Source organism: Thermobia domestica, chromosome 11, assembly GCF_964235325.1.
Source record: "Thermobia domestica chromosome 11, izTheDome1.hap1.1, whole genome shotgun sequence".
Classification (NCBI taxonomy): domain Eukaryota; kingdom Metazoa; phylum Arthropoda; class Insecta; order Zygentoma; family Lepismatidae; genus Thermobia; species Thermobia domestica.
Window position 1 is genome coordinate 168,509,179 of NC_137464.1, and position 72,089 is coordinate 168,581,267.

At 35.8% G+C, this 72,089-nt stretch overlaps 2 protein-coding genes across 2 annotated transcripts; one reads left to right on the top strand and one right to left on the bottom strand.

The window, feature by feature from the left end:
• The first annotated feature begins 35,736 nt into the window (after positions 1 to 35,736).
• Positions 35,737 to 36,246, top strand: LOC145665349 (uncharacterized). Its single transcript, XM_081732646.1, has one exon. The coding sequence runs from the start codon at positions 35,737 to 35,739 to the stop codon at positions 36,244 to 36,246; it is 510 nt and encodes a 169-aa protein (XP_081588772.1).
• Positions 36,247 to 40,829: 4,583 nt separating this feature from the next.
• LOC145665350 (protein CFDP2-like) lies at positions 40,830 to 41,276 on the bottom strand. Its single transcript, XM_081732647.1, has one exon. The coding sequence runs from the start codon at positions 41,274 to 41,276 to the stop codon at positions 40,830 to 40,832; it is 447 nt and encodes a 148-aa protein (XP_081588773.1).
• Positions 41,277 to 72,089: the final 30,813 nt, after the last annotated feature.

The window sequence follows — 72,089 nt, forward strand, 5'->3', positions numbered from 1 at the left end:
ATATTCTGATTCTCCGTGAAAAAAATACGTAACTTTTGTATTGAAAATTTTTTCCTTGTGTGATAGATGGCGCTGTAATCGACAAAAATCAAAATGACTCACAAACATTTGAAAAATGAGGCATTTAAAATTGTTCTTTTGAATATCTGGAAAACTGAAAAGCGGATTTTAAAAAAGTTGTAATAAAAGCTGTTCGCCTCAAAGGGGGACATCCAATGATACCACACTCGACCCACTGCCTCCACCTCCTGGGGCGGGAGGGGGCAACTTTGAAATCTTAAATAGGAACCCCCATTTTTATACCATATTCTGATTCTCCGTGCAAAAAATACGTAACTTTTGTATTGAACATTTTTTTCGTTGCGTGATAGATGGCGCTGTAATCGACAAAAATCAAAATTGCTCACAAAACATTTGAAAAATGAGGCATTTAAAACTGTTTTTTTGAATATCTGGAAAAATAAAAATCTGATTTCAAAAAAGTTGTAATAAAAGTTGTTCGTCTCGAAGGGGGACATCCAATGATACCACACTCGACACCCTGCCCCCACCTCCTGGGGCGGGAGGAGGGGCAACTTTAAAATGTTAAATAGGAATCCCCATTTTTTATACCATATTCTGATTCTCCGTGAAAAAATACGTAACTTTTGTATTGAACATTTTTTTCGTTGCGTGATAGATGGCGCTGTAATCGACAAAAATCAAAATTGCTCACAAAACATTTGAAAAATGAGGCATATAAAATTGTTCTTTTGAATATCTGGAAAACTAAAAATCGGATTTTGAAAAAGTTGTAATAAAAGTTGTTCGCCTCGAAGGGGGACATCCAATGATACCAAGCTCGACCTCCTGCCCCCACCCCCCTGTGGCGGGAGGGGAGTCAACTTTGAAATCTTAAACGGGAACTTGCATTTTTTTATTACTAATTCGGATTTTCCGGAAAAAGTACGTAACTTTTGTATTTAAAACTTTTTCGTTGCATAATAGTTGTCGCTGTAATCGATAACATTCAAAATGGGTTACTAACAGTTGAGAAATAATATCTCAAGAAATGCGCATCCGATTAGGAAAATTACAGTAGATAGTTTTGATTTCTTTGCTATTAAATGACACCATAGTATGCCCCCAGCGCCCTCTCAAAAGGTTGGAAGGGCAGGTATTCTAAATCTGTAATGAGAAACTGGTGGATTTCAACCTTAACGTTTAATTCCCCAGAATATAATTCATTACTTTGTTCACGGTGTTGGTGTAATTTCTGTCAGAGATGTAGGTGAAATGGACAGCAGTTTGAAACGTTCATTGGTTTGTGTATTAATGAATTATCGAGATATTTCCAAAACTTCTCTTTTAAAACCAAAAAACGGATAGTGCTTCAGAGACCTATCGTAATGTTGAAATATTTTATGTTTGGAATATTTATGTTGCTTGGAGTGCGTTCTGAAGCTAATTGGCGTAATTAGTCTAATTAGTTGCATATTATTAAGGAAAATATTTTGGACAAGAGGAGCTTTGAAACTAAAACTGCGAGAAGGGACGTTTTGAAACCATACTTTTTAGAGAAGTGAAATTTTGTTCCATTATCATTGAAGGAAGACTTTATTTTTGCGAATGAAAATGCTTTTACGTGATATACATTTGGCAATTAAAATTTATTACAAATAATATATTTATTTTGCCAATTAAAGTTTATATCAGAAATACAAATTTGCCAATCACAATTTTTATTGAAAAGTTTATTTATTTAGCTTATTTCGAATTTTATTATATACAATTTAATTATTTTACCACCTACTAATATTTAAAACAGATTAAAAATGTCAAATTACAATCATGTTGATGTGATACTAATCCTGCAATATCAGTAGTATTCAAATTATTAATATCTCAACGAAAAATATTGATTAAAATACTAAAATACTAGGAATGAAGAAATGGCAAAAGAAATAATTAAATTGCTTCGTGTTGTTGGAAAGTTTACATCATCGACATTGTCCATGAGGTGATGTTGAATATCATTATCTGAACCAACTTCAAAATTCTGCCTGCCTATAAAAGCAGAATAAAAGTACAGATCTGGATTGCTCAACCAATTTTATCCAAAATGAGGCGTGAGAAGTTTCCGGACGTTCTCGACTTCTTCCGTTTTAATTAGTATCGAATCAATTGCAGTGCGACATTTGTGTTGCCCATACTCTTCTTAAATATTTTTTCGAATCATATTAGCATTAGCGTTGTAGAGATGTTGATCCCTTCCTGCAATGAGTGAAGTTGGTACTGTTGCAAGAACATAACTTTTATTTTAAGAGTTGTGTTATTTGAAGTGCCATTCATTTAGATTCTTCATATTTTCTTACGATACTTACTTCCAGTTGTACAAGGCACTTTCGTCAAACATCTCGATTACTGTTTATGATTACGGAACACTTTAGCATATCCTTTAGGCTGTATCATTGTATCACGACCCTTAAGCTCAAGCTCAATCCTATTATAAAACACGATGAGAAGTGAGATAGGAGTGTCCTGGAGAAGTTAGATATAGTGCATTCATTCAGCCAATGGAACAAGATGCAAATCATAGCAGAGTTCTTATTCTGCCTTGCATATCCATCTACAAAGTGTCGAATTTCTGATACGCCTTCACATGACGTGTTTTGCAGACGATGAAACACTACTGATGCAATTTCCGATGATCCTTTGGCTACGTGTGCTTACGTCCAATAATATACGGTACTGTGTAAACAATTTGTTCTTTGTTTGCCTATCGGTTGACGTTCCTTCGTAAATCGTAAAATTAAACAACTAAAATTGTGCTGCTGTAATAGGCGGCTTGATCAGGAACTCGAGGTAGAACATGATTCTTTTGCGAGTCGAATAATAAAGTGATTGCATCATTGTTTCTACTTTTCAATAAGGAATGAAAAACTTCACCCTTCTCTTATGTCTCAAAAATTCAGTTTCACAAGAGATATCCCCTGCTTGAAGTCTCAACTCAAACTGCATACATTTCGAACATTTATTTACAGCAGGACTTCCAAAACTTATATTGTATTCAGTTACAAATAAGAGTATGGAACCCGAAGATCGTTTTCCACATCGTTATTGTACAGTTGGTGAAGTTTTGATACAGACAAATAACTTGGCAGGTAAAGCTTCTTTCCATTTTCTCGTCTGCAATAATGTTTCTGTACAGGAATTAGTCTTTCATAGGCCTGTTTTTATAATATTGTGCGCCTATGTGCCCTTTTACCGCCTCCCCGCACAATTTTGCCGCCCCCTCAAAAACGACCAATATTATTATAGTTGAACTCAGTTATTTGGGTGGGGGTCGCTGAGATGTATAACGACAGCTTTAATGCCTTTCAACTTCAAGGTCATATTCCACTCCCCAGGAAGGGGGCGAGATTTTAAAAGTAATCGAAAACGACAGATATTAGTGTTGAATTCATAGTTTTCGAGGTCGCTGAATTTAACGGTATCATTTTTCATGATGTTTTAGGTTCATCCTCACCGCTTGGAATGGGGGTGGGAGAGGATGACTTTTTAAACATATTTTCTCGCCCTTGCGCGGAACTCTGCAGATTGCTAGTTTTAAATATTACTTTATTATGAATCTTAGAAAAATTGCAAAATTTTGCCGCCTAATAAATTCTGCCGCCCTGTGCTCGAGCATAGAATAGCACTTACCTAAATACGGGCCTGGTCTTTCAATGAATGTTTTAACAGTTTTCTTCTTGGCTTCAAATATGGGACTTATGGTCTCCTCCTCTGTTTTCTGATGCCAGCTATCCACTTTCAAAATTCAGTTTACATATTAGCTTAAACCATTTCTCGGATACTCCTAACACATAACAAAAAAAATTCTTAGACACTATCAGCAGTGTTTTGATGTCACTATCACATTTCGGATCGTAATACCGAATCCAAAGCTATGTTGCTTGTTCCCTGTTGTTCTTTGGCCTTTTTCGTTGTGGTGTTGAAGGCATCGTATGCTTTAGTATGAAATTGTCTTGGATTATTTTATTTTTAACCAAATAGAAGCATTGGTGAAATTTGCAAATATCTTGCATACATATTTCTGTACATCTAAGTCTTTCCTCCTACATGGTTACAGTTAAAGTGTTTCGTGCAAACATTTGGGTGAATAGGTTGACTCTTTTAATTTTTACGTTTTGCGTTTCCACTTGTCAGGATTACGCATTTTCTTCCTGCCGTTTCCAGGTGGACTTGGTGTAATAATAACATCCTCCTCTTTCAAATCTTTTAATCCTTCCATCTCCGTGGACATTTACGCCGGAAAGCTTCTTTTTAATAGGACAGAGTGATTTCATTACACTCTTCAAGCTACTTTTGCTACTCCAACAATGGCGTCGTAGTAAATAAAACCAACCTTATCAACCTTATTGTTAAAACCTTATCAAAGTTTCAGTTATAGCCGGTGATAACACAATATTCTTTCTTGAAGGAGAAATGAATGTAAATCCTGTGAAATTTAATTGTTTATCACTATTATCTTGCTTGCTGTTGCGATGCATAGCATTGGGACAAAAGACAATTTGAACCGAAAATGGCTACTAGTCATTCAATGGTTATAGAAAAGAGGCGTTTTGGAATTAAAAACTCCTTTCCTTCTCAGTGCGCTATGTTGTTGTGGACAATATCACTTATGAACAAAAAATTACTTTTCAAATTACTTTTTAAAAATGTTTTAGACAGTTTTGGCAAGAAACCAATTCATAAAATGAAAGATACGACCTCAAAGATTTCAAAGCTACTGATACCTCAATTTAAAACAGAAAAAATGGACAAGATCCGTTTTGAAAATAAATTCGACAATTATAACTACTTTTAGCGTTACCCAGGAACAACGACGTGGACGTAGTAGTAATTTGTTCCCTTCGGGGTGCTTTTTTTAATGTGAGTCCCCTTGCCTGTCACCATCGGGGTGCTTGTTTCAGATGAGCCCCCTTGCCTCTCACCATCGGGGTACTTGTTTCAGGTGAGTCCCCTTGCCTCTCACCATCGGGGTGCTTGTTTTAGGTGAGTTCCTTGCGCTCACCATCGGGGAGCTTGTTTTAGGTGAGTCCCCTTGCCTCTCACCATCGGGGAGTTTGTTTTAGGTGAGTCCCCTTGCCTCTCACCATCGGGGTGCTTGTTTTAGGTGAGTCCCCTTGCCTCTCACTATCGGGGAGTTTGTTTTAGATAAGTGCCCATACCTCTCACAAATCTCCATATTTTACCGAAGCAAATGTTCAAAATGGTGTCCGTTTTCTGCAATACACATTGCAACTCTATTTCTGAAGGACAATTCTACTGCTCTGTCTCTTCGCTAATGTTTGCACATGCATTGATTATGCGCTGCCGCATATTTTCTGGGGTTGTTGGTACTTCCGTGTAACATTTTGCTTTTAGCGTTTTCCACAGAAAAAAGTCGGAAGAAGTTAAATCAGGGGATCATGCAGGCCAATTTTGAGGACCACCTTGTCCAACCCATCGGTCAGGATATTTTCTATTCAGAACCTCACGAGATATCCGTGAATAATGCGCTGGACATCCGTCTTGTTGAAACCAAATATTCATTCTTGTTTGAAGTGGGACATCTTCCAGTAGTTTTGGCAAAATATTATCTAAAAAATCGGCATATATTTGACAATTCAAATTCCCGTCTATAAAGTATGGGCCAATTATTCGAGTACCTAAAACACCGCACCAAACGTTCACACTCCATGGACGTTGACGCTCGGCTTGCCTTAACAAATGGGGATTATCTACTGACCAATAATGCATATTATGCCGATTCACTTGACCAGTATTCGTGAAAGTTGCCTCATCAGAGAAAAGTATCTGTGAAATAAAATCATAATTAACTGCTAATTGCTGTTGTATCCAATTGCAAAAGTTCAAGCGGTGTTGAAAGTCGTTCCCATGTAGTTCCTGATGCAAAGAAACGTGATATCGATGGAATCTGTGTTCATATCAGTTCTCGGCAAATCGCACGAGGTTCAGGAATGTCGCAAAGAAGTGTTCTGCGCATACTGCATGAAGATTTCCAGTAACTGCAGCTAAAACATTCACTGTGGCATTTTCGTTCGTCACAGGCCGTGATCGGACTCGTTGTCTGGGTTGAATACTTCCAGTTTCAATAAATAATTGAATAATACTGCGAAAAGTCGTTGCAGAAGGAACACCTTAAACGTGCTTCTTCTACATGTCTATTTGACTCAAAGTACGATGTAATAATATCTACTCTCTCTGCAATCGTTAACATCGTAGACCAATTAAGAACAGACGATTGCGTTCGAATGTGTGACTAGTTGTTATAACTAATTATAAATAATAATTGTCACTCAATAGACCTACGATATTCACAGACACGATCACAATAGAGTTACCTTTATTCTTAAGGATAAACAGTAAGAGTAGCTTACTCAAAAGAGGTAACGTATTCTGTTACTAGTAAACAACTATTTTCCTCATTACTGACCACAGACTCCAACTACATAGCAATGCCCAACTTCATTATCATATGATACCGACTATCGCCAAATTACCCATGTTTATTTTTTTCACTTAGCATATTATCAATATTTTCCCCTCTCTTCTTTTACATATCATCCGCGTCCACCTCTTACTTCTCTTCTCTCTCCTTGATTCGTTATCCACCCAGGGTTTTCAGGCTTCTCCCTCGTTCTCTTTCATATATTTCTTCCTTCTCTTCTCTCTCCTTGGTTTCTATTCAACCCTTCCTTCCCAGTTACCAGTTCCACATATTTCTGGTCTAACCATTTTCATTATCCTGGATCTTTTCTTTTTCCTTTGTGGTTTTGTCTTTATGTGTGAAATTATTGATCGTATTAACGTTGAAAAACTTTTACAACCAGCTACGGGCGTCAATCCCACGGGGACATGTACCCCCTAATATTTGTAAAACGGTTTTCGTCCCGCCAATATTTCAAATATCTTAGGAAAATTATGACCCAAAAGGGATTCAACCATATAACAGTTTGTTACGTTCACAAAAACTATTAGATAAAGTGGATATGAAAAAAGTAGCACAAAAGTTTGTTTCCAGTTGTAAAAATGGCAGGCAGTTTTTGGCCTTATGAAGGCAAAGGTGGAGTAACCTATTTTCGTTTAGATAGCGAGCAGCAAGGCAACTTTAGTTTAGCCCAAATAACATAATTTTCAACTATTTTTTAAAACATACATTGTTGAGCTTCATTAACATTAGTTGTTGGATAGTAGGCCCAAAATCTGTAGTCAAAACTTCGTTGTTTCTGAATATTCACTTCACACCATCTTTTATCATTATTTTATTCTTGACATACACTTATAATTTAAATTTAAGTGAAATTGTAAAACAAGGTTGAATTTTACTGTTTGAATAAACAAATTGTAATGTGTGTGTAAATTTAATACCACATTTTCCAAAGAAAAGAACAATAACTATCAAAAGTAAATTTTTAAGTTTTCGTTTGCTTTTTTTTAAAAGTCAAAATGCTTTAAAATGCAATGTACGAAGACTTTTTAAAGAGAGCCCCGCACTGCCCGCTTTCCTGGGATATTCCATACACCCTAGTGTCTCCGGCAGTTTGTCCCCCCAAAGTTTATCTACAGTACTGCTGGCATATTTTCGAAATACACTCAGCCCCAGTGTTGCCACAGTCCTAGCTCTGAAGTGGGCTGAAAACTAGTACCAAATTGAAACAAAAAGGGCCGAATTTTATACCAGGGTAATACACTGCTCTATAACATGAAACTGAAAGAGTTAATGTTCTAGAACAACCCCCCGCCTCTTCCAAGAGTACAAATCAACGTGTCGATATAGATCTATAAAATGCAGAAATGTTCGGGTATCTTTATATTCGTCAATATGGCGTCACTAGTAAACAACTTAGCCCGCTAAGCCAGCAATTATGTCAATGTATTTTTCGTGCTATTATCTTTTGGTGTAGAATCTTTGCAACGACATAAATTTTAGACTTACTTGAGTACACGCTGGTCTTCTGCAGAATATTCAACACTTGATTCAACGTGTTTGTGTGGTTCTATTTTTAAAAAAGATTTAAAGATAATATTTTCACCGCACTGCTTCCTTTTCGTCTCCTCCATGCGCGGTGCGGATGCACCCATCTAGCGTCATTTGTATCCCAGTAGGAATTTGAATTACGAATTTTCCACACAATGTTCCTAGTGTTAAGCGGTGCAACGCCACAGAATGCAAGTTCAACAGCATTTTTTAAGAGTCTAACACATAGTATAAGTAACGTGAGATGCAGGAAAAATCTTACTGACACTTTAGAAAATGTGACAAGCATTTGTTAAGTGGTGCTGAATTGGGTAGAATTGTACCAACTTTTTCACAAAAGGGGCTGAAAATGCCAGCGTGGTACCAACGGGCCGATGAATGACAAAAAGGGCTGAATTTGGTACAATTGTACCAAGTGTGGCAACACTGCTCAGCCCTAGCCAGAAGGCATTAGGTTTGGCAACATCGCACGGAAACGAATACTGAATTGCATTCTAACCCGTTCCTACTACTATTATTATTATTATTATTATTATTATTATTATTATTATTATTATTATTATTATTATTATTATTATTACTTTTGCTATGGATCTGTATAAGTACAAGGGCAAACTTATTTTAATGAAAGAAGTTTAATGAAAATTTTAAAAAATAATTGTTAAATCACTTTTTGAATATTATTTTAATCTTATTTTAACGAAAGAAGTATTATAAAAAATTTAAAAACAGTAAGAAAAAATTTCCTAACGCAGGACTTGAACCCACGCCAAAAACGATTTTTCCTACTAGCATGTTGCGCTAGCCCACTTTTTTTTTTTTTATTGCAATTTAATGTCAGTACAAGTCAATAAACAAACTAAGGAAGGTAATACAAATGGGCAGATACAAGAAAAGGTACATTATGCAGATAGAACACTAAAAAAATTTGCAAACAACCTATTGCGCATAGCAAAGGGAATTTGGTTTAGCTGAGCATATAAGAACATAATATAGGTAGTATGAACAAGTTTCTGAGATTCTACGAACAAGTATAAAACAGTGTTGCCAATCAACCAATTAACAGCTTGATATTTTGTTCTCGGAAAAAAAGTAAAGTCGGGAAAAAGTATAAAATCTATTGAAATAGCCGTGGGAGTAGTGCGGCACATGTGGGCCATATAGCGACAGAACTGAGGCCACACCACTGTTGCTTCACCACATTCGGTAAGACGATGTGCAATAGTGTCCTTTACATTGCAAGAAGCACAAAGGTCAGAGTCACTAAATCCAAGTGAATGTCGTCGGGATACAGTATCATCAATTTGATGCACCACAATAAAGCATACGGATCTGGCACGATAAGTTAAATAAGGCGCGTGTAGAACACGCCAGATACGTTGCCAATTATGGTGGGGATGCTTAGTAACAATGGTAGGAACAAGAGTACAAGGCTGTCGAAGTACCGAATACAGGCTTTTAACAGTGGGCACTTCGTCTAAATCATGATTTAACAATCGATAACAAATCTCATACAAAACCGGTTTCAGATATGTATATTGAGGCGGGAGGTGTCCAAGATAGAAAGGTGCTTCTAATGGAACACGGTGTAATAAGTTCATGAGAAGCTGAGTGGTAGGATGATCAGGATGCTCGTGGAGTAAACGTAAACATCGTTGGAGAAATAGGGCTTGGGTCTGCAATTCGACATCTTTCAAATTTAATCCACCTTGTTGGAAATCGTTGCACAAGATTTGGTAGGAAACACGAAAAATCATAGGTTTCCACAAAAAATTACCCACAATTTTCTTAATTTTTGCAAGATGACAGTTAGAAAAAGGTAGGACTTGGGCAATGTAATATAATTGAGATAATCCATACAAACGCACAAATTCTAAGCGAGATAAAAGGCTAAGGTTCCGAAATCGATGTTGGTCAAGGACATAAGGTAGCCGATTCACTGTAAGGCCAACATTATTAGTAATAATGTCCACCATACTGGAACTGAAAGTCACTCCCAAGATTTTAACAGACTGTTGTAACTGACCAATGGAAGTAGTAGTAATAGTGGTGGACTTACCCAGAGGCATAACGTACGTTTTATGAGGGTTAAGCGTGGCTCCGGATACTGATTCGTAGAGCCGTATGTGCTGTAGTAAAACGGCAAAGTCAGAGTGACCAGTCGTGAAACATGTTACATCGTCCATAAATGAGTAAACTCTCACAGAAGTATTACATATAGTGACACCATGAAGGGCATGTTGGACATTATATAGAAATGGCCCTAAACTAAGAATAAAAAGTTGACTGCTCAAGGGACCACCCTGTTGGATGCCATTACTAATGCGGAAGGCAGAACTGAGATATCCATTAATTTTGAGTTTGATTGTCCAATTACAATATAACAGCTTAATCCAATTACAGAAATCATCGCCAAATCCATAGGCTTGAAGACAAGAAAATAAGTATGTATGGTTCACTCGATCAAAAGCATTGGAATAGTCCAAGGCAACTAAGGCCGCAGCACATTGGTCAATATCTTGATGGTAGGTGATGACGTCACGTACAGCAGCAAGAATATCTTGAGCACGTTTATGTGGTAGACCACCATGTTGAAGAGGCCCAACAAGTTGGGCAAGAACAGTTTGTAATCGGGCACTAATACATCGACTAATTATTTTATAATCGCAGGTGAGTAAAGATATAGGTCTATAGTCCGCCACTGTACGAGGATTAGTCTTCTTCGGAATTAACACAATGACAGCAGTCCGAGAGGATTCTCCCAAAATGCCTACTTGCAGTACATAATTCACCCATTCAGTAAGCATGGGTCCCATTAAATGAAAAAATGTCTTGTATAACTCTATACCTAGTCCATCTATGCCAGGCGTTTTAGAATTCTGGGCTGTGAGGACGGCTTGCTTCACTTCCTCCTGAGAAAATGGTTGAGTGAGCGCTTGTCGTTGTTCCACTGTTAATCTATGCGGCAGATGGGCAAAGTAGTCAATGGGAGGTGCTGTGACGACATCCTGCATATTGAATAGTTGTTGGTAGTGTCGAAGGATGATAGCTTGTATATCAGAAAACTTAGTGACGGATTCTCCATGTTCATCAGTGATATTTTCAATAAGTTGAGACCTCGAGCGCTGACGCTCGCGCAATACTTGATATACAGACACACACTCATCGGAATCCATGGATAGAGTTTTACTCCGAATATGAATGCCCGCTCGTTGACGACGATGGATTTGTAATAGTTTAGCCTTCACCTCTTTAATGGATGCTATTCGTTTGTCCCCTTGAAGAGCCAGAGTATATAAATTGTGGAGAACACCATAATAAAAATTGTACATTTGATTAAAACCCTGCACCTTATCTTTGCAGTAGGAAATAGACATATAACGAATCGTGCGTTTAACATTGTATTCCCAATAGTCAACAATAGATTTAGGAGGAGAACGCCGCTGAACGAGGCGATGCCAGGTATCGGTAAACTCTTGCACATATAGTTGATCCACTAGAATAGATGTATTGAGATACCAGAGACCTCTGCCTCTCGGTATTTTATTAACATTGAACATAATACTTAAATGTGGGACAAAATGATCAGAAGCACATGTGGGAGAAATTTGCATATCAAGTAGCCCGCGAAGCAAAGGTTGAGAAACAAAAAAACAATCTATTCTGGACGAGCTTGTATGCGTAAAAAAAGTAAAACCTGGGGAATCCGGATGTAACGTAAGCCAACAGTCTTTTAACCCAAGGCCTGTTACCAACCTATGTAGAGTAGCACAATAATTGTAGCCCGTAATTTGCTGTGATTGATGTATGACACAGTTAAAATCACCCCCAATGATAAGACCAGCATTATTTCCGGCACATTCCGGAGCAACCACTGTGTCGAAAAATTCGTTGCGGGCAGCCCTTTGATTCTTCCCCGAAGGTGAATACAAGTTCAAAATTTTGACATCTCCTATCATACCACTAATTAAGCGACCAGATGGATGGTAAAAAATATTGTCAAACTGTATACCGTGACGAACAAGAATAGCTGTACCGGTAGCGTTGTAAGTGAAATTATTATAAACATTGTAACTTTGAATATTCACAAAGGATGCAGTACCAACTTCCTGTAAGAAGCAAACATCAATGGAATGACAACGTAAAAAGTCCTGTAAAGCAGTAAATTTAAGAACGCTGATAGATTTGTTAAAATTAATTCTTGCAAAATGGAAGGGAAACACAAGATACTGAGTAAAAAAGACTATAAGAATGCACAAAATCCAATATGTAAACTACATCTTGGTGAACGAGAGACAGGTAAGTCGCCCGTATCAATACGAAAACAAAGCACCAAAAACGTAAACACTATGGTTGAGGGGGAACTGCAGAAGTAACCTTGGGAGGTAACTGACCTTCACTTGGTGCTTCTGAAGTAGGCTTAACACTGTCTGGAGTAAGTACACGTGGATCACGTGACGATTGTTTGGTTGTTGACACTTTGCGTTTTTTGTTCCGACCACCTTTGTCTTTAACGTTAGGCAACAATAGCTTATCAGCACACTTTTCACTTGTAGAGTTTTCGGTTTGTAAAGCACTTGAGTTAGCAGACACATCATCACTATTGAGGGGTAGACTTGATGAAGTAACAGAGAGGGGAGGCACAGAATTATGCTGGGAACTCTCCGGAACTTCTGGAGGAGAGGCACTTATATGAATATCAGAACATGAGGTGATACCACTAGTAATAACAGGGGATAATGCTTGTGAATAAGATGTTCGTAAAGAAGGGAAAAGTTGCACATCTTGTATGTTAGGAACACCTGGTTCAAGTTCGGTCATCTCCACAGCTTCTGATGCGGCAGGGGAGGGACGAGACGCAGTAGAGCTTGAATACTGAGGAGTTTGGGGTAGAGGTCCTACGAACAACTCAGTCATCTGTAAAGTACCAGACGAATGTCGGGCAGGTAGATTACGAGGTTGGCGTTTATTACAATTACTATATACGTGGGAACTGTTGCCACAGTAGAAGCAAGTAGGGGGCTAACCAGGATACATGACTGTAGCACGATGACCTTGAAATGTCACTTTAGACGAAATATGCTTTTTTAGAGTCATATACACAACACGAACTCCATTAGACACTGGAAATTGTAATTTATCAGACCATTGTTCATTTATTACTTTAGAAATAGTTCCATAAGGACTTAATGTTGCTTGAATCACTTCGAGACTAAGTTCAATGGGCAACTCTAAAACCCGCACTCGTGTGACATCTTCACTTGCACTGGAAATATGGACGAAACTTTCTGCTCCAGTGGAGTGAGTAAAAATCAACTTCTCAGGTGTTGTACGCAAAAAATTATCATAAGTACTAGGGGCACTGAACTTAACATAAAGACAATAATGTTCGTTGTGCAATTGAATGGCTTCAACTTGGTCCAAGGTGAGCTTTACTTTCTCGGCAAGCCAAGTATGAACCTCAAGTGGCGTCGGTCGTAAATGGCGTAAACTCTTATCAAACTCAAATTTGACGATATTTTTACGTATTGTATTCATATTGCACTAATAAACCAAAACATCAACAGAAACTAAACGTTTAGCAAATAGCTCGCTAAACAAACAAAACACTATAGTAATATACTCGCAGAGCACTTTCCACACGTCCGCGCAGTAAGACGGCTAGCACTCGAATCCCACTCGGCTACCAGGGCCGACAACACCTAGCGTTTACTTTGTGCTATATGTAGGTCATGACTCGTGATCGCGATATAAACGTCATTCAATTTTCCTACATTGTTGCCAAGCGTAACCCCGTTCACAATGCCTTATGGCTAGAGTTCAGTGTATTTCGAAAATATGCGTACTGCTGACGCCAATGCATCCAGCGATTATATTATGAAAATATCTTTTTAATTCTTTTCGCTGTTCGGAGTATAGGCCTATTATGTCATCAAGTCTTGTTCTAAAATATTACCCTTTTCTTCGCTGTAGTTACAAATTATCGGCACTCCATAACTTCGTCACCTAATGTTACTGATATCTTCAATTGATCCATAATAAGAATTTTTCTGTAACTAATGAACAACTATTTTCATCATTATTGATCACAGACTCTAACTACATAGCAACGTCCAATTTCATCATACGATACGGACTATTGTCTTGTTGCCCATATTCTTTTCTTTCAGTTAACATCCCATTAAAAGCGAAATCCACAATCGAACTCCACTCAATAGAATTACATCGAGAAACTAATCCTTGAAACTACAAGTTATTCTCACCAATACAAACAACGACATAACCCTGAATGACATGTGAACGTACTTTGTGAGTACGTCATGTAACATTGTCTTTCTTGGCGCTGTCTAATAGACGGCGCTCTAATAGACAACAATCAAAATGAGTAAACACCGCTGACAAATGATAAGAAAATGTTCGAAATTGTGACTATTTTTTGCGATATATGTTGCATTATTCAAACTACCGTCTACGAAGCAAGAATTGCTATCACGCGTAGCAGTCCGTGGTTAGATTTCCTGTAGGTGTAACACTTGCAATTAGGGATGGGCACGAGCGAGTTCGAGCAAGTTTTCTTTGAAACTCGACTCGACTCGAAAAACTTCCTCCAACTCTACTCGAAACTCTACTCGAATTCGGGTTGAGTTGTGAGTCGAGTCGAGCCAATTCGAGCTAAATCCTGTGTGTAGTTCCAAATACTCTTTTCAAATATCCTACGTAGATAATATAATTATCAATGATATTACTAGTAATATACTACCACTACTACAACTTATTATTATTATTATTATTATTATTATTTCTTCTTCTTCTTCTTCTTCTTATTATTATTATTATTACTATTATTATACGAAAGATAGGCGGTTTGTATCTGAATACTAAAAATTAGTTGACTGTTTATCTGCGTAGTCGACAAGTCTTTAGGAGGCAAGGACATCGGTCATGAGGTTCTGGGTTTGAGTTCCGGAGGAGCAAGCCAAAAATTGATAAAAGTTATAGGGCGTCGGTCAAACATGTTCAAAACTGCTCGGACCGGGTTTAGGGTTGTCATCGGCTCAAGCGGCTCGGCTCACAGCTTATTCACTATCAAGCCAAACCGAAAAGTGAGTCAACAGCTCACCGAAGCGAGCCAGCTCAACCATAGGCTCAGTTAAGCTGAGTCGAACCGAGTCGATGAGCTGCTTTTAATGGAGCTGGCTCGAGCCGATGGTTCACATGAGTCGAGTTGGTGGCTGATCCGAATGGAACCGGCTCGAGCCATCGGTTCAATTGTGCCGAGTCGCTGGCTCGTCCCAACCAAGCCGGCTCAATTGATCCGAGCCGATGGCTTTCCATCCCAACCGAGCCGGATTGAGCTGTTCGCTCAGTTGAACCAGCCGAGCCTATTGACATCACTGCACGGATGGGCTTCTTCTGGGGCTCAAAAAGTCGACCGTACAGGTCTAAGCTTAGACGATAAGAACTACAGTATATACTTATATTGGTGCTCACGACATTTGAGGCTGTCTCGTTATAAAAATCTATTGTCGTCTCGTTTTCGAGACGAGATGACATAAACTAAACGTACCCCAAGAGATGTACCTCTATCGTGAGAAATATTAAAAGTATTCGACATTACTGCTTACATTTCTCATGGCTTTCGCTTTCCAGTCTAAACAGGCCATAATTTAAAAACGAGTTAAAAAGAGCTGAACGTGCGAGCCATTTATCAACCTCGACCCGACTAGAAACTCGAACTCAAAACAGTGACTCGGCTTTAAGCTCGATTCGCGCCTATCCCTACTTGCAATGTGTAGTCTATTGCAGAAAAGGGGGACCATTTCGAAGGCTTGTTCAGTAAACAATGAAGATGTGTGAGAGGCAAAGAGACAACCCCAAAACAAGGACCCGAATGGTAGAATGCAAGAGGCTCAACTAAAACAAACACCTCGATGATGAGAGTCAAGGGGACTTACCTGAAATAAGAACCTCCTTAGTGAGAGGCAAGGGGACTCACATTGAATCAGCAAACCAAAGACAACAAACTAATAGATACTACGTCCACGTAGTCCAACTGAAGTAAATTTCACGTACATCGGTAACAGAAATTACACCAAAAATTTGGGCAAAGTAATGAATTATGTTATGGAGAATCAAGTGTTTTGCTTAAAACATTACAGTTTCTCATTACAGATTTTAGAATAACCACCTTTCAGAATAACTGAGATAGCGTTCCGGTAGTCAACTATGTTGTCATTTGATAGCATTTACAAAGATATCAAAACTATCTACTTTAAGTTTCTTAATCTGATGCGTATTTCTTGGATATTTTTCAACTGTTCGTAAAAATTTTTTGTCGATTACAGAGCCATTTATCACGAAACGAAGAAAATGTTCAATACAAAAGTTACGTATTTGTTCCCAGAGAATCCAAACCAGGGTGCGAATTACCGAGGAGGATGAGGGGGATTTTCCCCCTCAATCACATTTTGATCCCCCCAAAGAAGTCAGCTGAAGTATACCCACCGGGGATGCTCGCTTTCCCCCCGAAACTATGCTCAGTATAACTCCAAATTTCACTGATTTTGTCATTTCTTGTAAGTTTAATCTTCTAGCTGTATTTCGAAATGATCGATGTAAACTATTCAGTTTTGGTAATTTCTACTTACCACCTAATTACCCACTATTTTCAACGTTGTTTAGTTCAACTATATTATTATGACTACCGTTGTTACTTGCAACTGTACCTTCGTACCTTTCAGTTCGTCATCGTTTGTGAATTTGAATATACTAATTGCGTATAACAAAGCTACATATGGATTTATAAATGTTTTTAGCGGTTCGCCAAGAAGAAGTAAACAAATACCTTCTTCCACCATCTTATTTTAATTTTTGTTATAACATGTTATTTCATTTTCCAGTGTACGCTTTGTTAGCACATGGTCTTCATTCCCTAGTAGGTTGTGTGTATGCAACTCAAAAGTTGCATTTAATTTGTGATAATTAGCATAGTAAGCACTGCCTTTTACAGTTTACGGAAATGAACTGTTGAAACTGTACTCAAAATCTGAGATATAGGTATTCTCTCGTAAGTATATGTTAACGTACCCCTGGGGATACGCTCCTAGTGAGCAGACATGTTAGTGAAGGTGATTTTTAGGTGAATAAGCGCATAATTGAAGATTTGTTTCAGCATTTGTTAATACTACTGGTTCTCCGTGTCATTGTCCGTGCCTGTATAAGTATTTCAACTGCAGCGGGTTAACCCTTCATTTTTCCATCTTTTCGTTGTACAGTTTGCTGTCCACACTAATAATGTTGTCTGAAAAACTTCAATGTAATGTTTTACTTTATTTGAATAACGTAGCCCATAGTGAATCAACTCATCTGCAACCTAACAGTAACATAATTTTAAGTGTTGACTTCCTGTGCCCAATCTCGGAATCGATATTTGGAGAAAAAAGCCGTGATGAGCACAGCTTTAGGAAGTAGAAGCACAAATTTGAATTGAAAGATTTTAAATATTTGGCCTTCGATTTGACCTTGATGTCAGAAATCAGGACCAGTAACAATCCATTTCTTATTTGATAAGTTAATATCTAAATGTTCTTTTTTTTTTTCTTTCTTTTTAATGTCCGGTTTAACTGATAATTTTAGTGGTTTTCGAAAGACTGAAGTAGGTTTTTTTCGCAACCTGTATGTAATAACGCAAAGTGGAAGCTTTGAATATGAGTGGAAAAATTAACATATGCTTGTGATCATGGCTATCGCTCGGGCCGAATTATTAACTAAATAAACCTTAGAGAGCTACGGGCACAGGAGTGAGTACACCATTTAAACACGTTCTGAACGGTTTAGTGGGGTGTGTGTATGTCAGACAATATATATGTGTGCATAGTTATTGTCGGTAGATTTATTAAATTAATAAATCTCTTATTTATTACAGATGTCACACACACATATATATATATATATATATATATATATATATATATATATATATATATATATATATATATATATATATATATATATATATGGGGGGTAAGGCATTTATTGTCTCATTTTGAAATTTGAACCTTCAGACTTTGTCCTGTTGGCCTAATTTATCCCCCCCCAATGTAGAATATCTAATTCGCACACTGATCCAAACCTTTATTAAAAATGGAGGTTCTCGTATAATATTTAAAAGTTGACCCCCTTCCGCCCCCCGTCTTATATTAAAAATAATTTAACAGGACGTAAACCGAATAATTATGTAAAAAAAAAAATAACTTATCGATCTACTGTCCATTTATATCAACGTGCTGAAATATAACATGCAACACATCAGCAGGCAAAAATATAAATTTACAATTGAATAGTTTTGGTATTCCCACTCACATCATGGAATGCTTTACCTTTAGTGTTAAATGACATACAATATTTACTTAAACTTATGGATGATGTAGAATAAAGAAGGGACACAAATATATACTACGAAGTTAGCAAATAGGAACGAAATAAAACATGGAAACGTGAGAATACAGTTAACTTCTCTCGAGCAATAGTAGCCCAGTGGAAGACAATTCATCGCAGTCTAGCTACCGATGAATCGTAGTTGTGTATCATAGATCATCACTGTACTTGCGGATGCAGATGCGGCTAACCATATCCTACAGGACTGGTGAAGACCTGCCTCCTTTACTGGAGTGGCACTATAATATACTCTTGGTTTGGTGAGTTTTTTTTAAACTTAGAAACTAATGATTCTCCACTGCACCACTACTGTCAAATAAATTGTTGATTGTCTTATGCTTTTACGAATTTTCGATCAATTTCGGATTGGATGCTTGAAACAATGTAGTTTGCCATATCAGCCTTAGTTTTCTGGCCCTGACCAGAGTGAATAATATTATACAGATGCGGCACAAAAAACAGTACTGAAATCACATCGTTGACATTTATTTATTTATTTATTTATTTATTGTACATAATATAATGAAACAAAAGAAATGTCGTCAAATGGATGTCAACTAAATGCTACTCAACGTATATTGTAGATTTAAGAGGAATCGCGCCTTACATCATGCATTAAAAAATGTTGACCATTACATCCCACACTTCCACCTCCCTCGCGGCCTCAGCCCCACATTTCCACCTAACAACTGACTTAGTATTTAGCAGATCCTGTTGTGAGAACTTCTGTAAATCCACTCAGAATATTGCCACAGGCTACCAGCAACTTCAATACATTTAGAACGGGTATTTTTAACAGCAATACAGGTAGTAAGTGCTTCTAGAAATAAGCAGACACCAGTTCACTCAAATATTATATTTTTATTAAGCACATGGAAAATAGCATACAAATATATAACATTTCTTTCTCTCTTAAGCCCCAAGTCGGGCTATCTTTTATTACGCGAAGTCCCTTCCAATCGTTTATATATATATATATATATATATATATATATATATATATATATATATATATATATATATATATATATATATATATATATATATATTTCAGTGAATATTAGACTTGTATTTGATTTTTATGGTAACAGTTGCTGATTTGTTTCTACACATTACAATTATTTGAAACTAGGAGATAGTTAAGGTTAAATGGTCCACATCCTAGGCTTAAATGAAAAAGGCATTATAACTCCTTTCGTCCGGTGTTGTATATTCGATATTGAAGATGTGATTAAAGTAGCAAAATCCTTAGTACACTCCCATAATGGGAAGTCTCCTGACAGAATTCTATAAACTGAAGCATTCTTCGTCGCTACCTTTAATCCAAAGCTAAGAGTTGAAATTTCAAATTTTAGTGGAAAGAAGGTTAAGAAAGTAAAATATTTCTAAAATCAAACACTTTGTTTTAGGAGCAAGATATTAAGAGCATTATTTACGGAGTTGGTTAAGTTAAAACTCTACTATTTGTTTATTAAAAGTAAGTCGTAAACGTTATGTATTTTTATAACATATTAAAATACGTAATTTTTCTTAAAAAAATAGTTATTACAATTTCATTTACAAAATTATGTTAAAATACTTTTTAAAGGATTTCTTAATATCCTTATTTGCAAAAACTATCGGTATAGGAAATTTAGTAGGAGTATAATTCTCACAAGTGCGTGTTACGAAGTTGCTCCGCTTAGATCCGAACAAGACAATTGTGTTTGCATTTGATATGTTATAACTAGACGAATCCCGAAGTTACACTTGCCCCCTGGCGGGATATTGTGTGTTGCAATGTAAAAGCTACAAAAACCTTACCTGGCAGAATAGTTTGAACCGAGTTCGGAAACGGCTGGGTAGATGGAAAATTCGGCGAACACATATCACAACGTTTTCAAAGACACATTTTTTGCGGTAAACCACTTTGCTCCAGAGTCCTCCGCAGGGTTACAGATGGGGTCCAAACCAAACTTTTCAAATGACAAAGAGGGTTAAGTAGCACATTGTTTGAAAGCTGTTGTAAAATGAAAGAAAACGAAGCAAGTCTCGACTCTCTACCACACCCCTATGAAAAACGGCGGCGGATCAAAAAGTAAACGAAAACTCAATTGAAAATTTCATGGCCAACCCTACAAATGGGAAATGGAGAGAAAAATGTGAAAATAGGAACGGAAGTGTGACATTAGTTTCAAAGTACAATTATTTAAGTTAAAACGTTTTGTCCCAGGGCCTCAATGGGGTCCTAGGCGGGGTCCAGCTGAATGTTTCAAATGGCAAGAGGGCTTAAGTAGTATATCGTTTGAAAGCTGTTGTTAAACAAAAGAAGACGGAGCAAATCTCCACTTTGTACAACCCTGTGCAAAATGGCGTCAGGACAAAATGGAAACAAAAGGTTAATTGAAAATCTATGGCCACATTGAATCCAAGATGTCCGCTTAAAACTTACATCGAAAGGATATACATACAAACTGCTGAAGTTAGGAAAACCAAATTTTTCATGAGTGTTGAACAGTAGGTGTCGAAAAGAAGCGAAATGTTCGAAAACGTGACATGTTGAGTTCAAAATGTCGCATTTTGTATCGAGCACATGTCCAGCTCAAACCACTGGTGTTGGAGAAGCAAAATGTGGTATTTACGTTTATGGTTAATAGTAGATATCTACAAAATATCAAAAAGTATCATGTGTAAACCAACATGGCTGCCAGCGAAAAAAAAAGTATTATATGATTTACTCATGGTTTGGTACTGCTCACCAATCTTGGAATTGAATGTTTTTTTTGTATGTTTGGTTTTGATTAAAATATTGCGATCAAACCTATGAATGGCATACAAATGAACCATAAATGATACGTTACAATAGAGCCCCCAACCTGACTAGTGCAGTAAAAGTCCTTTATGTATAAACTACGTATGATAAAGTTAGAAAAATTCCCGAAGGTATTCAACTTTTGTTTAGCAGTATGAATAAGGAGTCAGAATTGTATGTTTATCGCGTATTCGTTATAATCATGTGAATGATATCGAGAGTCCCAGGACGAACGTGCATTAGGAAAAGAAAATGCGTTGTGACGAAATGAAACAAAGTTGAAGTGAATTGAAATTCAATTGTTTTTTAGTCTTCCTATTGTTTCTAAATACATAATAGAGAAAAATAGAGATATAGATTTGTACTGTTCTGAATGACCTAGGTTTTAAGTGGCCACCGTGGATTCAAGGTGGCCATAGATTTTCAATTAAGTTTTTATTTACATTTTGACCCGCCACTGTTTTGCACAGGGTTGTGGTAGAGAGTCGAGACTTGCTCCATTTTCTTTCATTTTAGAACAGCTTTCAAGTGAATTGCTACTTAACCCCCTTGAAATTTGAAAATTTTGAGTTTGACTCCGTCTGGGACCCTGCCGGGGACCCTGATCCAAACTTTTTTAACACTAAAATCGTTTTTGAACCATTTCAAAAAAATATTTTAGAAGCATTTGATGGATTAGGCTGCCCAGAAAGTATTACATCTGAAGATGAAAAATGATAGAAAGTTTCGTTTGTCATGTGTTTTTACAAGGTAAACTATTTTCTGATATTTGTAAGCTCAGATGGTGATAGTTTACGAACAAAAGTTGCTCAAAGTGAACTTTTGCCGCCAACAATGCCTCTTTAACAGCAACACTCCTTAAAAACTCACTTCCAAGTGATGAAGAGACAACAGGCTAATCTTCCATACCCGGATTTCCCTGATCATCTATGTTGAGATAGGAAAGGAGGAGAAATGAGTATTTTCTTAACATGAGACTGGTACCATGCGTTTCATAAGCTATTGTAAAATTGGTACGTTGCGGTTGTGTCAAACAACTATGTGCCGTCAATTGTATAAATTACAAATGCCGTGTTCAATCACTTAGTTCTATAGAAATATGCAAATGTGGAGCAGAGGAAGAGCATTGTGACAACAGTGACAATGACGATCAAATTCAACTGTCGGTTCCACATAATGACTCATAGGTCGAATTTGTATTATTAGTTTCCTTTCTGTACAACTCTATAATAGTATAAAGTGTTTGTGTATTTGAAGTGATTTTTGTTTTGCTTTTACAACCCAACATGGTTACTAATTTTCATTTTTATTCAATTAGGATTGTATCTTTTTTAACGGCAAGAAGGAAATGGTGCACTACAGTAGAAGTGTAAATTACCCAATAATCGGAATCCTTTGTTTAATTTCACGTATTTATTGGCATAATGATTTGTTAACATTTTATGCATCACACCATTTTGGATGTCGATATTTTTCTGCATATATTTCAAAAAAGACTCAATTTTATATGAATTTTGCAGACGTTTTATTATATTTCTAAGTAAATAAAATTATCTATTGGCAAATGCCTATGCCATAGCTATAAATAATAGCCATGGAAAAAGTGAGGTACTTATTGAAACTCAATCACTAGTTTAGTGAGTATGTCCATTGAAGTTAGAAGAAGGGATTTAATTTTACTGTTTTGTAAATAATTTTCTTAATTTTTGACTTAGTGAAATTATTTATTTGGCAAATATCTATGCAAAAGGTACATGCAACAGGCAGAGGAAGTAAAATGAGCCATCTCCCATGAAAATCGGTTGAGAACTTTAGCCTGTATAGTGCTATAAAGACATCGATGTTTGCGTTGGAGGCCATCTTAGAAGTATGACTTCACACACCAGCTCGGCCACACTTTCAGACAAAACACCCAGTAGTACACAATTCAGTAATTTATTACCGATCCATCGTCACCAAACATATACGGCTTCATTCAAAATCCCTCGAATTTCGTTGTATTTACAAATGCCCCTACACTATTAGAATCGATTGTACATTGCATATATAAAGTACTTCAATTTATATCTATAAGGTGTCCAATATACAATGCAAATCGGAGATTGGGATAGTAGAACTTTTGAACCTGAAGCGATACACATATAATGGTTATACCAAAATGAAGCCTTGTTCATGCATACACTATCCGCACTAAATTTGCACAAAGTATGTGTAATGCCCCTCAAATTATAATTGAAAGGCACATAAGTTTTAAAGTAGTTTGTCACTACTTATACGAGTAGATGAGTAGATAGCTAATAACGTTCCGTTGTTTGTTATGTATTTGTATTTGTATAATACTTTTTTGGACAAATAGATTGGTGATATATATTTGCAGGAAGAAATTACAACATATATTTTCACTAACGACGAAGAAAATAAAATTCTGAGAACTGTTTTCAAATTGGACACTGATCCCTGGATAGTGGCAAATAATTTAGTAAACAAATACAACATAGATCCTCAAGAAACCCACGACTTTGTCGAACTGTTGATCAAGTTCCAAGGGGAAAAAAATATGAATGGTAAAAACAAAGCACAAAGTGACGAAAAAGCCGATACCTCTTCCAAAGGGAATGTTAGTGGTAAGTTAATGGAAAATTTTGTAGAATTTTAAAGTAGTGCAACACCCCACGACCTTCCCTAGTAAGTGTTGCACATTATTTTGATTGTTAAATATTTGTGCATCACTAACTAACTAACTCTATGGCATATGGAACCCGGAGGTTCAATGCCGCATTCACTAAAGCTCTCCACTGACTTCTATCCTTAGCTAACTGCATCCAGTTTCTACTTTGTATTCCAATCTCTGCGGGATCCATCTTAATATTGTCCTCCCATCTGCGCCAAGGTCTTCCTAATGGACGTTTTCCGATTGGTCTTCCAATCAAGACTTTGAAATCATTTCTACTTTCTTCCATTCTAGCTACATGACCCGCCCACCTAAACCTCCTAGACTTGACGACCCTAAAAATGTTGGATAAACCATGTAAATTATGTAGTTCCTCGTTATGCAGTTTCCGCCATTCTCCATTCCCGTTCCTCTTGGGTCCGAATATTCGTCTCAGGATCATGTTCTCAAATACTTTCAGTCTATGTTCTTCCCTCAGAGTAAGTGACCATGTTTCGCAGCCACACAGAACAACAGGCATGATTATCGTTTTATATATATTTAAGCTTCAGATTCCTCGACAGAATTCGCGACGACTAGATAATTTGAACTGAATAGTAACACGAATTCCCTGGTTTTAGTCGACATTCAATTTCTCCGTAAATATGATTTTCCTATGTTAATACTGACCCTAGATATTTGAAACTATCCACTTTATCAAAAGTATTATCTAATATTTTAACGCATCCATAATTTGTTGTGTTCCGGTCCCGACGCACTTCCATGTATTTAGTTTTCTCTGCATTTAGTTCTAAACCCATGTTCCTGCAAGCGTTTAATAAGATCTCTGCATTTCTTCTATTATTCTCCTATCATCCTCTATTAAATTTACATCATCAGCATATGCCATAACCTGGTGAATACCGTTCAACTGTAGGCCGTGGTTGCTATCTTTGATTTTCCTTATAGCGTATTCTAGAACGAAGTTAAATAATAACGGCGACAACGCGTCTCCTTGTTTTAGGCCATTTTCGACGTGAAAGCTCGTGGACAAAAATTTCCCTACCCGGACTTTACTTTGCGATTCATTTAAACATATCTTAATTAATCTAATGAGCTTTCTCGGTATTGCAAGTTATGTAAGATTTGGGCACTACAGGGAGAGAAAAATTCGAGCGCATTTAGAAGGAAACTCTGTAGATTTTGGCTCGAGGGTACTTTCCTATCACTGCTTCTGCCACAACAGGAGAACAGTAATTGTAGAAAATACTTATTGTGGTGCATCTTCTCGATTGTGTAATGTACGTACATAACGAGAAAATATTTATGAAAATATAGAGGTGACCAAGAATGTTCTATCGTTTTCCATCCACCATATTCGAACATCGATATGTCACCTAAGACGTACCTGAAGATTAAAAATAGTCTCCATTATCATAGACGACCTTCTGCCAATGTTCTGGAAGGCCATGGATTCCATCGCGGTAGAACATGGTAGGCCGTGAAGCGAAGAAGGTTTCGAGTGCATTTTGCACCTCTACCAGGAATTTGAACTGATGTCATCTAAAGTGATTGTGCAAGGATTGGAAAAGTGATAAGGGGACGGTGCAATGTCTGGGGAGTACGGCGGATACAATAGTGCTTCCCATCCATGGCGTGAGCTTCCCATCCATCCAAGCTGATGGAGGTGCTACCAAGTGGTTTCTCCACTCACGCTGAATTGTAGTCCATGCTCCTCACACGTCTGGCCATTGTTCGCCTCAATTGCTGCCTCAAGATCTTCATTTGCAAATGTGTTGGTCTTCAGGCACGTGGTGTATCTTCGAGTGTTTTGTCACAGTTCTCAAATTTGTTAATCCACCGCTGCACTGTCCGCGTAGTCACAACACCCGCACCAAAGGCCAAGCATATCTTCCGCACCGCGGCGGTGGCATTTGACCCCTTTTAAACTCGTACAGCATACACGCCCTTATGACGGTCTGTGGAGGTCCCATGTTCACTTTGTCCTTAATCAAGTTCAGATTGTACCAGATTCAACTTAACTGCCATAACCGGGTAATAGGCTGGACATACCTACACCAAGAACTGCCTTTGCTTATCTCCATTGGTATTCAGCTCACATTGTGACGACCAATTGACCACATACCTCCACGAAAAGTGGCAGAAATTTCTTGGTTACTTTTAGACATAACCATGATTTTTTGTATTCTGAACATATTGTGTTGTGTTGACGGAGGAGATACAATTTTTTGTCTATTTGCGGTTGTAGAAATTAGTCGTGGCTAAGCAACAAACGTGTACGTAGCCTCATACAGAAAATCTGTATGTAATACATATTTTTGTTAAATTTTGCCTCGCCGGATTTTTAAGAGTAAAACTTTGTTGATTTTTTTTAGATTAGTTATCCGCAATTCTTAGGTATACACAATCTGCGTGATGCAGTATAAAATCTTTTAAATATTTGATTAAGGTTTTAAACGAATTAAGGTATTAGATGTAGATGTACATGATGCTTCAAACTATGCTTGCGTAAGTATCAGAAGTCTTAAGAACGGTTCTGTCAGTCTCTCTAATCGCCCACTTGACGATAGGTATTAGGTTGAAAGCGATATGTGATTTCGAAGAGCGCTTTTCTGAAATCGATTCAGCTCCTCAATATTAAATTCCATTTCCTCCGTTACTTTTGTGTTCAAGCAGAAAGTAGTTCAAATCAACCATTTCCGGCTTCAACATTTAAGGCTGTAGTACAAATTAAGACTGAAAGTGATAGAAGTTTACCACTACTTCCGGTTTCAGTATTCTCTCTATAGAGGAAAACCGATAAAATATAACCAGTAAATGCTTTCTGATTTTGATTCTATGTCGGAAGATTAAGATTTAATCCCTCCTTTATCCCTCTATTCAAACCGTTGGAAAAATACGATTTCCGGTTTTATATTTTCATTTAAGAAAATGTCATTCAAATTGATCGAGTTCCTTGTTCTGCCCTGCGAAGTGTGGTTTTTACCCCCGAATGTCGTCCAGATGTGAATAATAGGCATGATTAAGACTATATTTAAAGAAGGAAAACGATGAGTGATAAATCTTAATAAGCACTTCAGAGTATGAGGAACAGTATAGAAAGCAGTATATGATTATTGCATGAATTAAGAATTTTGAATAAATGAATAATAAAGGGAAAGGAAGAAAAGAGAGATTCATACATGCTATTAAATATAACATATTATAAAATAAGTCATTTAAAAAAATGGATGATGACGTAAGCGCAAAATGATGTGACTAGTAGACCTGCATACTAGTTTCTAACGTTCGATCAACATAGTACATAGTATTTCGACTATTGGATATGAACCTATTTAATCGTATGATTTTAAGAACATTAAATATGAGTATTATCTCAGATTAAAAAACAAAGAGAAATAACATATTTCCCTTGCTACTTAGGATAATCAGTATGTTCATTTTTTTTAACATACTCAAAGCAAGAATACATGAATAAAAAAGGAAGAAAAGAAAGAATACATTATATAAAGTTTTTTTATTTAAGACTAAAAGATACATACATATGAGTCAATGAGAAGAGTAAGATTGAAAGAGAAATAAGAAAAATGTGGTTGCGACATGTTCAAGAGCGATGGAAAATTTCTAGTACACTATTCCCTTTCTATATAGAATAAGTAGTTAATAAATGTTAGTGAGGCCAGTATTTCAGAAAAAAGGCATGAGGCTTATTTCCTTTATACTATGTTACTAGCAGATAATCAAATGAAACTTAGGCATGTTAACTACTACGTAAGTTAATACATGAAAGCATATTAGTTTAACAATCAGCAAACATAGGAGGGAATATATAATGTGAATTTAACATTCTAGGCTATGGGAAAAACACAAAATAAGAAGTTTGTTTTGAAACTGCAATAAAACTGCAATGAAGGGTTCCTACTGAGATAAACCTTCATCCTACAGGAGAGTTAAAATTTCTACCAAAATTTCTTCCAAAAAGTGGAAATACTTACAGTATATTAGCCCTTTTTGTGAATGCAGCTCAACTCCATCTACTTTTCAGACAAACATTACGCTTTAACATTTTGCAATGTATCTTTATATTTAACAGGAAGGAATGCTTCTCAATTATCCAGTCAGAAGGACCCGAAATGCAGACATTTTGACGAGATGGTTCGCAATGATTGGTTTCTTAAGAAAGAGCAAGATAATGACATCAGAAAATGTATTGTATATTTTTTCTTCCGTACTCTTGTCTTGTGTGTTAATGATACATCTACTTCTCACTGGTCCTTGAGCTTCCACTTCAGCCAAGACTGCCAAAGAACCGTAGAGGGTAAGTTCAATTGGATTATTAGTTACCTCCTACCACAAAATTGTATGTAAATGGTCTTTCCTACTAGAATAATGAAATGGACCCTTGATACAAATTGGGTCACTATTGACCAAAAGGTTACCCTTGACCTAAAACTATCTAAAAGAATCGACTCCCTACCCCCTCCACTTACCGAATTATCGTATCATACAAGCTCAAAATTGAATATGTTTAAATTTTAATTGGGATGGTCGAAACATTTTGAAACTTTCACAGATTGTAGATACTATCTAGATGTAAATGAGCAATTCTTTTCAAAACCATCGATGCGTATTTTCTTTATATTTTTTGCGTGTTCAAACAATTTTTAAAAAATGTAGAAACAACTTGTGGGTGCACACATTTCTGATTTTTTGGTTAAAAAATTTTGTATACCCTTAGGTACAACATATATTTTTTTCGGGGCCTGAAAGTGATGGCAACATTGTCAAAAAATAAAACTGAAAACAAACGTGTTTTCGCTCAGTTTTTCCATCACTTTAGGTCCCTCACCGTGAGGGCCCCTTCATACAATCCTTTGCTAAAGTTCACAATTTTCATTTCTTTTGCGCCCCTTCCGCTTGCGTCGTTCTTCGGCTGCTTGGATTGTGTCCATTTCGGAAGAGGAACACCAAATATATCTCCGTAACAGTGTTCCACTTCAACCGACTCTTCCACAGCAAAGTTACACAGCTTGCGGTAGAGAGCCCCACTGTGTGTGTGGCCAGTGAAACAAGCCCTGATACGAGGAGCCGACACGGGGTGTGTGTAACGTCGTTGTTCAAGAGTCGGTTGCAGTGGACACACTGTTACGGAGATATATTTGTTTTTTCTATTCCGAAACGACATAATCGAAGCAGCCGAAGAACGACAGAATCGGAAGAGACGCAAAAGAAAGGAAAATTGTGTACTCTGGCAAAGGAGAACTCAGTGAGAAAACTGCGCAAAAAACAAGTCTGTTTTATGTTTTATTTCTTTTTGACAATGTTGCCATGACTTTCAGACCCCGAAAAAATATATGTTGTACCTTCATGCGCAAAAAAGAAGAAAAAGTGCGAATATACTGTAACTCACGCTTTTTCGCAATTATTCCATTTTCCTTATATTTATGGGTAAATGTCAGTTATTAGTAAGTGGGGACAATAGAAAGCAATCCATCTAAGGAGACTTTTTTTAAAAAAACAATAAAATAATAAAAATATAAGCAAAAAGCAAAATTATGTTCGGTTTTGTGTATACTGGCATTAATGTTTCTCGAGGGATTTTTTGCAGTAGCAGAGCACGATTGCAGAGGGAATAACAGGATTAGTAGGGAGAGAGTTGAATCCAGGAACTGCAAAGTGAAGTAAAATATTGCATTATTGGCGTAAATCAAGGGTGTAAATTGTCTGCCAAATATAAATTAGCTTCTGTAACCAAGATGTTGTACAGAAAGATAGAAACAAAGAGAAAAACTGTTGTCTTAAGTTTGAAAGTGACATGCTCTATAGCCACGTGCATTCATTTGTTAAGAAAAAGACTGGCAACAAAAGATAGGCTGTGTGGTCAAGTGGGTAGACTGGTGGACAGGTAATTCTTATATGGTTTTGACATCAGATCAAATCCCATTCCATCACATCCAATCTTTTTTTTACAAAACATTATAGAAGTGAATATTTTTTATGTTAATACGAACCGAAACAATAAAACCGAAATAACGTTTTGTTTCCTCATTACGTATTAATTTAGAATTAGTGTACTATTAGTAATAGCGATTGCTTTCAGTTTATGTTGTTGCATAGCTTCTTATCTCATTTTCTTTTCTCGAAAAAGAAACAAATTTGTCTTCAATAAAGCATGATAAATATACCTGTACCTATATATAGAAATCTTAGTATCAAACGTGATTTATCGTGATGACATGAAAAACTTTCCCGTTATTAAAAAGGAAAGCTATAGAAATTTATTGAATTTTATCTTCTTTAGGATTTTACCATGCTAAATATATATTTTTCCAAATTCCAAAATTCTGCATGGGACTTTTGCCCCCTAAAATCGTTTTTCCGCAGAAAATAAAAATACTTATTTTTTATTTTTTGCCCATTGCCCTTACAGAAAGTTTTGTTACAGTTCTTTCATGTAAATTTAGGCGCTTCTGACATACTCTTATTAGCACTTTTGATATTTCATGATCAAAATTTTGGTGGAGTCTGTGCCCCACCTAACCGGTTTTTCCAGGAAAGTACGAAACCCGTATTCCCTCATTTTTCGTCTACAATATCTATGCACAATTTCATTCACTTTGGTTCACTTCTTCTTGCCTTTCGGGCGTCAACTTTGAAAGTTTTTGTTTGAGGCTTTTGCCCTCTAAAACCATTTTCCGCAGAAAACAAAAAATACCGTATTCGTATATTTTTTGCCTATTGCTCATTCACAAACTGTCACTGCAATTCTTCATGTCTTTTACACACATCTGACATGTTGTTACTAGCACTTTTGATATTTCATGATGAAAGGTATGGAGGGGTCTGTGCCCCACCAAACCGTTTTCTTCAGGAAAATACAAAACACGTATTCCTTCTTTTTACGTCTGCAATATCTGTTGATTATTTTCTTTCATTTTGGTCCACTTTTTTTGCTTTTAGGGCTTCAACTTTCAAAAGTTTGGGTAGGTTCTTTTGCACCCTAAAACCTTTTTTCGCAAAAAATAAAAAAAAACACTTATTCGTTTATTTTGTGTAGTATGTACCTGCCAAATTTTATCAAAATCGGAGTGTTACACTTGGGAAGTATCACTTGTTAGAATTATAACAACAACGCATTGCTCACAGTTTGGACACTGACTCAAAGTAATCTGATATAAAAGAACCTCAAAAGGGAAAAAGCAGGTTCATTAAAAAGTATGTGAGTTTTGGAAAGTAACAGCTTCCAGGCCGTCACGCTGGATACGTCCCTGTGTCAAAGCATTATATTTATTTCTTACAAAACATGGTTATTGGATGCGTAATAAGTAACATTATATCATAGTTTGCCTTTTAATAGGTCTTTTCTTAACACATCCATGTTATCCGACGTTCTGCCTGCCTGTTTTATGTCGGATAGGCGAAACTCTACTGTATTTCCAAAGATACCATATACACAGGGGCTAGAGGTCTGCACGGGCCGGAATTTTTAGAACAGACTCGGCCCGACCCCTTTAATTTATAATCTATAAGAATTAGCGGATTAAGGGCTGAGCCAATGGAGCCCAGGCTCCGTGGTTCCAAGCTGAGGGGGGCGATTAAAATCCCTCCGTTTAATACTAAAATATAGCAATTAACTTATTATATTATAGACTTCAAACCGATTCTAAATTTTTTTGCGCTCGTTACGCTCGCGGTATCGCTACATTTAAGTCTATAAGCCATTTCCATCAGCAGCATTTAGCTGTTAATAATGAATGTAACTAAACTAATTATTGTAAACTTCGAGCACATTAAAATATTATAGCATAGTTCTCGGTAGTTCTATAAGCCTATAAGGTTGTGGAAGGCAGCAAAGAAAATTTATGAGCTGGAACTATTCTTAACATAGGAACCCATTAAAATATTCGGCTCTACGTCCCCAAAGGCCTTCATCCGCCCCTGTCTATAAGCAATATTTCACAAAAAGCTGGTATTTTTTAACAAATGTGTTCGTCATCAAGTTTTCATAAAGTAGACCCTTTCTCCTTTAAATAATTTCAGAGGCTGCGGTGTTTCAGTGGTAGAGTGTTCACCGCTGGTGCATGGAGTCCTTGGTTCGATCTATGCTCGCGCCAAGTGAACCTCGTGCTGGAGGAACACCGTGCGCGTGGGTTTTCTCGAGGTTCTCCCGTTTTATCCCACTTTCTTCGTTCGACCATTTCATTCATTCCTCATCATCACTGTCTCCCTTAGCCTAGCTGGCATAGACGGGGGATGTAAAACTTAAAGATTTCATTTCAAATAATTTCAATCAAAAAACAGTTGCAGGAAGTATGTAATTTCGAATAAAACAAACTACTATATAAAATTGTGAGTATATTATTTTTTATGAAATTCTCGCGAACTTTATTTCTAAATCGAAGAGTAAGAAGTCTAATTCACTCTTTTATTATTATAGATCCATTCCAATTGAAGCAGTTGAAATAGTTGGAAAAAATTAAAAAGCCATACCCTATATTCCAGTGTGCCACAGTCGGTATAACGCGGCACACTGGTGTGTCCAGCAAAGTGAACAGTGTGACGCAAACTTTTTCCTATTATTTACAAGAATATTTGTCGAGTTTCTGTTATTTATTATTATTATCAACGATTCTCCCATGGATCACAGCCTGTATACGGTTAAGCAACCACAAGTATCACATTGAGGGAATGAGTATAATTATTTACTTTAATTGTAGCACAAAAGTCTATTTGCTTGTATATTCTACCGGGAATAACAGCATGCATCTAGAAAGTTAGGACTAACAACAAAGGGATCCGATGTTCTAACCACTCACCGCCCCAAAGTCGTGAGTACTACAAGTTCTCTTCTACGCCTTGGCACAATAAGGGCTGTTGCGTTCAGGGAGAGAGAGATAATAAAAGCTGAGTTCCTTGAGAGCAGTCACGTTTTAATTGCGCTCATGGCTTTAAAGACATTTACGAAGATAATTACAGTAGTAGAGGAAAATAGTTACGAACTCGACGAAACATACTCTATTCCTGTCGATCCATTGTTGATGGATACTAATGTAACGGCTAAATTAAATAACATCTGCCCCTGGTTTGGAGGTCCTCATTCACGACATGACCACAAACTGGCCTTCGGTCTTCCATCGACTTCGAAAACAAAACCAGACGCCCATTCTCCAATTACTCAAGATCAACTACATTTATCTGCACCTAATTCCGGTTCTTTACATGAGCACACTTCAGATGACTCTTCAACACCAGGAGGAGAAGACGAACCACCATTTAAGCTTCCAAAACATACTGTTAAATCACGCACTAAATCACCTAATCCAGTATCCGTCGCTAACAGATTTGCTCCACCCGTCCCTACTGACAGCACTGATTCACAACTTCAATTCTCAGATGCCGTTCCTAAGACATTGACCACTGAAGATAATGTGCCGATGGATGCTTCCACAGCCGCAAGTATTTCTACCTCAGATAACAAACGGACCAAGCGTACGCCTGGATTTGAACGTACTATTAAATGTCTCACAATTTACGATTACCCCAGTGAAAAAAGATACAAACTAACCCATGGTGCCATTACTGTTTGCAAAGATACCCCGCACTGTGTAATTCACCCAGATAGAAGAAAATTTCAGTGTAATAACCAAGAAGATTATACCGTTTTGATCAAATTCTGCAAAGACTTCAAATTACAATATGCTTTAGATTAACTAAAAAGATGAAGTGCTTAAAGTAGTCATTAGACAGTTACCAATAGACACCTTATTGGCTAATATCAAGCAAGATTTAGAGAATCGTGTTTATCCCACCATCTCTGTCCAGCAATTGATCGTCGAGGAGGAGGAGGGCCTCTACCCCTCTTCCTAGTAACATTACAAAAGACACCTACAGTTAATAGTATCTTTGACCTACAATATCGTGAGTTTTACAAGATAAAAGTTGAATTATGTAAAGCAAGAACTTACGTCCCGTGCTATCGATGCCAACGTCTTGGACATACTCAGTCATCCTGTTATGCCAACCCTCGTTGTGTCAAGTGCACCGGAGGTCATCTTACGCAAGAATGTTCGAGAAAACCACCAAACAATACAGTGAAGTGCCCTAATTGCGGTGGCGGTCACCCCGCGAACGACACCAAATGCCCAATGATACATCGAATACTATCAAGACGTTCTACTCTTCAGAAGTTACCTCAACCACAGAATTTTCCACCTCTTTCATCGGACGTTCCACATGTATCCACATCCAAGAAGACTTTCCAACCTACCTATGCAGCAAAAACAGTACTTTTTCCACATCATTACAACCTAATATCACATCACCATCATCATCTACCATAGGAGAACCAGCATCAAGTTGGCGTGATCTACTCACCTTGTTTAATGACCTGCAACTTCAGCGACTCCTTCCAGCTCTTCATAGACGTTATCATTGTATCAAGGCAGATCATGAGTTTTTTGACAAACCCATCATTTTTTGCGAAATATTAGAAGAAATTCAAGATTAACAGGAATACCTATCTAGGACTACACTCTTATAAGGGCCACTCCAGTGAACACCATTGAATAAATGCCAGCCAATCAAGAACCAGCAAAGAACAAGATCAACGGCCAATCACCAGTGACTTCTCGTTAACATCAACATTGAAAATCACCATTATTCTCCATCATTATCAACCTTCCAACACTACAACGAAGGCGCGACAGTTGCCCTTCACCAACAGCTCAGATGCGTTTAATTCATATGCTCATTCAGCTCAAATAGGAGGCAGGGGTTCCCATTAACCTTACGTGCACCAAGGGGGGTTAAAAATGTCCACCCTTTCCAAAATTAACAATTTTTATGGATATTTCGTTAGTATCACACCATAACTCAGGTTTTGTGTAAAAAATAATGTAAATTGTACTTTCTGCTTTTCAGTGTTTTTTAATTTCTGAAAATTAACCTATTTTTAAAAAAGGTTTTCATTAAAGTACCAACCCTTGGTGCAGCGTGTCACCATAATGTACAAGAAGTTATATCAAGTTAAAGTTTAAAATTCTGACACTAGGCGTTGCTGCGGGCACAGCTGATACAAAGTGTCATTCACCAAAGGTGGTGTGCCAATCGCAGCTTCGAAACCACGCCTCCGCACTAGATCTAGTACCACGTATTTCTGACAAACAGTTGAGGATCACTATCCTTCGGTTGAAACTGTGAGTGAAGTAAATAGCACACGTTTTTGCTTTCTTTTGAAAGCAAATATGGCATATTTTGTTTCCGATAGTGACATTGAGCGCGAAGTGGCAATGAACACAGATAACAGTGACTCTGTATCTGGCGTTGATGAAATTCTAAGTGAAAATTAAGATCGCTTCAGCGATGTTACTATCGGAATGCGAATGCGAATTATGATCAAGAATTCGAAGAAATGAATAATAGTGATGGCTGTAGTGACGATGAAGAGGGAAGTTCCCTTCATCGGGCATGGCATATATTGCTAAAAGTGGCCGAGTGTATACTAAAGAAGCTCCCCGTCCTACACGCAGAACGCAACAGAATATTATTCGTGAAAAATCAGGCTTGCGACCATCAGGAAAGGTAAGCATTATAACCGAGTCATTTTTTAAGTTTTTTACGAAACACATTTTGTCACTAATTGTTAAATACACTAATGAAGAGGCGCAAAGAAGAAATGTTGCTGAAACCAATGAGACTGAAATGCTAGCTTTGATTGGAATTTTGATTTTGATGGGTGTAAATAACGAAAACAATTTGAACTATCATGATTTATGATCAAAAGAAAATGGTAGGTCATCATATATAGCAAGCATGAGTCGAAATCGATTCACTTCACTTCTTAGTGTTCTCAGATTTGATGATAAAAGTACAAGGTTTGAAAGAAGAGCTACAGACAAATTTGCTGCTTTACGTGAAATATTCCAACTTACAAATGAAACGTTTACCAAGCACTACAAAGCTGGCGAAAACACTGTTGTCGATGAAATGCTTTCGTCTTTCAGGGGAAGATGCCCGTTCAAGGTGTTCATGAAAGATAAGTCTAAAAGGTATGTAATATTGATAAGAATGTTAGCAGACTGTCAACAGCGTTATGCCCTCAATATGGAAGTTTATGCCGGCAAGGTAGAAGGATCTACCCAACAATCAAGAGGCCCTAAAGAAATAGTGAAACGACTTGTTGCTCCTATTGTAAACACAGGACGCAATGTGACAACCGACAGGTATTATACATCTGTAGAGCTTGTCGAAGAATTGTACAGGGACTATAATCTTACTGTAGTTGGAACACGAAGTGCAATAGGAAGCACATTCCAGAACTGAAGTCCACTAAAGGCAGAGACTTACACTCTAACATATTTGGGTTTAGGGATCCTGCTACTGGTAATCTACCAATCACACTTGTGTCGTACATTGTTCGGGAAAAACCAAAGAAAGTACTAGTCATGCTCTCGACACAGCATGCGGATACAAAATGCGATGAAAGTAATAAAAATAAGTCCGATATTATACTGTTTTATAACTCGACCAAAGGCGGAGTCGACTCCATTGACCAAATGGCCAGGAAGTATACCATCAAAAGGAACACTCGAAGATGGCCATTGTCTGTGTTTTTTCGTTGTTGGATATAATTTATATCAATTCATATACTCTTTACGTGTTAAATAATCCAGAGTGTCTTAAAAAAGATCTAAAAAACGGTATAGTTTTCTCCAACAACTCGGCATGGCACTTCTCAAACAAAATGTGGAGGAAAGAGCTAAAGATCCAATTGGTCTCCAGAATCACATTGTCACAGCAATAGAAAATGTTTTGGGACATATAGTCACGAAAAGTGTTAGGGAAGTGAAAGAACCAAAACAGAAAGAGGAAGATATGTTCTTTGTTGCAAAGAAGCCAAATCGAAAAACATTCAATTGAAGAAACTTGCAAAAACAACAATTGTATGCGCAAAATGTGAAACTTTTGTTTGTGGAAACCATAGGGAAAAAACCAACGTATGCCTCGCTTGTAAATGCAATATTATTGATTCAGAGTAACCGACAAATGACTTTTGGCAGATAATATAATAAAATAATGTTTACTCTGTACCTTTCACCAATGAAAATAACTTACGTTTGTACTACCATATCCTTATTCTTGTAATTAGGAAAATATGCTAATAGCATTTCTTTGCTTTCAAATATAGTGTGAGAATAACAAATAAAAATGTTAACATACATAATAATTGTTCTGTTCGTGGCCTTTAGTTGTCTTAGTTTACGTTTAGTACAAATACAGTAGCAAATTACATTTTCTGGGACAGATAATTATAATTTATGTGGTGGACATTTTTAACCCTCCCTTGGTGCACGATGTTACGCGCAAACCCTTGGTGCACGTAGGGTTAAAGAACCCGGTATTCCCCCATCTGAACCTGTCAGCTATCGTAGAGAGAGAGAGGGAAAGAAAGAAACAACTTAATTCCATTGTAGTTATATGCTTATTAAATGTTAACTTATGTTTATAAATTATATAAGTGATAGTATCGTTTTCTGTTTATTATTATTATTATACATTTCTTAACACGTTAATTGCCATGTGTATAGAATTCCATACACACGGCTCTCCTGTGCAGCACAGCGTGATGATTTTCCATACGCAAACAATGTAGATATTCCAAGTTTATTGTGTTCGTCCTATAGGTGTTTATGTAACTAGAAACATATGACGTAGAAATCAAAATTTAATGTCCATGCCACGTATATGCAAAACCATACACAAAGAAATTTATGAACAAAGACAATGAGTTTGAGTTTAACGTCTCGTTCAGCAACGATGTTATATGAGACGTCAGTCTACTGGTAAACGTGGACTCCCAACCACGTAAGCTGTAGCCGGAAATCAAAGCCGGGTCTTCCACGTTAAAGGCGCGTACGCTAACCGCTTGACCACGAAGGAGCTCATGAACAGAGACATTTATGGGCTAAAACAAAGGCGAAAACAAAGATATGTGATGTGATATATTTGAGTTTATCATCCCTTTCAGCAGCGAAGTTATATGAGACGTGGACTTACTGATTAACGTGGTATCCGAACCACATGAGCTCCCCTGGGCGAAAACAAAGATTTACTGACGGATTGCTGTCCGTGATGTACAGGTGATAACGGTCATGAGTTTTAAATTTAAACAAATATAGTTTTAATTAAGCACGAATTTAACTTACCGTGTACAATAGGGAAGGCTCAGGAGTTTGCTAGGATAGTTACCATATCAAAACCCGTCAAATACACCACTGCAAACCTGTCAGCTAGCCCCTATCAATATTAAACAGATATTGTGTTCTAATGTTCATTTAGATGCAAACCTGGGTAGGCCTACGGACTTCAATATTCGTCCTCAAACGAAGGTGCAGACTATCCATGATTTGCAGTATTAATTATATTTTTTTCTCCAAAGATTAAAGTGTTTTAACTTTCTGACAAGAGTCTTGATTTTATTGTTATTATATATCTTCAGAATATCTTTAGTTATAACATTTTATTCAAAGAAGCAATATTTTATGTGAAAATGTGTCAATAGGTAACCAGGATCTTTTACATAGAGGATACGAAATTTTAAGCATAGTTGACTCATTATTTAAACAACAGTTAAATGAAGTTTTAATTTGCATAGTTCTGTAAATAGTATTTTATGATATTGACTGTATCTATTTTAATATTATTTTACAATCAACTTTAATCTTAAAATGTGCTTATATTAAACTTCTGAAAGGGTCTTAAATTGCTAATATTCATTCTATATCAAAAATTTTCTGATCTGTTTTAAATGATTGTATAATGGTCTTTACATAGTGCTGTATTTTTGCCAATGAGCTGTTCACGGCACTAAAAATAAAGTTATTATTATTATTATTTTCTGCATTTTGGTAAGTCCTGGGGCTAATGAGTTTTTTTCCCTTTCTTCTCAATTTTCAGTTTGGTCCTGGAAGCTTTCCTCATGTTTCTCGATTTTCATGTTAAACTTTTAACTCCCAATATTTTCTTATATTTTTCAAATCAACGATCACTTGCGTTCTTCTTCCTATTCTCGCTTTCCTTTCACATTGAAGAAGACAATTTGTTTGCAAGATGTGTCCAATCCAATTGGCCTTTCTACGGACGATCTTCTCTCCTATCCGTTTTAAAACGTCGCCGTGTGTTACTCTTCCTGTCCATATTATCTTCTCCATCTTCCTCCAACACCACGTTTCCAAGTTCTCTAAATATTTCTTTTCTAACTTCCGTAATGTCCAAGGCTCTGAACCATACAGTCCAATGCTCCATATATAGCACTTGACAAATTTCTTTTTTAGTCCAATATTAAGCCTGCAAGTTAATAGTGATTTTTTCCTGTAAAATGCTTCCTTGGCTATGCCAATTATCGAAATGATCTCTCTCGTGCAGTACGCGTCCTTCTTTAATGTACTTTCCAGATATTTGAAATGGTCGACCTTTCCAAGTACTCTTTGTTTAACTCTGACCGGTAAGGGCACATTTAAACAGGATTTTCTCATGACTTTCGATTTTTTCGATGTTTTCCATTCCCAGTTTCCCAGTGTCAACTATTTAGCCAATCATCTCTTGTAGTCCTTTCTCAGTTCTAGCTATAATAAACACTTCAATGTTAAAATATCCAATTCCCATTAATGCTTCCTTCGTTAACCATTCACTGTAAATGTTGAATAATTAGGGTGACATGCTACAACCATTTTGACTCCTTTTCCAATCTCCACAGTATTGGTTTGTTCTTCATTCTAGCACATCTTGACTCGTTGTCCTATGTACAGGTTGCGAATGAGCCATCGGTCTCTCCAGCACACCATAATTTATTTAACTATTTGCAAAAGTTTCGTCTAATTGATATTGTCGAGAACTTTTTGCAAGCATATGAAGCACAAAAATAACTCTACGTTTACGTCCAGAACTGGTTCTGAGATAATTCTCATAAACTCAATGGCATCACTGGTGCATTTTCCTATCCGGAATCCGAATTGATCTTGCTCCAATATCTTTTCCATTTTATTTTCCAGCTTTCTGTTCATTATGAGCGCAATTACCTTTTCATCGTGGGAAATAATGTTAATAGTTCTGTGATTGCTGCACTTCTTTGCTTCCTTTTCCCTGGGTAATGCAATCATTGCATCATCAAGAAAATTCTTTGGCCATTCTCCTCTAGGTAGATCTTATCAATAATTGAAGTCAGCACTTTCATTCCATTGTCTTCTAATACTTTCGTCAAATCCGCCATCTCTAGTGGCCTTCCTTTTTCTCATGTCTTTGATCACTTGTACTACTTCATTTTTGAATACACTGGCTCCTTTTTCTTCATCATCCACCTCTTCCTCTGCTTCGGTTGCAACATCTTGAGGCGGTCTTTCTTGTCATACAGAATTTTTTATGTGTTCCTCCCACACTCTAAGAATTCCTTGATGGTCAGTGATTACATGACATTGTTGATCTTCGATACCAAATGTGCGTATCATTTGTTAACTTTCCTCCTAATTCTTGTGCTTTTTGATGTATCAGATCATATCCGCCGCGCAGCTGAAATTCCATTATCTGTTCCATGTACTTTTCTTTGGTTTCGTCCGTCTCTCTTCTAAATTCATTATTCAGCTATCTGCATTCTTTGATGTGTGTGCTTTTTGCACTTCTGTGTTCTTCCATCTTCTTAAACATGATTTCAGTTACTACAGTTTTCTCAGTGCTCTTTCCATCTTGATAATGTTGTTGTGCAGTGTGTTAGGTAAGATCTGTTTAACTTTTATCCAACAGTTTTCTACATTCTCTACCATATCGCCAATCACAAAGAATTTTTCTTCAATCTCTTCTTTCACATAACAGTCCATACTTCTTAGTCACTCTAAGTTCCGTTTTTTATTTCTTTACTCATTTTTCTCGATTGCGTTTAAAAAGGTTTGCACTTCCGCCACTAGGAGGCTGCAATCCGAATCAAAATCCGCTTCCGGTAGTGTTTTCACATCTCGTACACTATTCCTGAAACGTTGCTTCACTAGGATGTAATCTATTTGGTAGTGATTCGTATCTTCAGGACTTTTTCGTGTGTACAGCTTGGCTTTTCTTTTCTTATACCACGTGTTCGTCACCATCGTATCATGTTGCCTACAGAAGTCGATAAGCATTTGACCCTGTTCATTTCTTCTACTTAGCCCAAATGGTTCCACCACTTTATTCGCTTCTCCTCCTACTACGCTCTCAAAGTATCTCATTACTATGGCGTTGACCTTACCTCTTCCCTCCTGGTGCAATATATCGCTAATCTCATCATACAGTATTTCTACGTCATTATCATCATGATCGTTTGTTGACATATACTTGATTAGCACAATATCCACTGGTTTTGCACTTAGTTTTAGAAATATGAAACGGACACTTTAGCGTTCCACTTTTGTTACACTTCTTGCTACTTCGTTCTTCATTGCTGTCGCGACAATATTCTGGGCCTTAACGCCACCCGAATAGAATATTGTGTAATTTCCCGATACTGTCTCACCTTTTTCTGGCCATCGCAGCTCACTTAAGCCCACTATGTTCACTTTACATTTGCCCATTTCCACCTTTAAATTTTCAATTTTATTCATAAGTCATATCCCTACGTTCAAGATTTCTATGCTGAAATGGAAGTTATTATTATTCTCTTATAAAATAAATCTTCTCGGAAAAGTCCCCACCCGGAGATACGAACTCGAAATTATTTTACCTCCGGAATTTTTCACCTTAGGAAGAACCATCATTATATTTGTTCTCCTTCTTCGTCCCGTCTGGGAGAAGATAAGGTAGTAGTATTTCCATTTCCCTTCCACATCTGCATGCAGTTGACCTCTTGGTCGGTTATCCGCGTATTAGAACAGTCTCCGTCGCTAAGGCCAAAAAGGTGCTCTGACCTCCACCCGCTCATCCGCCACCCAAAAAGGCCATTTGTACTTGGTAGAGGCTGACTTCTTATTCCGGGAGTCATTTGGTGTCTACCTACGTTATCCTCTTAGGATGTTGCCCATTTTCTCCTGCGAGGAAATGTAGGTTGGGATATTTCCTCCGTTTAGGATGAGACACGAAGGCTTTTCTCAAACCTCTCCAGTACTTTAAGAAAGCTTAAAGACAATATGAAAGCAAAATTCGCATCATGCAAAAATTGTACAAAATAAAGGTTGAATACATCAATGTGAACTGTTTGCCGTAATATGGAGAAATTAGAGGAAGTCAGCAAGGTAGAAGAAAGAGCACCTCACAATCTCAGTGAACGGAATAAAACACATCGCATATCAATTTTTACAAGTATGCTCTTACGGGTAAATACCTAACCTTTTTTTTTAGAAAGTATTATAACAGGTGGTCAAAAATGGGTTACCTACATACATTGGTTTCATAAGGATTTAACACCCCACCAAAGCCCGAAAGTAAACATCCAAGGAAAACCTTTTGTTGAGTATATCGTGGTGTTATTGTTCAAGTATCAATCATCACCAGTGTTTGAAGTCAAATTTAACTATTAGTACAGATACATATGCTCAGTAGCCGCGACGAAAACAGGAGAAACTTCATGAAAATCATCCTGCAAAAATCATCATTCCTTTGCACGACATACTTTGGGTACATACAGCTAGGCTAATTCAAGAAAACACTCCTGAGGTCAGATGGTCTGTTTTACCACTTAATTGCATGCTGAGGTAACTAAACGTTTCGGTGTCCACTTAGTGGGATGACTTAGTGTGCTGGAAATAATATGATAACCAAAAGGTCTAGAAAGCCATTAACAGATCATGAGTTATTATACGGTTTGCAGATTGAACACATTAACAAATAATCAATGTTTTCGCTCCCTTTCTAGTTTTGTATGTTTACTATTGCCCCCTACTGAACTGTAATAGTCTTGTATGTTCACAAATAACACATTTCATGTTCCGTTAATGCACATATTATATAAATAGAGTAATTTACTATGAATAGACAGTCAGACGTGAGTTTGTAACAAATAAACAACTACAACAAATGGAATGTTATTTGAACAAAATGTCCAGATTCGGGAAACGTTTCGGTATCGATTGAATGTTTTTAATCAGCAAGGAATTGGGACTTTTACTTTGAAAAAACTGAACTGTCTCAGCAAAATGACGACTTCTTTTAACTTGAGAGGGAAAGGCAATTCCATGTTCCAGTTTTTTTTTTAATTTATATTAATCGTGTAGGCCTACGAGACTGACGGAAATACTGAGAGAAATATAGGGGAAGTAAATTAAGATCTAGTTTGTAGAAAATTCCGCCTTAATAGCACTTCTCGTTGTTCATTTGTTGTCAACAATTATAGAATATAATGTTAATATTATACTATGTATAATAGTGCTGTTTTGTGAGAATACTAGTTTTACCAGTTAGTAATGTGGATAGTTTTAAACAGATGGAGTTGCAGTAGAATGATTTAGATGTGAGATATCTGAATGGGCTATTTTGTTCTAGTGACAAGAAGCATTAAATACTAAAAAGCCAAGTGGGGCAAAGGCATTAACTGTATTGAGATATTTACGATGAAACATGGCAAAGTTCGTGCCACAAAAAAAAAAAAAAAAAAAAAAAAAAAAGATATGCTGGAGTTGTTGATCCATCACTCAGTTTGAGGAAAAGTGCTTCTGCAAGGGGTCATATACTTCTAAAAACGCATTGTAAACATGCTCCATCTCATAAATTGGTACGAACAATTGAATTGAATTGAGAAAGGCTTTATTCAACCGGGCGAGGTTCAGCATATTGCTGCTCTACCACCTAACCCTTGTCAAGGAAGTACATTGAGTTATACAAAAAACATACAATCAATTGAGTCGAAAGATACGGTTATATACAACAAAATACAGGAATACAGTAAGATGATAAAAAAAGAAAAGAAAAAAGTGGTACTTTTAACAAAACACACACACACGCACAAGTAAGACAAGTGAAGAAAGGAAAAAACATACAAATACAAACATGAAAACAAATACATACCGATCAATAACATAGAGACAAAATAAGTTATGAATGTGATTCACAATGTAGGGAGGACGGTGATGAAATATTTTTAGAATGCATGATTATTTAATAAAGAATATGTACCAAGTCAAGTCTGATTTCATTTACATGGTTCAAGTGATAGAATACAAATCATGGGTACCTAAACTTAAATTTTGTTGGCTGAGTAAATACATTTTTAACATTTTCTTGAAAGAATTAAATGTTTTAGCTTCTTTTACTACATTTGGTAGAGCATTCCAGGACCTTGGTGCTAATACTGAAACTGCCGCAGTGGTTTGCTTGAGTCTATGGTGCGGAATATCAAACGTATTTCTTTTGCGTGCTAACTGAGTGTGAATAGTTGAGCTAGCAGTGAGTTTTTTTTATATAAATACGCGGGGCGTGTTGTTTTAAGAATTTCATAAATGAGAGAGCAATAATGCAAATGTCGTCTTGTCGACATTGTCAGCATGCTATTCCTGTTCAGAATAGGCAAAATATGATCAAATTTTCGTATGTTGTAACAGAAGCGGATGCATGTATTTTGTACCTTTTGGATCAGGATGGCATTGCTTTTTGTTAGAAGCGGGCCATACACAGCATCACAATAATCAAACAGACAGTATCAGCGTTTGTGTCAGGAGTAGCTTGGATCTTTGGACAGACAGCATCGTATTTTGTACAAGTTTCTTAGTATTCCTAGAGCATTTGAACACTGAGTAGAGACGTGATTATTCATAGAAAGTTTATCCTCAATTTGTACTCCAAGACTTTTAACACAAGATGATTAGCTAATGTTTGAGTCCATGATTTGTAATTCTATTTTGTCAGGAGCAATTTTATTAAGTTGATTAGCGGAACCTAGAACAGTATAAGTACATTTTAAGGGATTAATAATAAGACTGTTATCAATACACCAGTTACTGATAGCCTTAAGATCTTGGTTAAGGAGTCGAACAACTTGTGGCAAGTTGTGAGGCAAGGCTTTTATAAACAATTGAGTGTCGTCTGCGTAACAGTACATCTTTGAATGCTGTACAACATACCAGATCTGCAGTGTATAAGGTGAACAAAACTGGCCCTAAAATTGAGCCTTGTAAAACACCTCTATCAAGTACAACAGCTTCATAAATTTTATAATGAGAGGAACTACATAAAGTAACTTGCTGTTTTCTCCCATGTAGATAGGATTCGAACCATTTTATGGTATTTACTGAAAAGTTATAGTATTTCATTTTTGTTAAGAGAACACCATGCTGTACAAGGTCAAATGCCTTTCAGAGGTCTAATAAGACTAGTTTGACCACATATTTGTCATTAATGCATGAAGCACATTGTCTTTAATACCTAAGAATGCAGTAGAAGTGCTGTGAAATTTACGAAACCCAGATTGTTTGCATGGACCTATGTCAGAGTTATCAATATATGAAATCATTTGCTGAAGCACTAACTTTTCAATTACCTTTGAAACAACTGACAATACACTTATTCGCCGAAGGTCACTAGTTGATTTAATACAATGCTTCTTTGGTAATGGCAGAATTTTAGCTAGTTTCCAGGGATCAGGGAATTCAATAAAGAGTAGTTCACAATATTAGTTACGGGAGATGTGATAACAGGTAAAGCTATTTTAAGCATATGTGGGGTTATTTCATCAAAGCCCGCTGCATTGGATTTAATGTTAACAATCGCTCTTCTAACTTCATGTTCATGAATAGGTCTTAACATTAAAGGTGTTCCACAAGCAGTGTGTTTCAGTGAACTGTACCGATTCATTTGTTTCTCAAATGTATCGTCACTTGTTACTGAGATATCGGAAATCTTAGCAAAATGAAAATTTATGACATCAGGAGAATTTAGTTCAGGGAGGTTCAACGATTAACTTTTTCCACCTATTCCCAAATTATGTAACGTCCGCCAAGTGTCTTTATTGTTTTAGCGTTATTTATACGAAAGGAAAAATACGCAATCATTTCTTGTCGAATAACTGCCGTAGTAAAATTACGAAGCTCTTTGTACTCATCCCAGTGTTGCTGCAACTTAGCGCGTTTGAACCTGTAGAGCGCACGATCGCGTATTTTCATTAGCAGCTTCGTATTACTAGACACATAAGGCAATATGTTATTCGAAACCTTAGCTGTTTTTATTGGTGCGTGCTGATAAAACAGATGTTTTAAAGAAGTCTGAAGACAATTAACTTTAGCATTTATAGATTCCTGAGATTCAATTTGTTTCCAGTTCAAGGCTTCAGCATTTTGTAGAAATGCGTCGTGATTAAATATATTAAAGTGGCGATATTGAATAATATTAAATGACTTTCTGGGCGGTTTCTTAATGTTCAGGATAGCATGTGTCACCCAGAGATCGGATGATCCAATGGATGGACTAACGCCACTTGATGCTATCATGTCAATTTTATCGGTAATAATGAGATCGAGTAATGATTCACCGAACTCTGTTATTCTGTTTAACAATGAGTTAATCGCTTTGCAAATGATGGTTTTGAAGTGAACCACAACGAATGGCCTGGCCAAATGGAAAATTTTGAAGACGAACAACTGTAAGCATTACTGAATGAAAATTGTGTCATACTCAAAATAAAGTTTGCCGCAGATGAAACGCAAATTAAACGTTGCTGATCGTTTTATCGAAACTCGAAAAGTCACCAGTGAACTCTTGTTTTAACAACACCAACGAAAGTACTTTCTACATTGAACAGTAACTGGCATTGAAAATTGGATTTATTTTGAGCATCCTCAAAGCCGAAAAGCGTGGGTGACCCATGTCAACCATCGACATCTACTGCATAGCCAAACCGTTCGGAAATAAGACAATTCTTTGTAATCTTTGAATTTTTTGAGTTTTACGTCCCACGATTATGCCGGTTAGGCCAAAGGAGACGGTGATTATGAGAAATGAGTGAAATGGTGGAATGAAGAAAGTGGGAGGAAACGGGATAACCCCGAGAAAACCGACGCACACTGTGTTTGTCCAAAACAAAGTTTACTTGGCGGGAGCAAGGTTTGAACCCGGAACCACATGCACCAGAGGTGAACGCTGTACCGCTGAGCCACCGTGACCCAACTATTCTTTGTGTGTGGTAGGATAAGGAGGTTGTAGTGTATTATGAGCTGCTAAAATCTGGTCAAACCTTTACCGTAATCGCTACCGAAAATAAATAATCTATTTGAAGCATGCTTTCATCTTGAAACGACCACAATGGGCAACAATACACGGCAAGATAATTTTTCTTCATGATAACGCAGCATCACATTTCAAAATTTTTAAACAACGTCTTAAACAACCTTGACTAGGAAATGTTAACTCATTTGCCGTATTCACGAGACCTTGCCCCGTCAGACTTCTAATTGTTCCACTCGAGGGTACACGTACTTTCTACGCAGCAGTTCACAACGTACGGAGAAGAGGGCAAGTAGGTATCTGAGTACTGTGCCTCCGAGGACGCAAAGTTGTACTTGCACGGTATCCACAAATAGCCTGAAAGATAGAAGACATTTTTCATCTAGTAGTGTCCATTGCTTTGAGTCAAGTACATGTGCTGTTTCTGCTAAACTTATCGTGTTTTCTTCGGTTACAAAATCAGCATTATTAACCGGTTCACCTTTATCGTTTTGCATATACAAGCATCACTTGTACATGAACTCAAATTATTTTCGTTTACTATACCATTAAATTCAGCGTTTTCTTCAACCGTTTTCTTGGCGTTATTCAATTCTGTTCTTGATGGTAACGATCCCTGATCAGCAATAGACACATAATTATTACTCGATCATGAACTATTGCTGTTTTCTGTACCGACTCAAAGTTTTCTTCTCCAGTTTTCTCGGTGCTATTCAATTTGATTAACTGGAGAACTCTTCTTGCCTCGAAGTCATTTTGCAATTCATCAACGAACTGTGCGGGACGACGGGCTAGGCAACAGCCACACGGCAAGGAGAAGAGATAGAGTTAGGTCGATTTGTCACCAAGTGGGCACTTCAAAAGTATATATATACAGGGTAGGCCATTTTAATCAATCCACGGAAATATCTGAAAAATGATAAAACATAGGAGAAATGTTTGAAGTACACGTTATATATTGCTAAGGGGGAACACCAATTCCGCCAAAAGTACCCCTCCCCTCCCCCCGTAAATGCGGGTAACGGGGGTAACTTTGAAATATCAAATGGAAACATGGGTCGAGTAATACGTCGTTCGAAAGGTCTCGGAAAACTAAGTAACGCTGTACCAAAAGATGTTTCATATTTGGCGGAATTGAATCATAGGGCATATCGAATGATGTGATCCCTGTGATCTCAGCGGCTTCCCTGATGGGGTCTTGGGGGCTAACTTCAAAATTTGATATAGCAACATGAGTCGAGTGGAACCTCGTTCGATAAATCTTGTAAAATCAAACATCTTGCAGTCCCAGCGGGTTCCCTGAAGGGGTCTTGGGGCTAACTTCAAAATTTCAATGTCCGACCGGACAACGGTTTGGGCGTACGCTTGACCTACCCAATGCTGTTTGGAAGGCAGACTTCATGGATAGAGAGTTGGTGCACTGAGTTAATGCGGATGGCCACAGTTACATTTTATTTCACTATTAGCACTCATGTCATATCGTGAGCTTGAGGGACGAAACAGTGTGTATGTATATCCCCGAAATGCTTACCGAGTAACCAGCACGCATTGCATAGAAGTTTCTGTGGCGACAGAGATTAGCAAATTCACACGTTTGTAAGTTCCAGCAACTGAATTATTCGACAACTTCTTTCTTATAACGTTCCTTCTGTTTTCACATCAAATCATACTCAGCCATAAAGATATGCGTTACCATTCAAATAAAATTTCACCTTTTTTAGTCACTACAGCGTCATCCTTACAAACAAATGTTTCAACCACACCATACTTATTTGTAGCGTAGCCTTAATTTGCGAATAAGAGTAGAGTTCTCATTTGAACTTTCACAGTTACTTTCCACCCCACTCACATACAGAGAACAGGAAGAGATTATTTTGCAGAACTTAAATTTCTTTCTATACATTATGGCAATTTTACTCTAACATTTTTTTCTCTGTTGTATCATTCTCGAGCCTTGGAACGCCTCCGTGGTTTTCCTATTTAATTTTTGTTATTTTCATTTATCTCTAACCGTATTCATACTATGGGCACTAGACGTTTTCTTAGACACATTTGAAAGAAAACGAAAAAAAATAAAATATATATATAAATATAAAACATATATAATAAACGAAGAAGAGTGAGAGAGAGTAGAGGAGTCGCTAGAATTAATTTTTTAACGAGGGCGATTACGAAACATCACCTACTAATTGAAATTATGATTATTTTCCAATAAAGTAAATTTCAATAAACTTTTTTATTATTGTTCGTCCCTCAACGCATACTCATCTCATGGTTAATTATCCCATATAGGACTTCCGAAGAAACTCATCGAAACAAGTTATTGACCGTGCCGATAGCGACTACTCTCAGTCATGACTCCGTTTTCTTTCATTCAGAAATAGGAAAAGAAAGAGAAGAAAGTAGAAGGGTAAAAGAAGGAGGTAGGAACAGGGAGGGAAAAAAGAAGACAAATAGGGTATTTGTATAAGAAACAGATTACTGGATAATTCCGGAACTATAGTAAAAAGTCGGGAAAGTCGTTGAAAGATGAATCATTTTAAGTGTTATTAACGACTAATCGATTTTAGAATGTTTCGGAATAGACACATGTTCCTACATACCACCCCGACCTAGCTCCAGGCACCACGCTCGTAGGGTTGCCCAGACCTAAACCAGGAAAGGAGAAAATCGAATTTATTCCTTGTAATGTTATTCCAAACGATGATTGATAACCATCCAGCATCTGGACTCTGTTCTCTGGGATCGACCACACATATGAATTAGCCAAAAAAATCAAAGTTATAAACTCAATATAAATTTATGTATCGTATCAATAAGAGTTTCAACTTCCTGGAAGAAAGATGTCGTATTTAGGCTCATCCTGCTATTTTCGTCTCACTCCTAGAGCCGGTTTAAACCGTTAATAGCGGTCCTTCATGACCTAGGTTATTTACCTTAACACATATATTAAAACATGACACATATAAACGTTAATATGACAACTGATATTACTAAAATTACTTAAATTAAATCTATCATGCATTCACTCGCTCACTCACTCAGGACAGTGTATATATGTTTAAAGGAAACCAGCTAGCTACAAAGGTACAAATAATTTATTACATTCATAGTGAAAAGGAAAAGACAAAACAAATAATTATAAACAAAATATTAAAAGCACAAGTTCTTGGTTATATATCAATAGAATACATAGAGTTATACTTTAGTAAGTCTTCATATATTTGATCATATTGACAAATGGAAAGAAGAAAAAATAATTACATATATTATATCTTAGGCATGCTAAAGCGAAATTATGATTTGCGACATACGCAAAAAAAAGACACTTATTTTACTTTTTAAAAAAATGGACAAAGAAGAAAGAAAAGAAAAAAATTTTTTGGGTGTAATAGAACTTATGAGTCTCTACCTCACATTGAGAAATAAAATATTAATAATTCTGAGCGTTCAAATCACAAATCACGCACTACTCGTAGTGTCCAAAACATTTCGCTCCATTTAACATATATATATATATATATATATATATATATATATATATATATATATATATAAAAGAGAACGTACAAATCCTTTGTTAGCTCATCACGCTAATACGGCTGAACCAATTTCTTTCATTTTTGGGGGGTTATTAAGATTTGGACCCTAGATGGTTTTTTATCATATCACTTTAATTTTCAATTAGCAGTGTCTTGAGATAATTGACCATTCAAGTGTCCATAACGTAGAAATCCTTTGTTAGCTCATCATAGCTAAATCTAATCGTATTTATATGCAACCCACATGACCGTGTCACTCGGCGGGTTAACATAAATGACAGGCGATATAATGTTAACATTTACTGCAATCTTCTATGGTTTTTATCATATCACTTGAAAGCGAAAAAGTAAAAATTATCTAAGTAACAAAGTTTATTGCGTTCCGGGGTGACCGCAGCGAAGCGGGGTGAACGCTGCTAGTATATATATATATATATATATATATATATATATATATATATATATATATATATATATATATATTGGTTTATAAAAACCATTCATCAACTACATTTAGATTGTGACTCTATTAGCAGTTTATATCTGCACTCCCATAATGCAACGTTTATACCCATCTAGGGATTTTAAAAATTACATTCCGCCAGAGGATGTTTCTCCTCTTAGTCAGTCCATTTACAACTTTATTAATCGGATAATTTCGAGTTACTTGTTCATCACTGGGACACGTCATGAAACCTTTCATTTATCCAGGATCACTTTTGTAAATATATATATATATATATATATATATATATTGTTCGGATTTAAGATGATCTTCCACAGATGTAAGGATTGTAATGATTTAAATTAAAGAAACACTGGTCAAGTCATAGGATACATATGCAGGTGAGAGGGATTTAAGGTACACTTTCCACAATAGTTTCAGGTTGGTCGCTCAGGGATAATATTCATTATGATGTGGGTTACATTTAGACCTGCCATTACTTCTTAATACATGCCATTAAATAATGATTACATAGGTTATTATTTACATCTATTCAGAAGAAAGGAAAATTATTTGAGTGCACAGCAGTATTCTTGACAAAAAAATCTATATTATTATATTCGTCGGAAACTTACTTGTAAACTATAGCAACCAATACACGTTTGGGGGGGCAGACACGAGCGCTCTTACATATATCCATATAATTCATTTAATATTATACTTTTACTTTAACATCATATTCACATATTAAGCACATGTACATTTCGACGTATTCATTTATCTATATCTATATATCTATCTATCTATCTATCTATATATATATATATAATATATATATATATATATATATATATATATATATATATATTTAATAAATGCGCACACGTTTAAATTAATAACCCCAACAATAATTTCTGAAAAGGTTGCAAACATTGTACAGGAAAAACAAATGACTTCCGACATTACATATGAAAAAAAATGATTTTTTTACCTGATACCGCGCGTCTATAAATTTTAACTTTCATATAGTCAATTCGTGCATAAATAATAAAAAAAAACTTTGTGAGGCAGGCACATAACACAGAACATTCCTAAAGATATAAATAGATAAACCAAAATACAATTTCTGGGCCCAGGTTAACTATGAGATAAACGAAAACCAAAACGGAAGGAAAGTGACCAATGGATTAAAAAAGAATCCCAGACGGACAATGGTGAAGGAATGAAAGTGGAAAATTACGGTGTACCGAATCGTTACTCACTTCGGCGATGGGTCAAATATAATGTAAACCCAGTCCCTAACTATTTCATCAAACGAATCGTATCTCGCAACGTCTCAGCTGGTAATTTTAGATCAGAGTTGTACGTTAAATAAATTGTAAGCGACAAGTTCAAAATCTGGGGGGGGGGGTGCAGGTTGAAAGTTTATAAAAAAACTTGAAGAATGAAGACAGAGAGAGAGATAGAGAAGAAGGAAGACGAAGAATAGGGGCGCCAAAGACTTAAGTGAGAAATAACTAACACTATAAAGATAGAAGTCCAATTTCACTCTCAACAAATCCATAGCCAAAATATTCTCTTAATATGCCAAAAAGGTGGTCTACTCAAATACGTAGACTTAAGAGGGACACGTGGTGCCAAGAAGCAAGTCCGTGTCTTGTAAATAATAACTTCACAAGTTATTGCTTGTAAAATTATTATTTACTAACCGTATCCGGCCCAAACCAACAGGCGAAAGGGAGAAAGGGGGGAGGGCAAGATGTCATTGCCCTAAATTTTGAAATTTCTAAAACAATAAAAAAATTATCCGATCTCTCCGAAAACTGAGAAAGGGTCTAGAGGAAAGTACGAAAATTAGACCGAAGGCAATGAAATAAGAAAGACCCTAATTATGGATTTGCCAGAAATAAAAAAAAATTAAATAAACTGAATTTTGGATCCGTGATTTCTATTGCCAAACTTCACCGATAGCTCCCCTTCGCAGAATACGCTAAATTCTGAGGCATCGATTAATTTCCATCACTATCTAGTTTGAAAACTGAGAAAAGAAAACGAAAATATTCAAGGGGGGAGGGGTCGATGCCCGGGTACGGGAAATAAGTTTCAATAACTAATTGTTTTGATTCTGTAACCCTGTCAGAGCTGTCGCCTCCATGAATACTGTAAGCTAGCCCGAGTAGGTAACGTGAAGAAAAAAAATCTCACGGAGCAGGATATTCTATTTAAAGCCGACCAGAAAATATAATTCACTACAGCCAAGTTGTGTAACAACTATTGCCTTTCCATAATTGATTATTAAATATGTTCAGTCAGCGATTATATGATGCTACAAATATTATTAAACGAGATTATTGTGAACGAATACGACTGCAAAAACAAATTAAGATATTAAGCACTAACCTAGTCCGGCAATATCTCACCCACATGTTCGCAGAATGCTCCGGTGTAGGGGCCAGAACCCGAGATGTTGATAGCTACACATAATCCTTATATATATATATATATATATATATATATATATATATATATATATATATATATATATATATATTCTTTTACCGAAACGTGACTAATCATAAACTGGGCTTATATATATATATATATATATATATATGTATGTATATGGGTGTCCTCTCATTCATTTCGTTTCACAATATATTCATACTATCATTTTATTCATTCATTACGACGTCGTATTTCATAAACACCATATTTCTTTAACTACACCCAGACTATATGCACACTACGTCATATACTTCTAAATCTATAAATCATTGCCAACATTTCATGTTCCGGCCACCACACAAAACATCCCTCGAACACACGACTCCCTTACCACGCAAACAATACTATGTTATACTTCGTAGCTTCATGTAGAAAAAAATATATGTATGTTCACAGAAAGAGTTCTCCACGATATTATTTAATTTTTATGAAAATTCTGACAACAATGAAATTATTCTGCACCCGCGGAGAAAAAAGAAAGATGAACATTTAATATAATTTCAAAGCGAAAAACTAGCATCATATCGCCCGACTTCTGTTAAGAATTTACGTATTGTTTATTTACTTAAATATTTTGATTTCTAGACTAAGTAGAATGTTGTAATTTTCGGAAAATATTAGTTTTGAATCACTTAACCTAACCTTAACCGGACACTGTATATGTATATGGGCTGGGAATTATATTTTCTAGGTTTTATTTCGAAAAGAAAGGTCAATTCCATGGAAACTAAATCACTGAAAGCATCGACATAAGAATGACGGTTAGTACTGAAATTTTGACACTAGGGGGCTAGCAACGATATGATCAACCCTTGAACCACTGAATGTGACCTTGTACACGGAATTTTGATACTATGACACTCTCATTTTCTAATATTACTATAGAAATAGCTATTAGCGTTGCGTTTAGCTATTGATCGAATACGAAAATGTAAATAGTAAATGATACACTGTCCGTACTTCATTATTTCACACACTCTTCCATCACTTAACTACAATTGCTACTAATGATACTACATTACAAACACATACATGCCACATCCATAACTACAAACTACATTAATACATGTTGTACTGATACATATACACCAACAACATTCAGATTTTACCATTTTTTTTAATCGGCTCTATGAAAGGTAACGAAAGGAACGGAAAAAGAGCCAGTTGGCCCTTGTATTCACCAATTCACATTTTTTAACCTGTTTAATCAATGCCCCCGAGGGGACATATCAAAGTATTGACTAACAATAGGACCCCTGCCCTGAAGGGGCAGGAACCCGGAGCAAACTATATGTTCAACTCATCCCGCTGGAAGCTGTACTCCCAAGTCAGGAGTAAAATAGGAGCCCTTACTGTAAATTTACACATGCATTATTCCACCTATTTTAACAACGCCAAAATTGAATACCACCGTATATGTTTAAAGAAAAAAAAGAATCACTCGCTACCTACATAAGCAAATCTATATATGGACAGGTCTCATAACCCTAAATTAGCAGGAAAATTGGAAGGTGAAATAATCAGGGGAAACACTAATCTTCAGAACCGATTTTAGGAAAAACGGAAATCACACTACTTCTGAATCCTGTCCATAGCGATCGGTAGGTGAAATCATGGCGTCACTAACTTGCACTTCCTATTTCAACCTTTTCAGTCCAGTTTTGTTCTGAAATTTAATAATTCATGGCTCCTTGAGACTTCCAGCGATTTTACACGTTAATAAAATCCAAATGTTACCTGAATTTTGATGTTTACCACTGCAGGAAACCAACTATTTTCGAAGCAAACAAACTGATGTCTTCGACAAAAATTCTAGGAAGGGGAATGGAAATAATCGCGCTCTAACATCATAGCGTGGGTGAATCCTCCAATCAAAACAAAGCATTTTTGGCGGTCGGGCTTTGAAACGAATAAAATTTGGTAAAATCTGGATTAAACTAGATTTCAGAAGGACATAGGTATCTAAAAGAGAGGTGAAGGGTGGTCCAGAAAATTCTGCCGAATTTTAGATTGGTTATTTATTCCAAAATTTCCGTCCAATGGTGGACCTATATTTTCAGATAGCACTGACACCGTAAGACTTGTAATCATCCATTTACATATCCATATACAAGACTTATAACTAATTTAATATATAAATAAAGAGATCGATTCCCAAAACTATAATTCCTAAGTTTTACAGTTTTCCATGTTAATTTGAAATAAAATAACAGACAAAATTTACGAATTATATGAACAGCCAGAAATTTTTTGTTAAACGTCAAGTACAGTCGGTGCAAAAAATTTCGGGCACCCTCCTATTAAAAACATCATCACATTAGACTGTAATGGTATATTACACATTCACCATGTCTTGGCGATCATTTTGAAAACGGTGTTTCATGTCGAAAATATTCTTACAGAAGCTGTTAGATATTCATTTGTCTATGTAACGTGATGTTATTCGCTTCAAGTTGCTATTTGAAATTTTCAAGTTGGCACCGGATACCTTTTAGTGGAGTCACCCCGACAAAACCTCTCGATGTGCCTTACGTCAGTTACCTACTCCAGTTTTTCTTCTGTTGATTTATCTCCAATCGCTTTCATACTATGGCTACTAAACCTTTTCTCTTACACGGATACTATGTTTCGGCGGTCTTTTGAGAACACTGCCATTTCACCTCAATCGTTTTCTCCTGCAAGATGTTTGATTTTGCAAGATTTATCGAACGAGGTTCCACTCGACTCATGTTACTATATGAAATTTTGAAGTTAGCCCCCAAGACCCCATCAGGGAAGCCGCTGGGATCACAGGGATCACATCATTCGATATGCCATTCGATAATATTTACGTATTTAAATTTTGTTCCACTCATTTACCCTCTATGGTTTTCATGCTACGGGTACTGGAGTTACCGAACCATATCATGCCGGCCATTTTGAAACTGGTGCTAAATATGAAACATCTTTTGGAACAGCGTTAATTAGTTTTCCGAGACCTTACGAACGAGGTATTACTCGACGCATGTTCCCGTTTGACATTTTGAAGTTGCCCCCCGTTACCCCCATTTACGGGGGGCGCAGAGGAGTACTTTTGGCGAATTTGGTGTTCCCCCTTAGCAGTATGTAACGTGTACTTCAAATATTTCTTCTATGTTTTACCAATTTTCAGATATTTCCGTGGATTGATTAAAATGGTCCACCCTGTATATAAAGAAAACTGAAAATGCTATTTTTGGAGTTGCGTACTGTAATGCCCACTTCCGCCTAGCTTCGTGGCCTGTAATGCCCACATTCGAATCAAAATCAAGAGTTTGAGGAAAAAGAAAGAAAACCAATTAATAACACAAACTCTCAATCTGGGCTCACTCGGATAAAGCCTGGCAGAGTGGGCTTGTGTGGGGTTGTCCCATATCACGAATCCACCTCGATGCAAAGGATAGACCATAGATCCAATATTTCACTTCCAGAAAGTAAACAAGGTAAAAAGTTCAAACATAAACAGATCAAACAATCAAACACAATGTTTCAATTTTTCGAAAAATAACAATTTTATTGTAACCAATATGAGGGTGGTGTATATGCACTAAAACATTTGAATAATATACATACACAGTATTCAAACATTAAATACAAAACTATTAGAAATTACTATTTTCTGGTCAGTTAATAATTTGACTAATTTCAGTCTAATTAACTTTATCTTTGGCTTTAATCTCAAATATTCTTTAAACTCCAATCTATCAAAATAGTTCAGAATGAAGTAAAAATTAATAATTAATAATTAATGAAATCTTGAATATTTTGCAAGTATTAAATCTGTAATTCCTGTCTTACAAGTTTATCACTAAACTCTAATCTCAGTCGTCAAATCTTAACAAAATTTGTCTATATCAACCTTCTTAAAATTCCACAGAACAAACCCCTATTTTAGAAATAATTCAAAACTGAGTATTAACTTTGAGCTTATTCAAAATATCAAATGTTGAACCTCTTGACTGACAACTGGAGAGAAAAATCGAGAATATTCGTTTTCTTTGAAAATAATGATTTTAGACTCAATATAAAAACAGGATATATATATATATATATATATATATATATATATATATATATATATATATATATATATATCCTGCAAAGAAAAACAAATTAGATTACGAATTACTGGATCCAGGAATGGTTCGAGTTTCAATCACGTGGTCTCTCTTAGAATCAAGAAATGTATTTCGCCACTTAATTGGGAGGAATTTTTTAAGAACTCAAACAAATGCAAAAGTTCCGCGAATTTTGTCCCTTTTTGGAACCAATTCTTCAGACAACTGCACAATATTAACACAGATTACGTGACACAACTACTTGTTTAATATAAATCAAATTTGTCACTCACCTATATCTAGATTGTTTGATTGTAACCTTCAGACGGTCTCCGTTCAATGGAGACCTTGGCTTCTTTTGACTGGATAGATGACTAATAAAAAAGCAATTCCTTGCTCAGTGCCAGTCAGATTTTTCTAAAAATTATCGCGATTCTGAAGAATCCTAGTAATAAATAACGACTTGAAAGGACTTTACGTAAGGGCAATTCTTTCAATTTACAGGTTGAAACAACGTCAAATCCAGCAATCGCTCAAATGGTTTAATATCGGAATTGTCCAACACTATTATTTTTCTCTCTTTATAATTTTGTTTTTTTTTTAAAAAAAACAAATATTTAAAAATAACTAAATGAGAAGTAGGACGTAAAATATACTTAGAATTAACTCTGAGAGCACCAAAACTAACGAAATATGAGGGATTAGCATTCACTATATGTTCACTGGCCTCTTTGGCCACCAAAATCCCTCTCCGGCTCTGTAACTTTCTTCCTTCAAATATATCACCTTTTGCTTATCCAAATTCTTCTTAAATCACTAATAACTGATTCCAACTTGCAAAATATAATATAACTTTCAATTCACAAAAAATAACGAACAGTATTAATTTCACTGGAACGGAACACCGAGTTTCACCAGTAACTCTATTAAAACACATATCCTAGGTGTCAAAGCAATCGAAGCTGAGAACGCGAAAAACGGAACAAACCACTACATCCCCAAACCAAGAAACTAGTCAACGCAACCAAGAGTCACATTGGCAGGTTAGGATCGGCGAGTTCGGCCCCGCCCCCAAAAGTGCGCGCATAGCTCGTTTTTCTCCAGTTTTCAATAGTTATAGTATTCTTCAGTCTATTCCTCCACACATTTTTCCTTTCAATCTTTTTTATAACAAGAAATTTTTAACAAGGTTGAACTTCTAAATTAACAAATTATATACTTTATATTAATAATATAAATATGTATATTTATTTTTATTTATTTTTCCTAGTACGCATTCATTCTTCGTTTTCGTAGCAACTCGAAGGGATGGTATGCTACAACCTCCACTCCTTAGAATAAAAATATTCTAAAGGAATATTTTTTGCTGCAGGAAATCTATAACATAGAAAAATACAATATTAGACAAACAAACCAATATATAAATCTAATAAATAACTACATATAGACAATTGCCTTAAAAACTTTCAATAATATCAATCGAAATTCGTTTACGTTAACTAGTTAATATATTTAAAAAATCTTATTTACAAAGAGATTTCTACTTTCTGCATATATATATATATATATATATATATATATATATATATATATATATATAATTTTTTGAAATTTCATGGCCATGAAATGTCATTTCAAATAAATAAAATCTTACTGAATACTGACAACAATTATATACAAGATATAAATAAAAATATTAATAAGAAGATATAAATAAATGAATAATAATTTTAAATTTACAATAAATTTCCTGATCAAAATATATTTACTACAAATTTAATAAATCCTCCAGCTGTTGTTTTCTAATAATTTATCGTCTAGGTTCTCGATATATTTTAGTCTGTAAAACATGACTTCTTTTAAACGAATCCAAATTATTACTTTCGTCCGAAACAAGGACAGTACTTGGTGTTAAGAAACGACGTACAACAAACGGACCAAGCCAATTATCACTCAGGGACTTTGAAATTTTATCCTGCAACGATGATTTCACGTGAGCACGTATAAGCACATTATCCCCGAGACTGAACGATACTTTTCTTCTTCTCTGAGACATTAATTTGTTTGTCCAATGTTTATCATGTCATTCGACCAGAGTTTCTGGGTTGAATTACCCTCTATATCTGACTCAGAGAGGTCCCATCGATTTTCCAAAGGGTGTTAGTACGACGTCCGTAAAGATTTCGATAAGAGCCCTCTTTAGGCCAGAATGCTCGCTTATATTCAGAGTATACTTCAAATCTGGAATAAGATTTTCCCAGAGGTGCTGCTTATCAGAAAAAATAAGCGCGAATAGTAGCCTTTAAGGTTTTAATGAAGCGTTCAGCAATATTTCCCTCTGGATGATAAAGACTTAATTTTATGTGTTTTATGCCTAGTCCAAACAAATTTTCTGAAGTACTGAGAAATGAAAACTGATGCATTGTCAGTTGATATTGTCTCCGGAAAACCCATCCTACTAAACATATCCATTAATTTCTCGGTTATGGATTCTCTGTCAATTTTCCAGCACCACAAACCTACTAGCATAGTCTACTCCTATTAGGATATATTTAAAAGCTCTAGAGGTGGGAAATATATTAAAACTTCGGAGATTAAATGACCCATTTTCTTTTGATTTTCATCTTTCGTTAATTTGCAACGATGACAGCATCGAACAAACTCTGAAATTTCATGTTTCATATTTTCCCAAGTAAATCTTTTTGACAACTTCTTTAATGTTCTAAAAATGCCAGAATGACCGCCAACCAATTTATCATTATGATGATAATCCACCAAAACACGCCTCATATTCTTGGGAATCACGATCTTATAAGGGTCATTAACTGAATTAGTTCTTTTTATTAAAATTTTCTTGTTCAAAATATAACCTGACAGACTCACACTTTTCGATCTTCTATATAATTTCCTTAAGCTCAGAGTCTTCTCTTTGCAATACATCTATGGGTTCTTTAATTAATGGAAGCCTCCACATGTGCTAACCTCAAATTTTGATTAAATGAAGATAGTCCCATTGGCCCATCTATAATGCGAAATTCAAATGGATAATAGACCCTAGTCAAAGTGTCAGCTACGAACTTATCGCAAGACCTAACATGTTTGATCTGGAAAGATAATTGACATAGGGTCTCGACTAATGGCCCAGATTTCATTAGCCTCTTATTATTACTTAGGATCCATGTAAGAGCCTGGTTGTCCGTAAGCACATCAAATTCTTTTATCAAGTAATGTCCGAACCTGGCAATCGTCTTCACTAAGCTAATGAATTCGATTTCGTAAATGCTGCGGTGTTTATCAGCTTCTGACAATTTCTTATTGAAGAACGCTTCGGATTGGATCTCCCCCTTGCTATTCTCTTGTTGCAAACACCCAGCAATACCTTTTCCTGACCCGTCGACATTAACAATGAAACGCTTGTTAAGGTCAGGAGTTTTCAATACTACATTCTCCACCAATAAACATTTGTTTATCCAGAACCTTCAGATGATCTGAGGTTCATTCAATTAAAGCTCACTCAAAGGTCCCATTAATTCTTGCATTTCTGGGGCGAATTTGGAATAGTAACCAAAGAGCCCTAAAATTTTCATGAGACCTCTTCGGTTTCTTGGTGGAGGAATATTCCTGATTGCCGATATTCTTTTTGGATCAATCTCCGTTTGGTCTCCTGATACCACAAAACCTAAATAATTAATTTACGTATAGAAAAATAAACATTTATCAGGAGAAACCGTTACATGATTTTTCCTAAACCTATCGAAAACCTTTATAATCGTATTTTTATGTTCTTCTACCATGTCAGAAAATATTAACACGTCATCAAAATACGTTTCAACGCCATCCTTTTGTAAATCTCCTAACATTTTCTTCATAACACGAGTTAAGAAGTTACTTCCAGTTTTAATACCAACCGGAACTCGTATATATTGATATAAGCTTTTCGGTGTCACTATACTTGTAATGTCTCTAGAGTTATCATCCAATACAATTTGGTTGTACGCACAGCGTATATCAATTCTAGAGTACAATTTCTTCTCTGATAACCCCGTAAAGACATTCCTCTAGGTTCGGAGCAGGAAAAGGATCGTTAATTATTAGTGTATTAGCTTTAACATAATTACCAACAATTCGATAAGTATCATTTTTATTTTTGACCAAAAGACAACTACTTGCGTAGTTTCAATGGTCTATTTCCTGTAAAATTCCTTGATCTACCAATTTCTGAAACTGTTCGACAAATATTTTTTCTTTACTTTTAGGGATTGGAAACTAATTCTGTTTAAAAGGTTTATTTTCAGTAAGATAAATATGACCAATAAAGTTTTTAATACAACCTGCACGCTCGGAGATATCAGAATATTCTTTGGTAATCGAGTCAATGAATGAGGTAACTTCTTGATCACGATAACTATAGTCTTCCTCAATTGGTTTTTCTCCCTGTGTATTTAACGAGTCTTTCACCTGTTGTATCCTTAATAATATATTTCCGATTCCTGTTCACAAGCTTGTGAAAATTTTTCGCTTGCTTGATGTCTACATCGGATGGCTCAGATGAACTTTGAGATTGTACCGTCTTTATCTTAGAAACAGGAGAAAGATTTATAATAGTATCATCAACCTTAGACACTTGACCAGCACCATCATTATTCTTACTGTCTCTATTCTTCTTTTTCTTCCTCTTCCTCTTCTTCCTAGACTTCTTGGAAGAACCTTTGATTTTTGAAAACTTCGATGATTGATCAACAACTTCGACCAAATTTTCAACTTCGTCGTTCTTCTTCAAGGATGACTGATGTTTAATTTCATCTGGTTGAATATTAACTGAAACCATATTATTTCCATCCGTGGAAATCATTGCCATATCAACACAATCTGATTTTTTAAGAATTTCTTCAGGTTGGGTGGTTGTAAACCCTTCATGTCCTAGTTCTTCATTATTCAAATCAGGAAATCTTATTTCGTCATTCACTGCATGCACCAACATTTTCTCAACGTTATAATTCTTTGACAGATCGCATTCAATCAAATTTCTCAAAGCTATAAATTGCGACGAATTACGTACATCAATGGTAAACATCCGTTCTTCTAACCGATGCAATTCCAATTCACATTGTATACCCTTTTCACAATATCCATCTGAATTGGAATGAAAGCTCGGATGAAAATAGAAGAGACTCTCGCTGAATTGTTTCACTGGAGTCCTTACCTTTGGAGTTAAGTACCTCTGGTTCTCATACAACGATATATAAACGATAGTGTCTTTCGTGCTCAACTTTTGAAAGGAACAATACCGCGACACCAGATATTGTGATGTATACGGTAATCCAATGCAATATATTATAATATTTATGGAATAATCCCATTTATTCATTACCTGTTATCCATGTATATAAGAAGTGCAAATTATGCAGGTATAGGACTATGCCTATTGATATAATGAACATAAACTTCCGATTGTAAGATTTAATAATTTCAGCCAACACTAAGTCGTAGAGATTCGTATTTATTTATTTATTTATTTCGACTTATTTTACATGTCGAGGTTAAGGCTATATGAAGCCTTATCTAACACCTAAACATGATACAAAATTGAGAAATCAAAGAATATAGTTAACAGTAGCAAAAAAAGTAAGAAATTAAAAAAAACATACAAGAAACACACGGTCACTTGGACACACACACACACACACACACACACACACACACATACACATACACATAACACATACAAATTTAATATAATGCTACACGAAAGTACATACATGTTACAATATGTAATAAATGTTGAATTTTATAACTTTATAACAAGCTTCTCTATTGGAACTTATGTCTCTGTGACCATTCAACCCTGCTTCGATAACATTAAATTATAAACTGCTCCTTTAAAAGATGCTAGAGAGTTTGACTCACGTACCGAAGTTAGCAAAGTATTCCAATCACGACAGGTTGAAATTATATATGATTCCGAGGAGTAAGTTGATCTATGAATAGGAAGTGCAAGTTGGCTATGAAAACGTTACCTTGTGTCTCTCTCAAGGAAATCGCTTAAAAAGTTAAAGTGTTTTAGAAGATAGGAAGGTTCTGTAAAAGTAAGCGTTTTATACAGCAGTACCAACGAGTGCAATTTTCGCCGTTGCTGCATCTTCAGCCATTACAGCTTTTTAAAGAATAGCGTTACATGATTTGAAAATTTTAAGTTAAAAATAAAACGTATACAAGCATTTTGTACTCGCTGCAAACACTTTTGTAAATGTATATCAGCGTCAGTTAAGGCGGTGTCACAGTACTCCAAATGTGGTACCACTAGGGTTTGAACAAGAATTTTTTTCAACTGTGTTGGTAAAAAGTTTTTTAATTTGCTAAGAAAATGAAGAATTCCAAAAGCCTTCTTGCCTTATGCGTTAATTTGATCGGACCAAGTTAAATATTTGTTAAGTATGACGCCAAGATTTTTCACAGAGGAAGAGAAGGGAATATTTTCGCCTTCTAAAGTTATATTGGGAACAAGTGAAACACCTATTAACGTCGTTGCACGTTTGGAAGTAATTAAAATTGACTTGGAATTGACTGGATTTATAATCAAAGAATTATTTGCTGACCATTTAGCCAAATTACTCAAGTCTTCATTCATCTTTGTTATACAAGTATATATTTGCCTTGGTAAAGAAGATAGATACAATTGAACATCGTCCGCATACATGTTATACTTACAGTGTTTTAGAGATTGTGGTAAGTTATTAACATAAAGGTAGAAAGAAGAGGCTCTAAAACACTACCTTGAGGAACGTCACAAGGGAGGTTACGCTGACCAGAAGTTGGCAACCACCACATGCTGTTTTCGGTATTGTTCTTAGAATAAAATTATTAGAGTTCCAATGGGAGAAATAGACTTCCCTCTGCATTATATAATATTTTAAGAGTGAAAGAGCGAGAGTGAGCAATTTTTTTACTTGAGATATTTTTGATGCGATAAATCAGCTTTAATAAAACACAGCACAAATTACCGTTACTAATAATAACAGCAATAATAAAGAAATAACGGAATTACAATACTAATTACGTAAACAATACGTCCCACAAAATAATTACCGCGATGGGATTCAAACTCGAGTCTTTGCGGTAGACGTCTCGTGCTTTACCACTACGCTACAATTTCTTCAAATTAATGTAAGAAAATAAACTAATAGTCAAGGAAGATAAATATAAAACTTCATATTTCTACACATACAATTCATAAAATGCGAAAACAATGTCTGCAGTATTTCCATCTTTGGAAATTAGAAGTGAAGGTAAGGAAGAATTGGAGGGGTGAGCGCAGCAGTGGTATAGCCCTCATTTTTTAAAAAATGGAGAAAGATCAACTTAAAGCTATTCACCTATGCTTTTTGTACAATATAGCAAAAGCAACCACAAAGAGTTCAATGTGTCATACATTGTATATGTATGTATATATCGTACAAAAAACCATATGTGTTTAGAACGATGAGATAGCCTCAAGCTGAGGAAAGTTTCATAATATTCTTTCATTTAGCATATTATATATATATATATAAATCTTGAGAAAGTCATTATATCACTCTCATAAGGAACGTCTCTTTATACTAGCATTAGTATATTGTGTATGATCTTCACGAAATTATTTAGTTGTTTCTGTGTTTCTGTGTTAGTAAAGGACGCTCTAGGCGAGTGATTAAAACAATAAATGGCCATTTGGGAGATGCAAGTACGATTCCGGTATCGTCTATTTTTCTAATGCTTTAATTTCAATTATGATGCATACTCTGTGTGACAAGCAGGATGATCACTATAAAAAGAAAAAAAGTTGAATAACGAGAATTGAAGATCTGTCAATGGAAGCAATGATTTAGAAACTTATTTCCAAAGGTGTTCTAGATGTGAAATTTACATCTACTTTCATGCATTTTCTATTCATATGTGGTCAGTGTTTTTATTTCTTTGAACATATTTTTGTAGTACATAACGAAATAATACGCTTTATACACAGCAATATTGCAATAAATATATAGAGTTAATTCGACAACACGCACTGAATCATAGAAATTCTTCTGAGTGGACAACTGTTCTATTCGTAATGTAATCACATTTGCATAAACACATAGCTCAGTACTACTAACTGCTGTACTTCCGACGAAGTGAATCGTGTAAGTTGGGTTGCATCAGTAAAAGTGTTTTACAAAGTAAAATAATCAAGAGTACTTATTAGGGCGATACTTCTACTAGTAGCGTACACTGTTTACTTAATTTTTATTATGTAATGCTATTATATATTAAGTAGAAGAACACTATAATAGTCTATCTATTGTTAATTTCAGGAACGTCTGCTATTCTGAAAAAAAGAGATTCGTATATTAATACTCTAATTCCAGTATATACATTTACCATGCCAAAAAGAAAAGGAACGTTCGAAAAAATAGGAGAAATTGAAATATCGCCCAGGATTATAAGAAGTTTGTGTAAGAACAATCCTGTAAATGGTCAAGCCTATACCCCAATGTACATGAATTGCCAAAAGTGGTGCTTGGAATTCGCCAAAAGTTTAAATAATAAAGATATCCTTAAAAGCTTAAGTTCCAAGCGAACTGCTAATAATCTGTACGATAAACTAGAATACTTGTTTAACATTTTCGCAAAAAAATCTAGCTAAAACTAGTTTAAAATTTTCCAGTTTATTTTAATTAATTAATTATTTTGTAAAGATTTATATTTTAAATTACGAATATAATAGCAAGGTTTATCGATTAAAAACACCCATTAAAATCTTAATAAGAAAGGAGGGCCATTAAATTAAATTAGTACTAATAAAGAATATCCATAATATGTTTTTAAGTTAAGAGTAAAATTGCTGTACGGAAGGAATCCCAACATTGACTTATTTTAACAGCTTCCAGTAAAATGTACGTCTCATTACACTCGATGACAATAGCTGATTTCTTCGACTTCGAGGAAGCATGAAAAACTTTTCTGCCATGCAGCAAAGATCAAAAGGGCAATGAGATTCGATGGCAAAAATTGCGATGGATAAGATTCAGTTAAGACGACTTGGAGACAGTTTTGTTTAAAACCCGAATGAGAAATGATTTTTCTATATTTTCGATACGCAGTAGTAATGGCCTGACCTGATTTAACTTTGGACTTTGACCCCAGCCTTTGTGACGTCATAGGTCAAAGGTCAATGACCTTGGCACGGGCTCAATGACCTAGGGGTACTTAGGACACCCCCCTTTAAATTTTGGCAGGGGTAGCTTGGGCAACCCCCTAAATTTTGGCAGGGTACATAGGACCACACCCTTAAATTTTGGAAATTTCCAAATCTAAATATTTAGTATGGTAGCCCAGGACCATAGTATGTATCTCTATTAGCATTGGGAATCTATGTCGTTCCCTTTCATGGGTAAAACATTGCCAAAAATCCAAATTTCAGAGGTTTTTAACCTAATTTGTCCTTGATGAGGTGTTAACCTATATAGTTATAATGGCTTATACTGGGTCCATTAGCTTTCATAAAATATGCGTAAATTAATGCACCTCTTTAAAATTTTGGGAAAGGTGACTTGGCCCACACCTTAAATTTTGGTAATTGCGCAATTTATTGGTATAATAGTATAGAACCTTATAAATGTTCCACTATAAATTTGGGTGATCCACGTCGTTCCCGTTAGGGGTACAAAATTGCCAAATTTTAGTGCAACCACGTGTTTGGTTCTGGCCCAATTTATCTCCTAGGATGAGGTCCTATTACCTTATACGGTTACATGGTTATGTATATTGGTCCATTCCTATCATGAGACATGGGTATATTGATGTACCGGTACCACTTGAAATTATTGGGAGGGGTAGCTTGGCCAACCCATTAAATTTTTAAAATCACCCATTTTATAATTTGGTATAATAGTATAGAACCCTAATATAGGTCACTATAAATTTGGGTGGTCCCCTCGTTCCCTTTTAATTGTACAAAATTGCCAAAATATAAACGTAAGCAATACGTTGTACCATGTGTTTGGTTTTTCACCTAATTTAACCCCTTGGATGATGTCCTATTACCATATATGGTTATATGGTTATGTATATTTGGCCATTCCATATCATAAGACATGGGTATATTCATACACCCCTTGAAATGTTTGGGAGGGCTACCTCGGCCCACAACTTTAGTTTTGGAAATTGCCCAATTTCAACATTTGGTATCATAGTACTGGACCCTAATATAGATCACTATAAATTTGGGTGGTGAATCTCGTTCCCTTTTAGGGTACAAAATTGCCAAATATTAGTACAACCACGTATTTGGTTTTTGACCCCATTTATTCCCTTTGATGAAGTCCTATTACCATATATTGTTATATGGTCTTGTATATTGGTCCGTTTCCTAACACAAAACATAGATACATTGATGCCCCTCTTTTAATTTTTGGGAGGGGTACCATGGCCAGCCCCTTCAGTTTTGGAAATTTTCCAATTTAATCATTCGGTATCATAGTACATGACCTCAACATGTATCATGATAAATTTGGGTGGTCCACCTTGTTGCCTTTCATGGGTAAAAGAAAAGCCAAAATATAAACATAAGCAATATGTTGTACCACATGTTTGATTTTTGGGCCCAATTTATCCCCTTTGATGATGTCTTATTACCTTAGATGGTTATATGGTCATGCATAGGGGTTCACTTCCTATCATAAGACATGGGTACATTGATGCAACCCTTTAAAATTCTGGGAGGGTGTATGTTGGCTCATCCACTCACTTTTAGAAATTGTTTAATATAAGCATTAGGTATCATAGTATAGGACTTCACTATGTACAACTATAAATTTGGATGGTCCACATCGTTCTCTTTCATGGGTGAAGAACTACCAACAATCAAATTTCGGAGGTTATTCACCCGCCTTTGATAAGGATTTAGCACGTTATATGGGTATGTACAGATGTTCATTACCTTTATATGTTTATGTTCCCTTTTAAATTTGGGAATTATCAAACAAAAAATCGTAAACGTTTTCTAGGATCCATTGTAAATGTCGGTGTTCCTCTTATGGCCAAATATTCAAATTTTAAAGTTTATTTATCTATTTTATTTTTTTGATACGGCTATATAATTGAATGAGTACAGGATTTATTACTTTTTTCATAAGACACAGGTGTATTTGTGTACCAATCTTAAATTTTGAGAGGGGTACCTTTCTTATTGTTAAATTAATAATTGTTCTTAGAATTTTGCGGTACATCATTCTTTGGGTAAATCATTGTGAAATGTGAGTATGGTCACGTAATCTGTTATTGAGCTATCATGAGTTTAGGAGTCCAGGACATTTAAACTTTGTAGGATAATTTGAGAATTGTCAGAATGAAATTACGTCAATTGCTTTGATTACTCCCGGCTAGGGACCAAATATAAACTTAAGCAAAACGATGTACCATGTGATTGAATAGTGTACACGGATTCATTTCCTTTTCAAAATTCGTGGAAGTTATCAAATAGACTAGACAAGAGTTGCTTCTGCTAAGATCAACAATTGACCTAATTGAGACCTAACTAAAACATGTAATTGTATGTAATGTATATGATTAATTATAAGACTTAGGTATATCGAGAGAGGTTTGGGATTTGTGATAAACAGAATTTTAATATAAAGCGCAAAATTTCAAACAATACTTTGAATTTTAGTCACAGCTCATAGTCTAAGATCACTGGTGGTGGTTGATTTGTCCTTGAGCTTAGAAATCGGATAGCTAACCTTATGGAATCTTATGACTCAGTCTAAAAGCAATACATGCTACAACATTGAAATTTAGTCACAAGATGATGTAATATGACACTGGCAAAGTTATTGTTGATGCAATCTGATTGGTTGATCACTATCTTTCACGCAATCTGGTTGGCTGATGATTTTCAAATCTTTGCTGTATTCAGTTTTAATATTTGTTTAACATTTAAAAATCTTGGTTTTAAAATTTTGTTAACATTTTGTACTCACTGGTAAATATGAACAAACCGTTTATTTGTTGATCGAATAGTTAAAAACTGGATAATGTTTGACGGTTAACCGTGAAACGTGAAATTATTTTAGTTGATATTTTTGGTTTGAATTTTTTTCTTTTGAAACATATCTTGTTTAAACATTTTTGTTTCAAATTTTTGTTTGAACTTTTTGTTTCAATTTTTTTCAAAATTATTTCAAAATTTTTGTCTGAAAATTGTTTGGAATTTTTTGAAACTTTTGTTTGTAAATTTTTGTTGCAAAATTTTGGTTTCAGTTTTCGTTTGAAATTTTTCTTTGAAATTTATTTAATTTTTTTTTCAAATTATTTTTGAAATTTTAGTGTGGAAAATTTTGGTTTGAATTTTTTTCTTTTGACGATTCTTGTTTGTAAAATTTTTTGTTTCAAAATTTTTGATTGAATTTTTTTCAAGATTGTGTTTCAAAAATTTTTGTTTCGAAACTTTTGCTTCAAAATTTTGGTTTGACATTTTTTATGTTTTTGCACTCATTAGTAAAGAACCGTTTCATAACTGTATAGAACAAAAACATCTGGCAACTTTCTTATCATGATGCAATAGTACCCGTCAGAACATGGTAATGCAACGTCATCAGTTTTGCATCATCGTTCGTGTTAGTGTTCATGATAACGTCTTGTCTGCAGTTTCAAACCCACGTGTTGTGATGAAATCATTTACCAAGATTACCGATTTACCGATGTACATTATAGAATCTTAGCTAGCCAAATGATCCGTACAAAGTTTTGATTAAGAATCGGAATGGTAAGAATATAATTTTACCAGCAAGATGTTTACACATGAAATCAAGAAGAATTTTTACGTTTCTTAAACACTGGATCTGTATCTTTGTGCTATAAAAGAATCGTTGGACGGAGTAATCAATTTGAATTTAGTACACAGCCTGATCTGTTAATTTGGTTTCGTCAGCAAATGTGATGAAATCATGAATGCAAACGTCAGCACATTCCTTTTCAATGACGTCAGCCTAAGCTGTATGAAATCAGCAATGTAAACGTCAGCATATGAAATCTTTCGAGCAAGTGCTTTTTAGCAGGAAAGACGTGTACTTCTAACGATAAAGAATTCCTCTTCGCAAGCTATAATCCGATAAATATATTTCAAACAAAACATGTCATGGTTGGTATCTGTGCTACAACGTTTGAACCTGTGATTCGATTGGGCAAAGCAGAACAATTTGGTGTAAAACTGAACTTTGAAGAATGGCAAATATTATGTACACGAATTGACCAAATGAATGATTATTTTCATGATGAGCTAAATGTGACCATAGTCAAATCATTAGGCTCAAATCATGAAGTTGTGCTGCGTACAGTCATCGAGAAGAAGATGTTGCTGTTACGTAAAAAGAGTACATTGCATGAATCCCGCAATATGGTGTATCTAACGTAAACAGAATGGAGAAAATTCATCAATGTATTCCAATATGTTAAACATGCAGTGGAAGTGTGCAACAAAACAAGTCTATTTCTAAAAAAGTACTATTTTCAGAAATGTGTTATGCATACTGTACAACATGTATCTAGATGTTGTGATGGTTGTCAACATCATTCGTGGGTGCATACCTCTATTGATAAACAGTTTTTTTGTGATCAAATGGACATTGAGTTTCCACCAATTGATATTGCAATAGACCTTAAAAGACTTCAGTTGGAATTCAAATTATACGTTAAAGACAAACTAGTACAAAGAGTTCTAAATACATTGTATCGATAATATCCAGATCCATTATCTGGTATAGATGTATGAGATTAATCAGTGCAGCGTAATAAAATGACCCATTTCATTGATTTGTGTTTTTTTCATTTCAAGTACAACCCAATCTTCTGACGCGTAATATTGCATCATGATAAACAATGTTGCCAGATGTGTTTGTTCTAAACAGTTAAAAAAGGTTCATTACCAACGAGTGCACAAATTTTAAAAAATGCAACCAAAATTTTCCAAAACTAAAATTTCCAACCAAAATTTTCAAAAAAAGATTTGAAACAAAATTGTGAAACAAAAATTTTTAAACAAAAATTTCAAAAGAAAAAAAAATTCAAACAACATTGAAACGAAAAAGGTTTGAGACAAAAAATCCACAAAAAATTTTCAAACAAAATTTTGAAACGAAAAAATTTGAAAAAGTTTCAAGCGAAAAAATTTTCAAACAAATAATTTCACGTTTCACGGTTAACCATCAAACATTATGCGGTTTTTAACTATTCGATCAACAAATAAACGGTTTGTTCATACTTATCAGTGAGTACACAATGTTGAACAAAAACGTTCAAACCAAGATTTTTAAATGTTAAACAAATATTAAGGCTGAATGCAGCAAAGATTGGAAAATCATCAGCCAATCAGATTGCGTGAAAGATAGTGATCAACCAATCAGATTCCACGAAAGATAG

Coding starts and splice junctions, on each gene's coding strand:
- LOC145665349 (XM_081732646.1), top strand. CDS start 35,737: ATGAGTCGAAATCGATTCACTTCACTTCTTAGTGTTCTCAGATTTGAT.
- LOC145665350 (XM_081732647.1), bottom strand. CDS start 41,276: ATGTCAACAAACGATCATGATGATAATGACGTAGAAATACTGTATGAT.